Below are 68620 nucleotides of genomic sequence, written 5' to 3' on the forward strand. Positions count from 1 at the left end.
TTTACTACCTGAAGGAAAGTGTATTTCTCCAAATATCGAGCCGTTGCTTTAAGATTAAAGCGTTGGAGGAAAGTCACTCGAGGCGAAAAGATCTCAAACCTCAAAAAGCCATCTGGGATGTAAACCGTCAAACCGTAGCAGGTGTGTTGTTTCGATTTTCACTGGATGCTTTCACAGTATCCCCCACCACCACCACCACCACAACACAACACACAAACAAATCCAATAACGCAGGGTTCAACTGAGTGTTAATTTCATAAAGTGGGTAAATTTATGGACCCCATGAAGCCTGTGGCCTCTGGACGCCCGAGCACCAAGGATTCACTGTAATGCTATCACAGCCATCTCAAAGGCATCTGAATGGCCGCAGAGGAGGTAGAGGAGGCCAGCGCTGAGGCCATGAAGAGGCTGAACTTATCGGGTTTACGTATCGCTAATTACAGGACCGGGGAGACAGACTGACTGTCAGAAGGGATGGTAATATCATTAATGTCGAGGAAAGGGAAGGAATGAGATGCGTGGGGTGAAGTGTGTGGCTGCGAGGGAGAAATTATGGCTGGATTGTATAAATGCCAGAAGGTAATGAAAAATGCAAGCGGGCGGCAGGAGATACGGTCCTTCTCAGGTGTCTGTGCTTCTCACTGGATCAGAATAGCCTAATTAGGATAAATTATTAATCAGGATTGGTTTTCTTCTCAGCAGTTTTACTGAGATGATGTTCTGTGTGAACAAACTGTTTTCCTGCTGCAGGGTCAGCAGCTCAAAGACTTTCATGAGCTGTTCAACCAAAACGTATTATTTTAGCTGTAAAACCAGCAGAACTCTGGAAACAGACCAACGTCTGGACTGAGATCATCAGAAAAAATGAATCTCTGGGACTGGGCTAAAACTCAAAATCTTTAGTTAGCAATAAATTCTGGAGATACAGAGAACTTATTAGATGAGAGTTTTTCTGAGCTTGTCACGAGACACAAATACGAAATAATGACACATGGCTGCAATGAAATTATTCCATATATTTTCTTTAATACAGCTGATATTTTGATGATTGGTTTTTCTTTTTGAAAACACCTTTTAATAATTTTTTTGTATTTAAGTTATACATATGTTAAGTATATTTATGTGACAGGATGCTTTTTTTTTAAATACAGCTTTCTTTTTCTCTGTTAAAAATGTATATTAATCCTAAAAGACTGTAGAAAAAATGCAACATAAACAATGAGAAACGTTGTTGAACGTTGAAATATTTAGTCTAAAACAACAACAAAAAAAACAAACAAACAATGGAATAAGGGCGGCACAGTGGTGCAGTGATTAGCACCGTCGCCTCATAGCAAAAGGGTGCCGGGTTCGAATCCCTTCTGTGTGGAGTTTGCATGTTCTCCCTGTGCCTGCGTGGGTTTTCTCCGGGTTCCTCCCACAATACCAAAAACATGCACATTAGCTTAATTGGCTACTCTACATTGCCCCAAGGTGAGAGTGGTTGTCTATGTTTGTGTGTCAACCCTGCGATTGACTGACTCTCACCCGTAGTCAGCTGGGATAGGCTCCAACCCCCCCACGACCCTGACGGATAAGCGGTATAGAAAATGAATGGATGGAATAAGGCTGCAACCACCCGAGTGGTCATGATTTCCCAGGGTGATGTCCTCATATTAATCGTTTTGTCAGACCAAAACACAAATACTACCAAGAAATGTTGATCAGAATAGCTGTAGATTAACTGATTCATGTATCAGTTGCAGTGTACCTTCATTAAAGGCAGCAGAGAAAGAGACGGGACCCGATGTTTAAGAAAAATGCTTTTATTTTTTTATTTTTTACACCTCCAAAAAGCACATTTTTAAAGCACAAAGATTTACTCTGTATATAAACACGTCTCTTCCTTTGACTAAAAAAATGGTAGCATTTGCACATTGTGCTTTGATTGTGAAGTCTGTACAACCGCTCTGGGTCTCCTGTGGTGTCACAACCCCAGTAAACATTTTATTGCATAAATCACATTTGACCTCAGGGGTCATATGTTGAAGTCTTTAATGGACAGTAAAAAAAGCAAAAAAACAAAACATACCAGTAAAATGAAAAGAAGTTATAACTGTTGCACAGTGAACAATAATAGCAGCTTCCCTCATGAAGACGTTGCACATTGTCCTGAAAAGAAAAACAAAGCCAAAGAAATACAACCAACCAAAAATGTGACATTGTGCTTTTATCTATCTAGCAAATCACCTCTGCAAATTATTAATGATACAAACACACCCTCAAAAAGAAAGGAAAAAAAAGGAAAGAGAAATGTTTGCACCTATTGGCCCATTTGCCTGTGAAACAGTAGCTGACTAAATGCTAATCTCTAGTTGCACACATCCCCTTAATGATAAGCAAAATTTACACACCTTATTTTTGCTATTATTATTAATTCACCCTACATTTGACAAAGTAGTGTTTATGGAAAGGCAGTGTCTCTCTGTGATGTCTCCACGGAGACTTTAAGTCATTAAATGCTGAATGGAAAATCGCTTCACACAAAAATATACAAAATTCTAATACACTTGAATCAATGACTTTGGTATAAAGAAAAAGGACATTTAGTCACACACAAAACTTTCATTCCTGTGTGTTCTCCTTAAACTACATACTTATCCTGTCGAAATGGCAAAGAGAAATTATGCAAGTAATGCGAAAGAAATGCGAACAGGAAATTAAACTAAGGATCAGCAAAGAATCCCAAAAACTGGGACTACTGGAAAGTAAAAGTGCACTCATACCTCTCCTCTGGGACAACATTTAACTTTTATCTAAAAAAACCCAAAACATCCACAGTATAAACTCAAAGGAGGCGAAGGCTCAACCGTAAAGAAAAAGTTGTTGTATTTTTTTTAAAAGTTATCATATATTATATGAGAAAAAGGTCAAAAAGGTTGCTTTGAGAACAAACTGCAGTATATTGTGATTAAACTGGGTACACTGGATTACATATGTTTCAGCTGTTCCTGTAACTGTACAATACAGTATATGAGCATTATATATATGCACTGTATTGTACAGTTAATACGTTCCCTGGCCAAAGGTTTCCTGTTCCTCATGATATCACGACTTTGTTCTTAAAGTATTCCAACCTTTTTTACCTCTCAGCCTCAGATTGTTTTCTGAACAGTGGCCCCAATGATCCAAACTGCTAAATTCTCACTCAGTTGTTGTTGTTTCAGATGAAGCTGTAAGGTCAGCAAGATGCACCCGCAGGACCTTTTCCTGTCACACTGAACTGAATCGCATGCCTCTATTGATTTCACTTTCAAAGCTCACAGGTTTGAAAGCAGACCATCTGACAGAATGTTTTCATCTCTTTCTCTCTTGTTTGTTTTTTGTGTTTGAAAACGACCAAATTAACCATCAACAGATTCAGTAGAACAAACCAGCTTGATTCTCCCAGCATCGCATTAAAGATCTTTAAAGCAGATCGATGAAAGGCTCATTAATGCTGAGGGCTCCACTTTGTTTTCTTTGTGAGTGCGATGCCGCTGATTGCTGACTCATCCCCGACTGTAGCGTGCGCAGGCTCTCCAGCCTATTAGCTGGGTGAATTGTTAGTGTCTTGGCGAGCTGGTGTCTCCTCGTACAGCGGTCAACGGGGCAGCGCGGAGATTAAAAACGCTGAATTCATGCACCCACAGCAGCTGAGAGGAGCAATGGGAGGCTGCTGGGAATGACAGCCTCTTTATGCTCGTCATGAATGCATCTCGACCTTCAGCGCTCCTGGCATTGTCTGTTTAAACGTTATAAATTGACATGTTAGTGAGACGCAGCTGTGCCTCTGCTGCCCACACGTCTATCTACCTGAATACACAGCACATACATCTACACCACCTACGCTTGCATCCTGCCATTATCATGTGGAAGTCTGAGTTACAGGGGAAGAGTTTTCAGAGGAGATTCCCATGGAAACGACATGTAAATAAAAGGAAGGTAGAAACAAGGGAATGAAAATGAATGGACATAAAGCTACAAATAATGGTTCTGACGTTCAAACTGAGGGACATTAAAGGGATTAAAAGATATTAATGGTTAACAATGACAAGTTGAGTGATTTCTCTGAGATTTAGTCTAAAATCGCTGCCACTGGAAATTTCTTATGGTATGACGGGAGATTAAAAAGACACAGCTGGGACAAACTGGACTGAACTCTTCTTTTTATACCTGTCTGTCTATCCATCTTTCTATCTGTATGAGACAGTGTGCCATAATCAACATTAAACCAAATTTAAATGTTTCAGAGTTAGCCACATAAGAAAAATTTACATGTGTGGTGTTTACATGTAGTAATCTGTAGTCCCTAGTCAGAACATATTCAGATCTGAAGAAGTTATTGATCTTTGTCAACACTGAATCTTACTCATGTCCACTCTGAGATAATAGACCACGATGACGTTTTACATATCGATTTTTAAGCTCTACCCAAACTGTGCAAATGAGGAGAAAAACACAGCGACAGCGACTCTTGATCAGTGAAATTAGTGACTCATTTCACAGCTGCCAGATCACAATCCAGGATCTCTCATGTGGGGAAACCTGCACTGTACGAGCTGAGCAGCACACACTTCCTCATCCTGAAACATTACATAAAGGTTACGAGCATTACAGACGCTTTAGCACCGATGGCTAATAAGACGAATTATTAATTAGGACTGACTGGTGCCAGCCTGGTGGTTTTATCTCAGGTGGCAAGTGGCTGCATGCTACCTGCAAGAGCTGAACACAGTGGAATTATGGGTAGGAAGCAATGAGACCCTCTGGTAGTGGAGCTGGTTGAACCATCTCAATTCAAATACTCATTTGAGGCGTTTATCCTCAGAGCTAATTTTAAAGCAGCTAATCCATGGAAAAAAATATTTAAAGGAGCTAAGCTCACTAAAGACATAACATAATCCCACTCCAAAACATATTTGTGACTATCTGACTGTGTTTTCAGGGGCTTCGGAAAAGAACTGGAAGTTTCTGGTTTGGAAGCATTAAACATCTGACTCTTCAGCATTTCTGTAAAGGGATGACAGACAAACAAATTCATCTCAGCAAACAGCTCAAACTTGGTGTACTTAAAAAAACAAAAAACATGTTGACTTAAAAGTTAAAAGCTGTGAGGGTTACAGAAATGTGCTATGAAGGAATACTGCTCTGCAGAAAAAAAAAATCCAGAATTTTTATATGATATTTTATATTATTTTTTGTGGAAACATTGTCCTCAAAATAATTTATTCAAAATAATATATTCTGGCCTTTTTTTTTTAAACAGCTTATTCGTTTCAATAAACTCTGCAAATCTGAATAAAGTGGTAAAAAAATACAACTGGAGAATTGTGGTGGATGCATGAAAGAATGTCAGAGATGTGATTCAGTTTATACAATCCAGTTCTCTAACGTCATACGGTATATTGTTACTTAACAATAACACACACACACACTCTTCCTGAACACAAACACACTCTGAAACTAGGTCTGTGCATAATTACAAACACTAGCTTAAGGAAAAAAACCCAAAAACCCAAAAAAAACCCAAAAAAACAGGAGGAGAGCTACAGTCAGCGTTGCAGGAAATATAAAACCTGCAGCAGAGCACATGAGAAACGGTAAGTGTTGAGAGCTGCAGCTGAATAAACTCATCCTTAAGATTATGAATCTCAACCAACATTCAAACGCACACGGATACACACACACAGTGTGAACATCTGCCTCACATTCAATCAACCATGCTCACGCAGAGTGTGTTCAACCTTTCAGTCGTCATCTCAGCTGTATACTATGCGTGGGCTGCTGTTTTTCTAGTTGTGCTTGGCACGAATCCCTTTCAAGTAGTTTTTCCAGCGCTTGACCACATCCTTGAAGATGGGAGAGTTGTCCATGGATGCCACCAGCTGTAGCTGGTTAATGTGCGTGGTGTGATAGTCCCAGCGGGCCAGGTTGGGCGCAGTGCCCAACATGAAGTGACGCAGGTCATAGATGCTCCCGGACCCTGTGTCAAAGAGCGGCAGCATGGCCTTCAGCGACTCCATGCCACGGTTGAACAGCTGCCCAGCCTCCCTGCCAAGCTTCTCTCCGGCTGTCTCAGCTAAGTCAAAGAGTCCCAGCAGGGAGTAGATGAAGCCGTTGAGGACAAAGGAGCTGGGCGTGGTGGGGTATTCTTCATACCAGTCGTACTTGTTCATGAACACAGCTTTGACCCCGTGCTGCGCTGAAGGCACCTTGTAGGGTCCAACTGCCTTGAGGGCAGCGTTGAGGTAAGCCTGGTCCTTGGTGAGGAGGTAGGCTCTCACCAGGGTGGACATGGCCTGGCCCTGGGCCATGGCTGAGTACCAGCCGGGCTCCAGAGGCCGAAAGCCTTCACCCAGTTTACGGGTGACCATGATGGGCCAGCCACCTCGCTCATCCTGGTTACGAAGCAGCCAGTCGCTGGCAGCAAAGAAGGCGGCCATGTGGGCAGTGGTGGAGATTGTGACGTTGTCGACAAAGCCTCGGCCATGGAGGAGTAGTCGCACCACCCGTCTGGGCATGATCTGAGAAGGACAACAGACACAAAGGCAGACAAAAGAATTAATGAACGAAATTGGGATTTGGCATTCATTCAGTAATGCTATTTATCATCTCTACGTGTAGTAAGTAAGTTCTCATGGTCAAATATATATACAAAACAATCAATAATACAAATCGACTTTTAATCTACACTTTACAAGAATATGTTAAAATAATGCCACAACAGTCATCCTGTTACTAGTTTTTTCATACCATGCAGCTTTAAAAAGGGGAAAATCAGTTATCATTAATTACGGATGTCCTTGAATCCTTGAATGTTCTAGTTTAGAAGGGCTGCAAATAGCTTTTCTCATTATTGATTCATCTGCTGATTACTTTCTTAATTAAGCGATGAACGGTATTGAAAAATGAATGGTACTGAAAATAAAATATTCCGTTTATTGTAGTATAAGATCAAGACAAGCAGCAAATCCTCACATTTCAGAAGCTGAAACAGGAAAATGTTGCAGAATAATTTTCAACTGATTGATTAATCATCAAATCGTTTCCGCTCCGGTTCGGTTACGTGGTTCAGAACACAGGTGTTGTATCAAAATAAACCAACCTTTGTTGCCTTCACAGCCTTTGTGTTTGACAGTCCGACACCCTTCCTGAGGTCGGTGAGCAGGTCTCGGGTCAGAGTGCTCCACGCAGTTCGTGGACCGATACCGTAGGTGATTTCTCGGTCTTTGAAGGCGATGAGCTGTGTGCTGGTCACGTAGTGGATGGTGAAAGGCGGGCCCTTCTCCGTGGTTTCCAGGATCACAGACAAACTGCCGTTGGAGGTGAATTTGACGTCCAAGCTGAGGATGAAGTCTTTGGAGTTACCCAGCTGGAGGGACACGCCTTCTGAGGACTCTGTGGTGGTTTGGAGGACGGGGTTAGGAAAGCGGGTGAAGCAGACAAATGAAGGAAGTGTTAAAAGTGTGTACAATGAACCAAAATTGCAGGAGAAAAGTATTTTTTTAAGTGCACTGGGTCATAAAAAAATGACTAACCTCATTTCACTGACTTTAAAAAACGTTTGATGATCACCAAATGACAGGAAACTATTTTTAGCAGACTGACTGGAAGCCTTTTCTAGACTGTCTGTCTCCTTTAATACACCCTCCTTTGATGGTGTGTTTCTATAATAGCTCATCTTTTCTCCTCTTGTTCCCAAGATTCACTTGATACTCACGTTTCCAAACAATCAATGACAGTCAGGTGACTTTAGAAAAACTCCACATTCCACATGGTGCTCTTTATTACCACGAAGAGCTGTGTTATCATGATTACTGGTGTGAAGTGCCTGGCTCTGTGCTTGTGTGTATGAGAAAGTCTCAAACACACACACACACACACACACACACACACACACACAGGGACGAGCCCCTCATGGGATGTACAGTGCAGATGTGTCACTGCACACTGAGCTTAATTAGGAGGAGGACAGAAGGGAGGAAACAGTGGAAGGAAAGCAGAAGTAGAAGTAGGAGGATGGAAGCAGAGAGTGAGAGAAGTTGATGCAGTGCGGCCACTTTTCCATTTCCATCTGCACATCTCTTCCAGATAAAGCTCACCAAAGATATAAAGGTGGATCATATGCAGTTTCCACTCCCCTTGCATTATATGAGCTCTCTGCCAGGCACTTCGGCTGCTGTTCTGAATTCATTTAAACCCTCTAAAGCACTAACAGCTACTGGAATGATCTCTCCTTTGGCCTTGTTACTCTGCACAGCAATACACCAACAACAACACCACCACCAACAAAAAAACAACCCACAAAACCCTTTTCTTATCAAGGAGGGTAAAGGATAAAGAGAGGAAAGAGTGTAGGAGTTGAGGAAAAAGGAGCATAATGGAACGATGGTCCTTGCAGCCTGAGAGAGCGAAAACGAGCCAATAGTGAGAAGACAATTGAGAATCAGGGAGGGAGACATCTTGACACAAGCAGAGAAATCAGAGGCGGATGAGGCCGTCTGAGACACAAAAGCAGTCGATCAGGAGGAGAATGAAGGAGAGAGCCAGTCTGGCAGGGGCCTCTGGATGGCTACGGCTCTTTAATGCACTCATAAATCCATTACTTAAGGCAATGCAGAGAGTAAGTGGATTTGTACTCTGGCCCCGTGATTACTCTGGCATCAATAAAGGATGGGCAGGGAATATAGACGAGATTCTACCTCCTCTGCCCTGCTTTGCTCTCTGGCTGTTTAGCAATAAAGCGGGAGACTGAGTTGACATGCAGCAGGAAATATGTCAGCGTAAAACCCTGCTTGTATACATGAGTGGGCATGTTAAATGGGCACTTGAAACCATGCATACGTGGATACAGAAAATCCAAGTGACAAGATGACAGCCAATGCATGTGTGATTATTCATCCTCAGCCTCCAGTGACTACAACAGTGTGGTGACACAGGACACACAGCGTCTATAAATAGTATCAGTCCTCTTGGGCAGTTTTCATGTTTTTAGGGGAGCAAATAATTATTTTCAACATTCATTAATATTTTCTTGATGAACCATTTTTTTCTGTGAAATGTTGGAAAACTGTGAAAAATGCAAATTCTAATTTCCCAGAGTTCAAGGTGAGGAATTAAAACAGTTTTACTGATGATTCAATTTACTGTTCTACGTGAAAAGAAATATGGTTTACCAAACTCCCACATCTGACAAGCAGAAATCACCAAATCATTGGCATTTCTGCTTGAAAAATAACTGACACAATTTAACTGTTATCAAATTAGTTGCTGATCGGTTTTCTCTTGTTTCAACCCTTCATGTTCTGTCATCTCAAAATACTTAGAGTAGGTTTAATGTTGCTTTTTGACTCAACTGAACATGAAAAGACAATTTAAAAGATCTAAATTTGTAACAAACATAAAATACAAAATGCATGCATGCATAAGTATCCACTTTCTCCCACGATTTATCTCCTTTGGGATCTGTGTGGATGTCTCTCCATCAGCTTTACACATATGGGTCATTTTTTTTCTTACTCATCCATATTGCAAAGCTGCTGGAGCTCTGAGACTGTGAGTCAAGTCCAGTCACAAACTCCCAATTGAGATCTGGACTCTGACTTGACCACCAGAAATCTGTTCTCACTTTGACATCAGGGTTATGATTTCAGGAAATCAAACCCCATTATTGACACCATTCACGGTCAGAATTTTCCTCCAATAGCCATTCAATGTTTCACCTTCAGTAAAATTCCCTCTACATGGTAGTTTAGTTGTGGATCCTGCCATTCGCACACTGGATTCAGATTGTCTACCCAAACATATCAGCCTCACTCTTTACGGTCAAACAGCACACTTCCTACTACCGCTTCACATTAAAACCATTAAACTGGTGAAATTAAGGGTTGCTTTTATTGTGAAGCTACCACGGGAGGTGCAGTGCATTCCATACCTCTCTTATCTATGCAGCGTGACTTTCCTACTCCCAACCTTCTGTCCTATCGTACCAGCAACGAAAGCATGAGATCTACAAATCAGATTCTTTTAAATGTCCCCAGGGTGCACTCCGAAATTGCTAAAACTGCTGTCCCCTTTGATGCACCCTGGGCATGGAATGAGCTGCAAAATACTATTTCCTTAGAAGCACTTCCTTTGAGAATACCTTCAAAGGTCTTTAACAAACTGCCCTAAAGGGAACTTGTTGCTGTTTAACAAAATCCTTGACTCGAGGTGAAATGGTTGTGGCTGACATGGCCTGAGATCATCAATGGGAGATTCCTAACCTAATAAAGAATAAATAAATAAAAAATGTTCACCACGGTGAGCAACGTCCACGGCACTGCAAAACGATCCAAAGGTCAATTTTGTCATTTTTAATGAAGAAAAAAAACATTTTTACTTTTTTCAAGCGAGAGAAATCTACAGTTAGGCTGCAAACCTCCATCTCCGCAACAAGGTAACTAATTTAATGTGTGCTGCTGTTGTGAGGATAACTACTCACACAGGCGCAGCATGAAATCAGATCATGGTTGCAATTATTATTGACTGACATCTTTACTAAAACAACATGAGTGTGTTTGGATGTGCGGTAAGCAGCGAGAGTGTTGCAGTATTAAACAGTTGCTGTTACCATCAGTGTCGAAATCAAATCAATCACCGACAGACTGAGATCTTCAGGATTACTGCTTATCAGTTTCAAAAACTGAAAAAATTTGATGAAAACATGAAAACTTTCAGAGTATCTGGTAGCAGGTGTTGCTCCACAGTATCTGCGCACACAGATCACCTTGCTAATTCTCGCAGGGTTTAGTTTGTGCAAACTGCATTTCTCAACCATCAACCGACCATAAGGGGATTCAGAAAATAAAAGTGCTCACTGGCTGACAGGGCGCTCACAGAAATGTGCAGATGGTAGATGATAGGTTTTCATCAGGGGACAGACCATTGATCCACTTGTCAGATCATTTGAGAGGCTGTTCAACACCGGTGCCCTAGATACAGTAAGGAGGAAAAATGACCCAAAGAGACAGGATGGAGCAGGAGGAGGAAGTGGAGGGAGGGAGAGACAGAAAGACACAGTGACAGCAGAGGAACAAAACAAGAAAAGTTAGGACCTGAGAGCAGAACAAAGTGTTGAAATGGAGAGGGGTAATCCGAGTACAATTTTTAGGATGTACAAGAAGGCTGTGGAGTGATCAGCGGGTGGGAATGAGTCAATAAAGGTGGGAAACTGACTGAAATCTGGGGATAGTTGAGGGAGAATAACGGAGAACGAAGACTGCTGAGGGAGGGCTGAGGTGTGATGATGAAAACATGTCAAGGAAGGAGAAAGCTATGATGGCAAGCTGAAGCCATAAGGCAAGGTGAGCGAGGAGCAGTGAGAGAGAAAGTGTGGAGCAGCGAAATGAAAAGAATCTGTTGATGATGAGAGGTTGAAGATGGAGGAATTAGGAGGAGGTGAAAATTACAGTCCTCAATGGAGGGCAAAGAGAGAGAGAAGGATAGAGTCCTGGAAATATCAGCAAGAGATCAAAGGAGAATAAAAGACAGCTTACAGTCAGCACTGGGTAAAAGATTTCTGACTTCTCCCAATTCCGAAAATAACCCTGCCAGCTATCTCACGGCCTTGGACATCCTGCCGCTGTAAAGCTGGGCCAGATTTCCACTGTATTATAATAAACAATCCAATTTTATTTATAGTTTAATTATTCAGATCACTCAGAGCTACATTTCTTGTATCCCACAACCTATTTTTACATCTACAGAATCATAAAATATCGCTTTCCATTAAAAAAAAAAAAACCTGACCAATTTAACATAAAATCTGTTACACTCAGATTTCCTTTCTCTTGTTCTGCCAACTAACAGAATTAAAACTAACTGACAACAGTTGAGTAAATTTTGCTAGTGATTGATCAACATTTGCTGAAAACTTTAACTGGCTCTTGTGACATATAAATTGCACTGTTTCGAATCATATCCGAATCAGACTCTCATTCCCACCGCACACTGCAGCCCTGAATACACTTCTGTTTGTGGCATAATGAAAAGGATGACAGAAGTCAAGAGGGAACCTTTTAAGTTTTCCCTCTTTAAAGATCAATTTCTAGATGCAGAAGAGAAAAGGCTGCACACAGACGACTATATAGTCCGAGGGAGGCTGAAGCACAGTTTCCTCATACAAAGTGAACTGAATAAATTAGATTCCTTGGAGTTGAAACAGTACAAAAAGGCACCAAGGACAGAGCCACCCTTCAGTCATTTTTATTATATGGGGAAAGATTTCCCATTTTCTGAAGTGCAATAAACTATGCACCATTAAATAGATAATATGGTGTCAATTCATCAGTTTGTAAGGTTTATCTGTAAAGTTCATATCTCACCAAATCCCTCTAAAACAACGTCAACAAAAACTTCAGTGATGTTTCTGTTAGGCCAACTCAACACCCAACTTATCAAGCTGGATGCTTTATTCAATAACAAACTTCTTGTAATTCAGACTTATTGTAGTAATTCTCAGCTGCGACAGAATGAGCTAACAGAATCAGCTTCGCAGGCTCATAGGATGAGCTGCCTCACATCTCTGAGCTCTGAGAACTCGGTGCAGAGCCAACAGGATGCCACAGCTTAAAAAAAACAAAGAAAAAAATATTATTAATACACTTAAAAGGAGCAACACGGTGCTATTCTACATACTGTTTGCCAAGAATTATCATGAAAATACCAAAACAATCATGAATTTAGTTTAAGTAGCCAACCTAATATATTTTATTCCTCTGTAGAATTGACCATTGTCGTCCACAAACAAAAACCCCTCAACCAGACTATTTCACTGAAGAGACTCACCAGTCTGTCGGTCTTTCTGCAACTACCCTTCACCAAAGCCCATTTGAGCTACAATGAATTACAAAGAGAAATCTAACCAAACAACAGCCTTGAGCTCCCTTAAGTCCTGTGGCCAACAAAGAAAATTAACTACAGCTGATAAAATACGTAACATTTCAAACACTTACATTCATGCTCTGGACACAAAGAGGAAGACTACTGTGAAAATGATGTCGACTACAAGTATTTCTGTGTGCAGAAATTTTCACAAAAATGTAATAAATGCGATAAAGTCTGGCAAAGTGAACAAAACAGGATGATTTGCATGATGTTGTGTCTGCTGGTTCTTAAATCATCATAATTCCTAGGAATCTGTCATCATGTGGTGGGTCCACTGTCAACCAACACAGTCTGCCAGTCTCCTCGTGCTGTGGCTGTGACTCACTGCAGACTAACATCCTGTCCTGAGGGTGCAGTTGCATATCGAGCCTGCTACAGCCGCAGTTAACAGGAGATAAGCTCCTTGCCCTGAGGCCATCTGGCCTCATGGAGGGCTTACATACCTGGAGCGCTGAACTGACGCACAGAGGTAGATCGGGACTTGTCGTGGACACGGCTGAGGCTGCAACCTTTTGGCACACTCCAGGGCGCTGTGCCGGCCCGGCTGTCTCTCTCCTCTGCGGTATCGTAGACCTCCACATGGGGAGGACGCTCGGTCAAGTTTTTGCTGTAATGGCTCAAGCCGTACTGAGCAATCTGGATGGCATAGAAGTAGCCCTGAGGGCCCCACTGAGTGGACAGAGGCACGCCTGTGTGGAAAAGAAGGAGGCAGAGGAGAAAGATTAGGCCAATGATGTTGAATACAGATTACAGACATTGCAGTATTGTGCTGCTATAGTTGGTTGTCTTTTTCGGTTTGTTAATTTTATAGTGTAATGAAATGCTTATAAATCTCCTGCTTACATGATCATCTTGTTTATCTCAAGGTTTTTCTTTTAAGCTCTCTGCTGCCTATTTTAAGCAAATGTTCTTTTTAGATGGCAGTTTTCTTAACAGCTTCTCTTTTTGGCTTGGGGATGGACTGAATCTGTTAAGTGCAGAGTGATAACCACAGTCATATTGATAAAACCGGTCCAAATTTACATTTCCGATACCAAACTTTCCAGTGACTGGATGAGACTGACTGTGGCAATAACAAAGGTTCAGATATGGGCCTATTGTGTAAACACAGACACAGAAGACAGCAGAAGACAAAAGGAGCACAGAAGAGGAGTTAGAAGAAAAGCACAACCAGCTATGGTAAATGATTGAACAGTGTGGTGAAATTTAAGCTAAGCTACCGCATTTCACTGCAGGCACAGTTGCCTGCTATCGCAGCTAAAAATAGCTCAGGCAGGAGAATCACTCTGATTAACAGATAGTTCACTTAAAGACCTTGTGACAGAGAGAGCTCATATGCAAACCAAACCCCATCCTTCTCAGAAGAGCATATTGTACTGTGATTTGGGCTGGGTGATAATGCGCCTCCTCCTTTCAAACTAATCACCACTGCATACACAGATGATCATGATGCTCTATTTCCTTACTGCCGTTTGCGCCGTTTCCCCTGATGGGGGTAACGTTGCACAAAAGAATCCATTTTACTGTCTGATGATATACAGGTCTGATTGTTTGACCCCAACTCAGACAGTGAATGACATAACACAAAAACAAAGCTTTTTCTTTTCTTTTAATGACAGAAAAGATGGTGTAAACAGGTTAATTTTCGCTCTCGGGTGTCTAAGTGAAAATGAGGGCAAAGATTAACCTGATGGAGGTGACGATTAAGTTGTTGTTGTATTGGAAAATTTCCTCTGGGCTCTCGTTTAGAGACAACACAGCTCGTGATTGCGTGTCTAATGTTGATAATAACAATTAACTTTATTTATACAACCCCTTTCATACATGGAATGGAGCTCAGAGGTCTTTACAAAACAAAAAGGAGACAATTAGAACAGCAGTGAAAATGACAATCATTGACAATTAACCACAACAAACACTTATTAACTTTTGCCCACACACACACACACACATACACACGGGTCATAAAAGAACAAGCAGGGAAAAGTAACTTGCAAATGATGCCATCAGTGCTTACCAGCAACATATCTATTAATTATGCAGTAATAGTTAAACAACAATATTCTTAAGACTGAACAAATTATCGCCCATGTTTTCTACCAATGTGGAAGCTACCTTGAGTCTTCTTATGGTGAAACCATAAAGTCACATTTCACATGTCGGCGAGGGGCTTAATCAATGCACCCTGTGCACTGGACTCCCAAACAGCCACCATCAGTGGAGCAATCTGTGCAGCGACGGGGACATGATCCCTTATTGTGGTCTCATTCCCAAACACTCGACATTCGAATGCAACATTGGGCGCAACCACGGCTAAAAGCTCCATGAGGACTGAATCCAGCATCCCAATCCAGCAAGTAGTGGATGGATGAAGTCTTTACTTCTGCACCATATGGACAACCTTTTTACAGTTGGTTGTATAGCAAAGTGTTTGAAACAGGTGATCCAGTATTTTTTTGGGGTTTTGTGGAATGCATGTAAATTACAGTGAAAACCCATTTTAGACAGACCAAACTCATAACACAAAAACGATTACAGCTTTAATTAAGATTTTTCACCGTGTTCATGTGTTTTAAACAATGTACGCTCAAATAAATGTTAGTTATTACATCCTACTTTGTCCTTGTTTGTCTGTCAGAGAAAATGAATTAAAATAATTATGCATCACAGAAAGTACAAGTCAAGAGCACAATATGAATGACTGAAGTCCCATTAATGGTTAGCAACAATCAAACCTGCTTCATGGCCAACATTCCCAAGTAATGCATCTAAGACATACATTTTCATCAGTTCGTTCACCATTAATGATGAAGGGGATGAATTATTGCTCCTTTATTTTTAACAGGGACATAGTACATCACATGGACTGAAACCATAAAACACAGTAAAGTGGCCATAAACAACTGCTGACTTGAGAGCTGATACATTTGATTAATGTGTTCATAAAAGAGCACAAAAAACACACACACACTTTCCAATCCCTTGCCAGGGTTCTCTTCATGCCTGTCTTCTTGCTGATGTCTCCCTTGACAACTTAAGGCAAATGACTGTCAAAATCCTAACGCTGTAACACTGTGCTACTCACTGAATAACACTAAGTAATCCATGTGGAACTGACTGTTAAGCCTCCACATGTTTTCATGACTCCAGAGAGTGGACTTTCTAGAAATCCGAAAAAACGTAAGTCTTCTGCCAATTACAGTGGGCTCTAAGCCTGTTGAAGTGAATATAGCATCAAAAGTGCTGCACCATCTTAACTGTGGTTCGCTGTTTTCCTCCTCCTTTCTTAAAATCACTGGCTTAATTTTTTTCTTTACCTCTAACAAAAACTGACAAAAACTCCCCAAACTGGCAGTATCTTCTCCCCCCGATGCAATTCATAACTCTGACTCTTTGAAACTAAACTAAACTATCTACATTCTTGTCCATTACAGAAAACCAGCTAGTCAGGGAGTGACGTAAGAGAGGCCTTATGAAAGTATCATCTTATACAGTATCATGGTCATTCTTAACAAAGCTATCGGCACGACGGGATGAGCGCTGGCTGAAGAATCAAGCTTGTATTTCTAGTTGGGATTTGTTAATCTGAGATAACATATGAGGTCTAAGATAGGACAGGACAGAGCCATAGGTTTAGGAAGTGCCTCTGTAACAGGAAGATCGCATTTTTCTCCATCTCTGAAACTTAGGACAAGCAGTTAGGAAACCTTACTGTAATGTGAGCCCTGGATTCTATTCAGAGACTATTCATCCACCTCTGTCTTCACTGGAAAGTGCTGTATCCATCTTGGTTAGCAGGTTGAGTGGGCACAGGTGGCGAGGCTAAGAGATATCATGTAAGTGTTTGCATCGACTGTGTAAGTGAGAGAATGTGTGCTTTATCAAGCACTTAACGGGTTATTAGGCGGTTTTAGGACCGTATGCGTATGTGTTTGTACAAATGTTTAAGCGATGGTGGTCTATAACAGAAGATAGAAGAAAAAGGAAGAAAAAAGAAAACATGCACACACATACACAAATAAATAAATAAATGAAACTGGGCAGATTTAAGATTTAAGAGGGTGTTGTTTGAGAGGATTAACTGCTTCTACAGATGATAGCGCCCTGGCTGCCGGAGCTTCATTATTCCCAACTTTTGTTGTGTGTCTCACGGAGGCTCTGGTACGACAAGGAAAAGTAAGACCACAGTTTAAAGAAGCGAGTGAGATATCATTATAATCTAGATGCAAATCAAATTCTAGATGAATGCTCGACTGCTAGACCAACAGAATAAGGAAGAAGCTGTAGTGATGTAAAAGGGTCATTATCACATTTAATGAATATTGCTGAGGGTCCTGTTAAATAACTCTTCAGTGGGTAGCAGTTTGCCTTGGGAGAGAAAAGCCCCTGCGACCTTGTTTGAGCCCTGCGGTACCTTGGACTGTGACAAGCTAATTAATGAACTGCTATTTTCACCCATAAAAAATATGCTAAGTTGAACAGAGGTGTGTATGCTTGCGCTTGTGGAGTGCTAAATAGTGAGGAGCTTTGGATTTAATTAATGGATGTGGGTAAATTGTGTGTGTGTGAACGTATGTGGATATGAAGTATAAACGCGCTTCCTATATTCTGTACTAAAAGAAACTGTGAGCAGGAAACAGAAGAATGAGATGAACTTGGCTTCCTGCAGCTCAGCCCAGAGGTACTAACAGATTTGGCTCAATTTCTGTCTGACCCATTTTCCACTACACAGAGCATGTTCCCCTCCATACATGTGTCGTAGTGGGGTACAGCATCAGTAAAGGAGGCATAATTTGTCACCCAAAAAGGTCTCTACATGGGACCGCAGTTAAAATATATAATGAGAAGTACACCATAAAACAATTAAATCTATCGAAAAATCAACCAAACTAACTGGAACTAACATCAACATCTGTGCACAAAAGAGTGGCTGTGCCACACATGCTTCTTGCAAATTTTACTAAAAAGAAAACAACTGTGTGTTGTTCTGTTTGCGTGATGAACAGAAAAGCAGATTTGTGTGGTGTCATCACATAGAAGAAGAAATACCAATGTAGGAAACTGCACTATCCATCTCAGCAAAAAATACCTATTTACGGTTAGCAAATTGCTCTTACAGATCCAGGCTATCATTTTTCATCAAGTGAACTTGACTCTGCAACTGACACTTTGCCAGTGAGTATATCATCTTTTATTGCATCTTCCCACCAAAACTAAGGATTACTTCTTGAGTGGAAAAGGACTCGAAGCACTTCTACTCTACTGACACTAATCTTAACTTTTTGGAGGACTTAAAAAAAACATTATATTTAGGGCTCATGGTGTGATAACGTTCCTTTTCTTTCAAGTGGTAGCTTGAGCTGTTTGACATGGAAAGCAGAATAATGAATATCTATTTTATAATTTCAGGCTGGTATACAAGGCCCCTTCTTCAAGTGACTGGGGCACAGAGCAATATTGATGACAATGTGGTTTAAACTAATAGCGTTTTTAAATGAGCTATTGATCCTTCCTGGTAATTATTTTAAAAGGAACCTTGGAAAGAAAACAACTTTCACCATGGGCTCAAAGTGTGAAGGAACAGGGAGGAATACACTCACATAACATTCATCCAGCACGTTAACTATTCAAAGAAATGCTGACGGACGATGTCTGAGTGAAGATAACTTTTTAATTGACTCGACACAAATTATGTTTGGCAGTGTCAGTGTTCAAGAAAGGCTAACAGTGTCCGGGAATGGCTGGCAGAGAGTGACTAGATGCTTTTGAAGTCTGATCTGCCCTGTTAATCAAATGTAGATGTGCTTTCTCGCTGATCAAATAGAGAATTTACAATGCTTCACTCATCTGACATAAATCACACATTTCTCAGTGACGTGGGGTTTATTAAACACCTAAAAACAAATCAAAGTCATTATCAAATACACTGTACATTGCAATAATTTAAATATTTTAGTTATTTTTTTTATTTATATAGCAAATATTTTATGCTCTTGTATCTTATATTATTTGTTGAGGCTCTTCAGAGAAAAGTGACACAAGTGACAAAAAAGTCACACAACAAAGATTTAGCAAAAAAGCGAAAATGAAGTTATTCCCGACTGAAATGTTTTTTTTTTGGCATGTTTTTCCACTAGTCGTCATCTTTTGCAAGCCCAATAAATTCATTCTCTGTGTGTGCAAAGAGCTTCTAGTTTTTTCCCTGATTAGAGACTGCTGATCTGAACACACCTGACAACTTCTAGAAAAACACTGACTCAAAAGCACAAAGCCTTTCACGTTTCTCTAGTATCTAAACAGACAGTAGTTAGTTCAAAGGTTCTTAAAAATACTGATGAATACTGATTCGGGTACACGGTGACTGGATTTTGGCAGAGATTTTAAATATAGTATCATCAAACATCCCCTGATGAACATAAGTAAATAAGTCTTACCTTCCACTCCACTTATACACTTGACACGGTCGCGGACCTCCACATTGTATCCCTCAAATGACATGAAAACTCCATCGGGGTGGTAGGGCTCACGCTGAGTGTAAACCTTTGAATAGCTGTGCTGGAATTCAAATCGATCGTAGCCGTCGTACTGCACTACTTTGCCGTACACCTCAAAGTATTTTTCCATCCAGCTGAAGGGCAGGTAAATCTCTCCGCCCTCTCTCCGGCCTTTGATAGTAGATTCATCGTTGATCAGGCAGTCAATTTCTTCATACTTGATCCCGCCGACGGCCCCAACAACAGGCGGGGGCTCTGGAGGTTGTGGAGGATGCTGTTGGCTGCTGATGCTAGCATCCCCCACCTTGGGACTTGGAGCCACCAGAGCAGAACGGGGCAGGAAGCGTAGGGAGGTGTCAGTGGAGCAGCGGTTCCATAGCAACACAGTGATGAGTGTGAAGAGGGCGCAGATAACAATGAGGGTCTTGTAGTTTACCCGGGCAGCCAGGCAGCGCATGGTCACAACTTGCCTGCACAACACAAACACCAGGGATATATCAGAAGCATATATGACTGATAATTTGTTTGTTGAGAAACAAGTCATCTGGCACACCCTACGACTCCCAGCACTGTAAGGCAGACTGGCAGCCTGCTGTGAAATACTACTGAATCACTGTAATTAGAGAGCAAAGCACAATGTGAAAAACTTTTATAATCTGAATACAGTGAGTCAGTCCATAACTTCTGGTGCAACTTTTATAACAATACTGAGTACATTTGCGTGTATACAAGAGACCAGACTAGTAGGACAAATCAGGTTACTGCCAGGTTAAACCTTATTACTGTAGGAGCTGCCTTTGTGTGCAGCAGGTCAGTAACAAGATTTCTCTGCTCCCCTGACATGGAGCCATGGCTGTAAAAAAATACCTTTGTTGTCTAAGCATTTGGACCAACAATGCAGTGTGGGTCCCACTGTGTGGGCACAGTTTGTCACAAAATCAAATGTCTGGCAGTGGACTAACTTAAAGGGCCAGTCAGTTTCAGTTTTAGTTAGACTTTGAATAAAATTATTCTGAAAACAAGGATCCAGTGCTACGTGTAACAGCACTTCTGGTCCGATTACTCCTGTCTGAAATCTCTGTCATGCACATGTGTACATTTAAAAGTTTAATTTTACAGATCTATGAAATTGTTGTTGATTTATATGAACAGTAGCTACTGGTGTATCAAATACATCAATCCAATTAGGTATGTAGAAATCAAAAAATGATAAGAATTAAAACTAAAGGAAGCTAGTAAAACATCCCATGTAAATTAGCTAAATGGTAACACTGTTACCCGGGAGAACGTCGCCTGGAACAACTTTCCCTAAATAGCTGACAAGTTGTAATCTGTGTCAAACACACATTTCTGCTCACTTTTGTTTGCTGTGAAGGCTGGGTAGCTGTGGATTAGTCAGAAGCACATGCAGACAGAGGCAATCAAGACTGTAGACTCCAAACAAAATCAAACTGTGACCAATAAGAAGCTCTGGATTGTGCTGTGCATGTGTGGCTAATTTCAATACCCAAACAATTGTTTTTTCCCCAAGTCTTTTGGTTCAATTGCCTATCATGTTCCCTTCTTGTTTTGGGTACTTTTGAAGTCACTTGTGCTCCTTATTTCAATCCACAAACTCCTCAAGATGGGACATATGCACTTAAAGGATCAGTTCAACATTTTGCATTTTATTATTAGATTTTTTTTTTTTTTTTGGTCAAAACAAGATGGGAAGATTGCTACCATTGTCATGGTATGCCATCTACATGGTAAAAATATAGCTGGAGATAGTAGTTGGTTTGATTCACTTCACATGACAACTGGAAACGGAGTAACAGTGAATGCCAATTTTCATTCTAACATCTAGTTTTCTGAAGGAATTAAACAAACAAGATATAATGTGTCAATTACTGAGGTTTAGTCAGATAGGCTGGTTGTCAGATTTGGACAGAGCCATGCTCACTGTTTCCTGTTTACGGTGTGAATGCTAAAATGCCAAATGAGAGACACGAGAGAAGTGTCGTCCGTCATCTAACTCAGTCATAGTCCTCAAGTACAGGAAAACCTGTTTCCTTACTGTGCATATCACTATAAAGGCTTTTAATCGTTGAATCTGATGCAGTGGGAAGACAAACCATATGTACCTGATGCAGGGCTCCCATTAGTGGCTACCAGACAAGATTGATTCAGATTTTGACTTTAAAGCATTGCTTACAACTATATGTATCTCTGACCTGTTCAGCTCATAATGCATCTTTAGGTCTCTAGGATCCTCTACCCAATCCATCCATTCTCATTGTAATTTTCAGAATGTATTTCAAATTTCTCCATACAGCATTTTGGTCAAAATTTGTTACAAAAGTGACCTGTCTTTCTCACATCAATGTGTTCAATAGAAGTTCAGCAACATCTGAGATTGCACAAACTCGCCTTTTATTTTGGAGTTTGCTGATGGCCTCATTCTACATGAATGGAGACCACAAACAATACACTGAGCAAATCAGGCATTTTCACCAAGCCAGCGAGAAATCAATGCACATACTTGAGGCCTCCTCCTCCTCCTCCTCACTAATTACAGTTCATAGAATTTACTATTACAGTGAAAACAGAGTTAGGTCCTCTGATGACAGAGGGTGGACTGGAGGAAAATCATTACTCCTCCAGTTCCTTTCAATGTCTCATCTCAAATTAGACACTACTAAAGGTCAGTTCAATTAATATGCAGTAATTGGACAATAAGAACGTGCTGCAGCAGTGCAGTCAAATTATAGTGTGAGCAGCTTCTTGAACAACGTTCATTAAATGACTCTTAATTAATAGGAAAGTGGACTTCCAAATGTTGACGGAGCGCAAACTCCCTATAATTTAAGACTGAGGACTAAAACTGTAAAAAGGCAAACACTGAATTTAGGCTCTTCTTGTGTTAATAAATGACTAATGAAACGAGATGTGCCCACTGAGGTAAGCAAAACTTCTTCTTCTTCTACAGAACAGAACAGAAGCATTTTTGCTCCACAAGAAAAGTTCTGGTTTAAAACTTCTTTTTTGCAGTTGTCTTCCATTCAGAGCTGAAAAATGCTTTGGTGGATCTGGCCCTTGATAAATTATTGCCACACATAAAAACTATCATCGATATTTACAGAAATGTCAACCTGGCACAGTGATGAAAGATTGGGCCGACGGGAACTCTGACAATGCTAAAAATGTGAGGCAGAAGGCCTGGGGATTGCGCCCTGAAAGATAAGGAGGACCAGCCCTGTCAGGGAACTGACTATAAATAATTGGCTCTTTTTACAGTGATTCGTCGCTAGTGTTGAGCTCAGGCTAGAGGTGGATAGACATGAGCTGATGCACTGCAGCATGGAGAGCATCCTAATGCCTCTCGCTGACTGTGAGACGATTTGTCCAAAGCCATGTCTCATTTCATAGGCATAATTTAAACCCTGATGCAGCAACAGGAGGGATACTTGAAGATGAGTTAATGTCACAGCGAAGCAAATTATAAGATGCAGTTTGTTCAGAAACCATAAATGTTATGATTTGGGTCATACTTTTAACATAACATTGATGACGTTATGACATTGTTTGAGCAAAGCTAAACTAACCAGAAACTGAAACTCTATTTGTTCTATATTTCATCAAAATAAATTTAAAACTGTAGCCGATAAAACTCCGATCACTCAGGCCCGCATGTGAGGTGGTTTCAGCTGCAGATGACCACTTTCATTCAGTGTGTGTACATGAATGTGAAGGACCGCCTACTCAATTGACGTCCTCCGTAAAATAATGCTTAATGTGTAATGTGCATAATGGTTCACTGTCTGACTTACATTGGGTTCAATGTAATACAAATTATGTTTCTGGGCTCTCGTACTATTTGTTTCAATTGATTTCACCACTGAATTAATGACTGCAATTTCCCCAGACTCCCTTTAAAAAATAAATAAATAAATAAATAAAATATCACATTATTCTGAGAGTTGTTGAGTCAAGAGAAACTTAGTAAACTTTATGAAACTGCTACAGTAAATTCTAAATCATTAGTGCCTTCTGGTAAATTCAGAACTAAATACAAGATATTAAGTAGTTTATTTCCTTGTAAAAAGTGTCAGGTTGTCAAGGCTGCTCTGGCTTGTCTGCTGCTCCGTGTCTGAAGTGCCTCTTACCTGTCAACACTGAGCAGCTGTTTGCACACACCGGTTCATTGTGCTATTCATGCTAAATTTATAAAAGAGGAGAACATTTTATAAACATAAGGTCTAATCTTTTGCTAACCTTTAATAGCAATAAATCAACCTTCAGTCATTTTAGTTACATATACAGTATAATTTCAGACACTGGCCAGAGAACTGGAGGATCAGAAAAAGCTTCAATGAGTCATGTTTGGAACAGTCACATGCATCCTTTTCTTATATTGCCGTTTAGGCATATGAAGTTGTTTATGAGATACAGACAGACCTCTGTGTAATCCAGTGGTTATCAGCTCAACTCATGAAGTGTTGCATGGATATAATCAGAAGGCTAAGTGCATTATTTCAAGTAAACATTATCAGTAGAAAATGGCCCAACTAAGCTCCACACTGAAGGTGTTTGAAAACATATTACATACACTATATGAACAAAAGTACTGGGACATACCTTTTATTATCAAGTGCAGATGTGCTATGGGGTTGATTTTACTTCCAGTGAAGGGATATCATAATGATTCAGTATACCAAGACATTTTTGGACAATGCTATGCTTCCAATTTTGTGGCAACAGTTTGGGGAAGACCCTTTTCCATCATTCCATCCAACACCTTTGGCATGAACTCGAACAGAGATTGTGAGCCAAGCCTTTTCATTCAACACCAGTGCCTGACCTCACAAATGCTCTACTGCATGAAAGGGCAAAAATTTCCCACAGAAACACCCCAAACTTTCGTGGTAAGCCTTCCCAGAAGAGTGGAAGCTGTTACAGCTGCAAAGCCGTCTGTGTATTTAGAATGAGATGTCATTAAAGTTCCTGCTGGTATATTGGTCAAGTGTCCCAGTACTTCTGTCCATATAGTGTGAGGGATCTAGCCCAAATAGATGTTTTATCATATGCAGAAAGTGATCCCCTTGCTTAAAACTATGGGTATTAATTCTAGCTAACTTTTATTTTTAAACATATGCAAATATTTGGATGCATTTATCTCCAAAATCCCCAGTAACAAAACTGGGAAAATTCCAACAGGTGCTTAATACTACAATTGTTTGTTAATGAAGAAAAAAAGGTGAAGGTGTTTTCATGAAATGAAATTTCTAAACTAAACAAAGCAGGAAAACACTGTGACCTTGTTAATTGCACTACATGTCAAACTAGCTGCTAATCTTTCCTCAGTGCAGACGTTTACAACATGTCTAAAGTGCTGCAGCAGCGAGTGCAGGGATGACTGAATGGAGTTGTTTTTCTTCTTCTGCTGTCCTGTGGTTCAAAAATCACATCACAGCAATAAAAGCTGAGTGCTCATGAGCCACCCTCGGGGAGCTACTGAAGCAGACGCCCTGTGTACATGTGAGGTTCAGGTGTTGTATCCCTAACTAAACTTCTGACATTTTCACTGCCTCCACGGGGGAAGTAAGGTAGGGCTTTGAGACTGCCTGTAAATTATCAGCTTATGTTGAAGCTCTGAGGCATGTTAGTTCCTGTGGAGCTGGCGTGTGTGTGTGTGTGTGTGTGTGTGTGTGTGTGTGTGTGTGTCTCTGTGTGTGCATATGTATTGTGGGTGTCTGTTGTGGTTCAGAGCCTGATTATGATACCGTGTAGGCATCAGGGGGAATTCAAGGCAACAAATGACAGGAAAAAAAGAACTTGTATCTTTATCCAACTACCATTTAATATGTGGGTAGAGTTACTATAAGTCTCTTTTCTGACTGGTTGCAATGCTCAGATTTTAGTACATTAATACATTATGTTCTCATCAGATATCAGTGAACAACATAAACTGCCTTGTCTGTCATCAGAATATATAAAACACTCCCTTGCATGATTTATTACATTTCTACATGTTGGATCCAAAAAGAGAAAAGATCAGCACTCATCAAAGCTGCTAAATTAAATTATAAGATTGAGTCAAATATATCATCATATTGTCATATTGACACTGATCTAAAGTTACCATTGAACCTTTATAAGAGTACCACTTTAAGTCTTGAGACTGAAATATCGCAACAAGACAAGGTTGTAAGAAAAAATGAGGCAACATTAAATGAGCCTTCCTGGCAACAAAAAAACACTCAAAAACCATAACAATTAACCATTGTAATTTTATGCAAGTACAAAATCTGCGGTTACCCGTTTCAGCTCAGCCACCATGCCTTCCTCTCTCTCTCTCTCACGGACTACAGCTGAAACTACAGAGCTGCAGCCACAGCGAGCACAGAGCTCTACATATTCATGAAGCAGCACTGGGGGAGTCGCTTCAAGGAAAACTGCTAGTCATAACGTCGCTAATGTCGGCCTGACAGCAATGGTAGTTCTCAGAATAAAGTTAAAAGTCACAAAATCTAGTGACGTCAAGTCTGTGACAAACAATCATTTTCAGAATAAATTAACGTTCAGAATAGCTTCTCCATTAGTGGATTAATCATTCATAGAATGCCAGAAAATAAAGAAAAATCATAATGTCCTGAGAATACCTGCTTGAAAAATAACAGAAAATTATTAATCAGTGATGAAAATAAATTCAAATTAATCTTCTGTCAGTTCCCTAACTGACTATTTGTTGCAGCTCTGAGTGACACAGTTGCAGATTAGCAAACAGTGTGGTGGTTTACATTGTGATTCATCCGGTCACGATGAAGCTATAAAGCATGCACTTAGGACCAAAAACTACAATTAAGTTATAGCCACTGCACAGACAAACCTACAGCAACACAACAGACCAAGGTAATGAAACAGCTTTGTTTAATCACTAAGAAGTGATTAAACTGCTTTGAAGTTCATGCGCCTGTGTGTTTTATCTCGAGTAGGAGGATTAAACAGGTCATTACAAAAAAAAGCTTATAACTCAGCCCTACTGAGGGATTAAGCAAACTCCTAATGTAATGCAGGGAAGACAAGAGAAAAAAACATATCAACTGGACCTTTACACATCACTTTAGAGCCAGGTGCTGCAGTGATGCTTGTCCTACAACATCACAGAAACAATCGTGGATCTCAGAAACGTGTGGCAACAGATGCTAAGATGCTAAAACCTAAGGAAAGCAGAAATGATTTAAAAGCTTAGAAAGAAATCAGGCTGTGGCAGGATTTAGTGCACATGGTCTACAAGAAGAGTCTGGGCCACGTCAGCTTTAACATTTAGGCTGACAGTTACATCAGTGGTGGATTTGGGGTTTAATGGTCCCGTTTTTGGCTCAAATTAAAAAAATAAACAATATCCCAGTTACTTTGGAAAACTGTATTTTAGCAGAGTACACAACAATTTGAGAGCTGAAATGTAGTCAACGAGCTTGGCTAAAAAAGACTAATTTTGAGTGTAATGTTGGTATCATTATATTTCAAAGACAAATTTGTCAGTTTATTGTTTGGGCAATGTGATCTCGTGATCAACTTTTTCTCTTCTTCACAGGAACAGTAAAAATAAAGATGAATGCTTATCTTGAAACTTTTTTGAAATCCACAGTCTCCATCTCATGTTTGTGTTTATTTGTGCCTGCTTTTGTACATATTGAGCAGGGCATTTTGTATTTCTTATTTTATTTTCTTTCAAACAGTTCCCTTATTTTGAGCTAAATATTTAAAAACAGCTACCAAAGCAGCCATCAGTTTTGGTAAATATATGTGAAGACACCATAAGAATAGCAATAGAATTGCCTTTGATAAATTATTATGAAATAAACTGTAAATAAACTAAAAATAGAGGCTGAGGCTTTCTTTACACTGAATGACCACATAATGTTTCAGAATACACAATTGATTCTATCACATTTCCCATGTGGCATAACTGCCTCAAATATCAGCCATGGTATTATAATTGTGCTGCATGGGGGTGTGTCAGTGCCTAAAGTACAGCAGTTTCTCTTCATGCAAATGCACAATTATCTATGTTATACAATCTAACGAACCCACAGTTAGTTCACAAAGCTCCATCTCTCCTTATGCTATCAAAGATGGCTCAGTGATGACATGAGTCATTTCATCATACAAGCAATAAAGAGCCATATCTTCACAGTACATATAAGGGCATACAGAAAAGTAAGATTTAATTTGTGTATATATAATGAAGTCTGGCACAAATTGAAAGGCAGAAGAGGTTGTACTGTATATACAATATGTTATTTAATTCCACGTAGGCGTATTTCATAAAACAAAAACATCCAATGTTTCAGCTCGCTTGTAATTCTATGTAAGCAAATTGGGACTCGAGGAGCTTTAGTACAAACAGATGTCGTCCTGAATCGACGACTGTAATATTTATACTGACCTCTAATCCATTCACAGAGAAACGGCAAAGTGGCTGGACATGCTGTTGACATTCACGAGGGCCTTTCCACAGCAGGTTCTTTAGGTTCTTGCTGCTTGTAGTTTCCACGGCACCTATAGAAGAAAGAAGAGAAAGTGAAATTCTATTATTGTTGCTTAAATTCATCTATAAAAACGGTCCACAAATGTGCATGCAGTGCATCAGTCATTTTGTACGCCTGACATGCAAGAGCTTATTTGCATATCTGTCTCAATATGGACATTATGCAGACCTGCACATATGTATGATGTTCTCTGTTCTCTGATGTTCTCTCAATGTGTGCACTATACTTTTAACTTTGATTTAAACTGATGAGATTATGCAACTGCCGTCAGTTGTCATTAACGAAAACTAAAAGTCTAAATGACCAGCAAGCAGTCCCTGGAGCAGTTCTTCCTTTGTTTGTTCACGATCCTTACCCTCTTGTGCCTTCTTGTCACAAAATGCATGTACACTACCTGTAAGTTAATGAATTCAAGAGTCATGTTCACTTCCAAGACTGTTTCATCTGAATCACATCAGAGTGGCAAGTTTGGATCATAGTCGCTGATTGGTTACTAATCATACAGAAGAATAAATTCCTCAGTATTCTGTACCTTGGTCTTAACAAGCTCCACTTTCCTCAGATGAACTCTTTTAAAAGGCTTAACGTTTCCGGGGGTAAATTATGACTGATTGTTCCTGCACGCTAAGCAGCTTTTCAATATAATTTTTGTCTGGGGGAAACAAAATTATTAACAGTTGTAATTCTTTTTCACTGGAGCTAATTATAACCTTAAATCAATACCCCAGAAGACTTTGACACTGATGCTCTATAAATTAAGATGAGGAAACAAACACATATCTGTAATTGCAGCTATGATGAATTTATAGGCTTTCCGACAGCAGGGTCATTAATGTACAACCAATCCATCAGCGCAAATAGGCAGAGTGACATGGATACTTTATTCTGCAATTAATCTCACCAATGTATTTCTAGCCCCTGCTGAAACAGGCCATTAAACTAAAAAAGGCACTAAATCGCCACATCAAGGGGAACATATTGATCTTTTTATGAAACGTGTTTATTGACAAAGCACTCAGATTAGATATTTTAGAAATAGAACCAGCTGGGCACCTTCTGTCATTGCATGGCTCACTGCAGTGTTACAATGCATGAAGAGAAAATAGATGGAATAGACAAGGTGAAATGGACAACAACACACGCATAACAACATAATGCAATCCAATCAGGAACAAATTAAAGGAGTCAGCATCATTCACTGCCACTGCGATACATTCCTAATAAATATCTGAAACTTTGTTCAGACTCTCAGGTTGAAAACTGAAGTGTAAGAGATTACAGAGCACTGATGTCCAGTTGAACCAATACTCCATGCATGATTACCACACTAAATCTTGTCTGCTACAAATAAGTAACAACAGCTATTATTACTACAGCCCAACCCAGGCTAAAGTGCCAAATTTCAAAAACTTTCTGACAATAATTTATGTTCAAAAACCCATATCCTGCATGGACAATCTATACTGTATAAAGTCTGACAAACATCACAGTTCAACTTTTGTTTAAGTATTTCTGGCATAATTATGCTCAGATGACACCAGGAGGATGTGTGTGTGTGTGTGAGTGTGTTACCTGCCTTCATCTGGAAGACAGCACATGTTGTACCCAGCCAGCGTGAAAAGAAGGTAGAAATGTCAACAGTCTTAATCAATATTCCCTGGCTACTGTATGGGCATGCTGATGCTTTTTGAGGCAGGTGTGCTGCAGGCAGATGGTGAGAGGTAGAAAATGAGAGTGTGCATCAGCCTAGAGCAGCTCATTCTTCCTGGAGCTTATCATGCACCACTCCTGCCGCTGGGGCTTTTTCCAGGCAGAATTTCTTCCAGGTTACCTTCTCTCTGAGCATCTGGATATAATGTTGTCTTGCTTAAAGGAGCATTTCAGCTGAGCCACTGTTTTGTGTAGCCGTACGTGATAACAAGCATCTGAGCACGACAGGAATGCATGAATTATGAAATTCGAAAAATACGAACGCTCATATTTAAAATAACAACAATTTGTTGTTATTTATTCCCGCTTTGTGACAGAAATCTTCATTATGGGGAAAAAAATAACTGAACTGGTTTTTACACCTGAAATCCACCCCTTCGTTACACTGTCTTTCAAGGAACACAAATTAGATCATATGGGCTTATGAAACAACCTTTAAAATAACATTAATTCACATGAAAAAGATTTTTTAAGGAACTGCTCCAAAAGCCTTTTCAGCCTGCTATACTAAATGTGAAGAGTTTGTTATTATGTGCATACCCTTACAATTTGATGGCACAGAAGTCACAAGCCACTACCTCATGAATGTGACAGCCAAAAACCAATACGATCCAACAGATAAATATCAGCCATTGCTATCAGGGAATGTTATTTGTTCAGCGAGGCAAATATATATGAAGATAATAGTTTTCATTATAGTTTTCACTTTTTTGTTGAAAATGATGAAACCCGATTCAGTTTAATGGCTTTTCTGAAGGCTGATGTTTGTGGTGCTGCTGAACTGTGTTAAAATAGTATTACTATTTTATTACTATTACATAGTAGTATTTTGTCCAGTCCATTTATATCAGGAAATCACAAGAACACCTCTCCATAAATTTGAATCAACACCTTTCTAACATAGTTTGAATCTGAACATTATGACCATTATCAAAGTAGGATTTACTGCAGAACTTTATTATTAGACTGCATCAGGTTTTAGCTAAGTGTACTGGCAACTGGCAAGTGCAATATTAAGTTTTGGGCAAAACAAGCAGTGGTGCCTCATCCCACAGCAAAGGCCACATATTTTAATGAGGTGATTGTTCATCATCTGGTAACTACATTGGCAGTGCGGTGCAATGCATCAGGATCAGTCTGATTTAGCTCAGCAGGTAATTGATTAGCAGTTCTGCTAAGCAACGTCCTGGAGGAAACCCTACATGTAGATAAATCTTTTAAATGGCTGAATTTAAAGATGCAATTATTTTTTGTGTCAGTTTTGTCAAACAGGATTTTTGCTTGATTTTGACAATATGTTCTGGTCTTGTTTTATTCAAAACTTTCCATATGTTTAAAAAGTGTTTTGTCCAAAAACATGTGTGCTTATTTTCATATCAGTGAAATTTCAGTCCTTTTTCAAGAGCTTTTTTAGACTGGAATTTAAAGAAGTTAAATTCCCAAAGTTAAAGCTGAACCAGGGAAAGTGTGAGATATAAATATAATCTCTTAAGGATGTGTAATCAAGGGCAGCAACAGGCAAGGAGAACCTCCAGCTCCTCTTCAAGGTGGCTTAACATGTGGCACGCAAAGCTTAGCAGTGCGCTGACACCGTTTTCATAGCCTTTACATATTGTCCCATTTAATCGACCTTTCTTAAGCAAGGGGGTGACACATTGCATATGAATCACGAACATCAACTTTATGGCTCTCTCCTGTGAATACATTTGGAACATTAGGCTGAGGATATTTCTTTTATGGCGGCTTGACTGAGAATGATATTAGGTCATTAATTATTTTAGTCGCTCCTCATTTGCTGCCATCCTGACACAAGCAGCCATCTATCAGGACTTGTAGTCGTGGTGAAAAAAGAGACGAAGACCCATCTGTTGGGCATTCATAATGCATCCATTTTCTCTGGGGAGTCAATGACTGGCCAAACATTGAATGATCGCACCACTAATGCCATGGTGCCAGCCATCATTGACCATCTGATACCCAGAGCAATATCCAAGAATTCTGAGTCTGCAAAGTGAAGAGCTTGTTTAATTGAGATTTCTGCTTGCAGAGAGAACTGATTAAATGTGATTACTTCTTATTAGAAATGACATCAACTCAGCCTGTGCTTGTTGACATACACACAGGCAAACTAGAGGCATTGTGATACACATTTTCAGACTCAATACAACTGTCGGTTAGAGGGTCATTTCCATTAAGCTTAGGGCTGCGACTAATTATTATTTTTATTATCATTTAATCTTCAAGTTTTTTTTTTTCAGCTCATCAATTACTAAAACTGTGAAAAATATATGCAATTTCTCTGTGCCCGGGAGGATACATTCACAGTGCTTGTCTTACCCAATCAACAGTTTAAATCCAAATAAACTATCAACTAAACTATCTATCAGCTCACTGACTGATTGCTGCTGTTCAGTTACCTTTCAAGACCAAGGTAGCTGCTAGATAAAAACTGCCTGCTCTTTTTCCAGGTGTTGTCTTCCTACATACAGTAAAGAAAAAGAAGTGTTTGAAAAACAAAAGCAATATGCAGTGATAACTGTGTGCACTTTGTTGGGTGTACATAAAAAATGGATGAGACACAAAATAGAAAGTATCTATTTATGGTTATTTACATTATGCATGTTTTTAGATCAAAAGGTTCTAAAAAAAACATGCACTACTGAAAATGTAATTTAAACTCTGGCCCATTTAGGTATTCATAATAACCTGTCAAAAGCAACAAACATGAGGTAATCTGGGGGTGCATCTTATGGACTGCAGTTAGAGAAAACAATGCTTCATTAACAACGGAAAAAAAACCATATCGAGATATGGTCAAAATAAAGGTCTTAACTCCACCCCCCCCCAAAATACAAGCCCCAATTGCAGCAAATGTGATTCTTTTACCAGAGTTCAATCAGTGAGCCACAAAACTGGGGGCCCAAGCTAGGCACCACTGCTAGGCATATTCTCTTAAAGCAAGGGCCCCACGCCAACCTTTCCCAACTCTCAAAACATTAGGGTAATTTTCACACCGGATTAAGCGAACAAAGAGGGTTTCAGTGGGCCTGCATCACATGCTGAGAGATGCGTTGTGGCTGTCACAAGTGTTCAGGAATACAGACAGTAAATTCTGCAGTTATTTAGAGGTACTTTGCATACATTCAGGGGTTCTGCTGTTCCATTTTGTGCCTGTGAAAAAATGTGGGTTTGATGCAGTGAGTTACACCCAGACTGCTAGCAGCTGTTCACCCACTGTTTCCCATGCAGAAACTGTTTTCCATTTGTGAATGCCCTTAAAATAACTATAACACTTCACCTGTAGCATCATGAGAGGTCTTGACTTTAAATTAAAATACAATCTACGCTACTTTTTGTATTCAGTCATTAGATCACAGTGATATCAGAATTAGAGTGACACAGTTGGTTGAGGCAACAAGCACTAACAGGCTCTGGGGAGGCAGGTGGAGTCAGTACGCAAACACTGTTCAAAACATGGGAACTTGAAAACTGAAGTGCCTCTGAGAGCCACTCCTGTTTTGCACTCCAACTCTAAACTGAAGAAACAGGATGAGAGGATAAGACTTGGAGTGGGAGGCAGCAAAGGCAAGCTTGCAAGAGGAAGCCAAGATGAAAGTAAATAAGAGTTTGGAAGTTTTTGGAAGCTGAGTAAATACCCTTGGTGCCTGTCAAGACGCGGTGGTGCTCTCTGCAGAGAACTCTGCTTTCATGCGTATAGGCAAAGCTGGAAAGAATATACTGTCATACTCCAGCGACGAGTCACAGAAACCGCCGAGAAACATAAACCCACAACAATCTTTAGCAACAGCAACAAAGCAGTTAAAGCATAGGAATTATTCATTAAGGCTGAAATTGTAAACTTACAACAACCAAAGTAGTATCCTCATGAGATTTCATTTAGCACAGATATTTAATTTTGCTGCTAGCCGAGAGCTGAAGCTCATCATGATGTGTTTGGTTTTTAAACAGATGAGGGCAGCAACTAACATTTATTTTCATTACAGATTGAGCAGCAGATTGATTGATTGAAGGATTAACTCTTTAATCTTTAAAATCTCAAGAATTTAATTCAGTTTAGTGACAAAACAGAAAAATTCCTCCAGAAAAGTCCTCAAATCTGAAACCAATGTATACGAGATATATGACCGAAACATTTAATCAAATATCAAAACAGCTTCCAATCAGTTTTCTGCTGATCATTAAATTGATCAATCAACTAAATATTTCAGCTCTGAAATGGAGCACATGTAGCATGTTTAAACCAAACGTAACATTTCGGAACAAATCAAAAACACAAACCATTGTTTCCTGGCTCCCTATATAAAGACACAAAACAAAAATAAAAAGCCACACCTAGAATGCAGGAAAACATATTTTGTCTTTGCAAGGATGGAGGGTGGGAACTCTTGCAGACAAAGTACAAAAAGACAACAGACACAAGAACATGTCCTACTGGCCTATGCGTATCTGATGAACAGCTTTGAACTTTTTTGGTAGAAGAGACACCTCGTGCGAGCTCTGTAAAAGCAGAGGGCTGTGCACCAGCTGCCTTTCACATGGAGACAAGACTTGCATCTTCAGAACCTTGTTAGTTCTCTGAAAAGGCCACCGACTAGTTTGGAATATTAAGCAGCTCATGCTGTCGGAAATCAAAAGGATTTTGGTAGGGAGTGGGAAGCTTCAAAAAGGCTTTGATGGTATATCGCTCAATCTCCAGCAGATATGACGGAATGAAGAAATAAAGACATGGGAACAAAGGGCTTCTGAGAGAGGAGGGTGGTTATTCTTCTCCTCTCTGAATTCTGCATATATCATTATTCCTCAATCAGAGTCTTGCTCTTAAAATGTCAAAGACTTCTGACTGAATAGAAAGATAGTACAAGAGGGACAAAAACAGAAAAAAGGAGGAAAGTGGGACACTAAAATGTCTCAGGTCATTTATCACAACAGGCACACTCAAGTAAGGCAAACTCGGATTTCTCACATCCAGTAATGTTCAAATGCAGACCACATTCACAGCATTAATGAGTACACCTCCACGCTGCTGCTTCTTTTCTCTAACCTTTTAAAAACAAATTTGTTTTTTGTCGTTTTGGAGGGAGGGGGGCTAGCAAAACTAGGTCTTATGGCATGTCTTTGTTAAAATTATTCATTCAACTGGATTGTAACCATGCACTGCATTCTGCAGCCAACTCTTCCATCACATGTACAGGTCATTTGCCAGCATCCCAATAAGTGGGAATTCAGGAAAATGGCAACAATCTGCATGCACAGTCCATCTTCCCTTCACATGCGCAGCCCACAATTAGTGCCAACACACCAGCCAAAGCACTACATGCTTTCAGGTACGTTTTGGTTTTATTACTGGAGTAAATATATTTAATTTTTTTTTTCCAAATGATAGTTCAGTTAACCAGCAGATCGTAGACTAAGCACAGTACACAGTGTTTGACTTGTTATCTTGTGCTAGTTTTTGCTAGCTTATTAACGTGTGTGATGCAGCTTCATTGAGCATGCTAATTGAAAACTTCTAATGAGCTTATTTGCATTCATTAGTAACTGTAAAACAAATTGTTTTGCAGATTTGTTGTTCACTTTAAACGCTAAGTTTACACACAGTCCACATACTGTGATCTCCAAGTTTCAAAATACATTTCATGCAGGCTGGGGAGGAAAAGCTTTATGGAGAGCATGAGGGGGGGGGGGGGGTCAGTTTCTGTGTTAGTTCAATTAAAACTCTGCACAATCCTACAGGTCCCTTGAGTAGGATTCAGTGGCTGCAACCGGCAAGCACTTGCCTCAGAGTTTTCCATAAGGACCAGCTGTTAGCCGGAGAGCTACTACAGCTACAGCCAGACTACCTTCTAACTATTTCAAGTCGCGTCACCGTCACTTTTTAGATCACTTTAACCAAGCTGCATGTTTGCACTGGACGAATTTGTCTCAACACCAAGTGTTAAACAGCACTGATGAGAAAAATCAGACATACTGGGGGAGTTGGGGGTCAATGCAGTCATATACTGCACGATGTGTGAAGTTTCTACATGCGACAGCCTCACTTGCTTTTTCCCACAGGCTAACTATCAGCCATTCAACAAGGGCTGCAGTGCATTCATATCCCTTTACAATCCAGCTGAAAACAGTTACAGTTGTAAACACTCATCATTGTTGTTAGCATGGTTGTTAGCTGTTCGCTGGCAATCCCATGACACCCCCTACTTCTTGTAGAAAGGTTTACAAAAAGTCTGCTTATAATAACCCATATATTTTCATTTCATTTCATTCCATTTTATTCCCATTATTTCCAGTTAACTCCTATGGAAAGTGGAATTTTACAATCCAAATAAGCTTTCAGTTTCCAGCCTGTCCCTCTGCTAGGAGGGATGTAGTCGTGACAAAATACTCTTTCCTTATGAGGAAAAAGAGGGGAAGGAGGCAGGAAGTGGAAGAGAAATCCTTGTGATAATTTCTGTGTAGGAGAGGAAGCGTTTCATTCAATTCTCTCAAAAGAAAGCTAAGGTCATGTTCCTAATGAGATGTTTAAATCACCAGCGATCATTGCTGGAATAATTACAGAAACCACATGTTTCTGCTGAAGGACTTAAAGACACAAAGCCACACTCACTTCTGTTTTCTGTAGGTGTGACTATTGGAAAATTTGATTTAATAATGGCACTCTTGTTGCAGCGAGAAAAAAAACAATGACTCGGCAAAGAGATTAGATTAAGCCTGATAACGATTTGATTGCTACAAGTCCTTCCTTAAGTCACAGGGAAACAAAAACCTTGACATTGAGGGATGCTTTTTGAAAAATCATATCAGATGTTCATGTTCAACAGACATACAATTCAAAAAGACTCGCAGCAAAGCACATAAAGAGTCTGCTGTGAAATATAATATGTAAAACACCCTGGTTCACTAATCTAACAAATTTACAAGAAGTAGTCTGTCTGTCTGTAGTCTGAAGAGTCTGTAGGCCATTCAGGAACAAGGTTGAACATATCTGGTAATGGAAAAGTACATGCCTTGAGGTGATGTAAAAACAGCTCTTTCCACCAGACTCTCTTTGCAATATTATGCAGGGTTACCTATAAGTGGCCTTACCAAGCAAATTATTAGTCCGGTCAGGGCGGCAGTGTCCTGTCAATCTCCTGTTTTCTCTCTTCCCTGTAATTGCTCTTGGATAAATCCCTTCAACCTCTCTCTGCAGCTCTTAGGCCATTTCCTTCCGTCTCATTCTATACTTTCATCATATCATGGCTACACAGAAATATGTTGAGGATTATAAATCTATTTATACTACTGTTTGCTTGTAATTTTGGTGATTCAGGAATGTAATCTAATAGTTTTACAGATTGTACAATTAAGTCAAGCCAGTTCTTTGACACTGTTCACAAGCTTGTAACTCAGTTCCTAACCAAGAATGTCAATGTGGCCTGACTGTAACACTTCAGCTGTGGTCCAAATGTCCACTGGAAGCATTACAGAATCATCTGAAGAAGTCTCTTTCGCTCCATATATGTTAACAGTATTATTAGTTAATTGTGAAACGTAAGTCAAACCGGTAGCCAAATGCATACAACACGACTAGAACTGCATATGCACAAAAGGACAGAAATAAGCATATGAATTCCTTATGGTCACGTTTGCAAAGAGGTGAATACGCTTGTTCTGTTTTACCAACATCTGTAATAACTGTGGTACTGGTCCCCTGTGTGGGAGCCAGATTTCCTCTCCCACGATGCAAACATGACCTTCATCACATGTCTGCATGTCAATATGTCTGCCTGCTCCATTAATCTTTCAATAAATGACAAAACAAAATAAGCAGTGGAATATCATCACATTCATTCCCTAATAATGCCAGAGCATTACCTATGAAAGTATGTTGTTGCACTGTACCATCATCAAGTTACCACGTGTACCCTCAAACCATTATGCAAAATGATATCTCAAACATAAATGTTAACTGAAGATCGAGTTTACAAAATGCTTCATGTTTAAGGTAAAAAATAAAGGATTTTTTACCATTTGATCATTTCACCTCTTGAAACCATGTGAACAAACTATCTGAAGTATGTGTGAGATACACACATTCCTTTACCAACTCTTGTGTTGGAAATAGGTTTGCATGTTTTTTGGGCACACGCTTGTTTAAACGTCAGGTCCAAAGTGTGTGACACTCAAGGCTCAGCTGCAGCTATTTTCTCTTCACTCACGGCTTGTGGGCATTGACACATGGGATGGAATGGTTTACAACTTCGTTTCAGGTTGGACCCTTAAGCGCTAGCCAAAGAAAAGCCGCGTTTTTCATTGTGGTATATTTTGAATATAAAGAGAAAGTGTTGAAAAAGTAAAGTAAAAATTACAGGCGGTGTCAACAATCACTTCCAATTAACTACATGCTCATCCTGTACAGCCTATTGCAATTTCATAGATAATCACAAAGTGTACTTTTATGATGCATAATTTTTGTATTTGCTGACATTATCACAGAGGTGTTACTTTACTTATGAACAATTCCTCACAATGGAACAAAAACATTGCCATCTAGATACAAAATTCATAATCATGCAACACCTGTCAGCGCTCAAAATGTTAATTTACTGCTTGCTCTAAACTACTGAATGTATACCATATACAGAGTAGCTAGAGACCTACAGAGTTATGCTGCATGCCTTTCTTTACTGCAGGTGAAAATGTTAATGACCTCATTCCCTATCTGAAGCCAGAAACCTGCCTCTGCAGTGGGTAATGATGTTAAACCAAGAAATGAGCCCAAAAATCTATTCAAGTAAATTCAAAACAACAAAATGCCGCTTGAAATTTACTAACTGACAACTGTGCTCAATTACTTTTTTTATTTATACATAACTACACATCGACAACAACTCATAAAAATATACAGCGTCACTTCATTATATCATCCCACACAAACAAGGCTCTCTCCTAGGTTGTACATTTTAAGTCCCTTTCACATTAGATGGATGAAGCTGGTTGGAGACATGACATTGAGACAGCCATGGTCCATCAAATTCGTCATTACTAACACGACTGTCAGAGCTGAGCTGAATGGCTAATGTGCTGCTCAGGCATGGGTATGAGTATACAGTACAGTGTGGAGAAGAAGAGGGGAGACATGCCCGTACTTTGATGGTACAGCAAAGCCTATTTATTCAGCTGCACTTCTTCATATGTCAAGCTCTACAAAGACAGTAAATTCACTCTCTTTTCTGCAGTCAGCATTCCCAGGGCTTATATGTAGATTTGAGCAGTATTAATAACAAGAAGGCATATGTTAGAAAAAGAAAAGGAAAAAACAGGAATCATTAAACTTGTGCAAAAAAAAGAAATCATGAACAGCTCATATAGGCTCCTTGCTTAATGCTCAAATTAAATAATACAAGCGATTACAGTGTAATTAAAGCAAACAGAGGCAAGAAAGATAGATAGATAGATAGATAGATAGATAGATAGATATTTTTCATCCCCAAGGGAAATTCATGCATGCAATAAATACTAATAGAAGCACAGTAAACAAATATTAAAAGTAAAAAGTCTGGTATAAAAGCAGAACGTATAATAATTTGTCATCTGACAAATTAAATATTATATGTCATCTGAAAGAAATTTTAAAGGGAGAGTATTTCTACATTTGAAAAACATTACAGGTGAGTGCATTTTGAGTTTATGATTTTGAAAAAACATGAAACTGAAGGAAACCAACTTCAGAATTCGAGAATAACTTACTTTAGATAAATCAAAAGAGGATTTCTACAATCAGTCATGAAAATTCTGATTTAAACCCTTAGTTCATCTCTTTTGAACCAAGTTTCTTTTGTGCTTGCCTGAACGACTGAAGCCTGCTCAAATCTTAGAGAACAAAGGTACTTTTACATCTCAACTCTCACCCAGACTTGATCTCCATAGCCAGCACTGATTTCCAGCATTCACCTCGGACTCCGCTGAGACTTGCAAGATGAGTAACACTTTAATAACTCACTGAATGTTTGATTCTTGTGAGGGGAATCTGCAGACAATCTAGAGTTTGCAGCTCACCTAACCTGCTTTTTTCTAGGGCTGTGGGAGGAAAAGGGCGCACCCAGAGGAGACCCACTAACGGAGAGAACAAGTAAACTCCACACAGAAAGGCCAGCAGATTATAGCTAGCTTGCTTGCTGTGCGGCAACAGTGCTAACCACCGAGCTATTGTGCTGCCCTGTCATGTTGTAAATGGCATTGTAATTTTGTGGAAATGTTTGAACAAAGTTGTCTGAATTTGACCAGCTAGCTCATTTGACCTAAATCCTCTGGCTTGCCAGTGTGAGGAAAAGCTCATCATTATAGGGGCTGCTGAAATTACAGAAAATGTCCTGCCCATTTGTGGGTGGGAAACGGGCAATGGAAAATAAATTAACTATAGTACAATAAACTCTAGACATTTTACAGACATTTTACAGACAGCAGGCAATGTCAAAAACTGATAGCTAGTGAATTCAAACAAAAAACAGTTAACACATAAGATTAAAAAAAACCCACAATGATTAATTAATTTAACCAGTGCTGAAAAGGATCTCAAATACTTACAGTGTGGGCTACGCTTTGGGCAAACAGTGACTCAGGCAGTGATTTTAACTCAGCATCATAATTAACCAGACATGATGCACATACTGTAGTTAGAGGCCACAAAGCTTTTCTGTTTCTCTTGTACAATCATCTTCATACGAATGTTGCCTTCCAAAAGACATTTGGATCACAGTGCTAGTGCCTGGTCCTTATAGCAGCTCAACAACAATTAATATCATCTCAAAATGAGCATTAATTATTTAAAAAAGCTGCTTCAGTTTCAGTGTCCTGGTATTGTTTAGGCTGACCAGTCCAGGTGGTGTAACTTTAGTCATGGCTCTGTTACATTTACTTGTTCCAGTAAGCTACATGAAATGGAGTGGCTGAAAGATAGCTAGCTTTACTCTAAATCAACTAACAAATGAGGGCCTTTCTTATCCCGAGCAGATTACCTCAAGGACTCTACTCAGTGTCCAGGCATGAGGCCACAAGAAGAGAGCCATGAAGAAAAGGCTGATGGAGTGGGCATACTGGCTGCGCCGAAACACTGCTGGGACTTGCTTCTTGTTTAATATGTCCAGCCAATCCAATAAAGACTTAACAGGTCTCTGGGGTCAAGGTTGAGCCTCCTACCTTAAAAGTAGGAAAACTTCATTTGCAAGCCTAATCAAGTGTGAATGTCACAGAGGCACAGCAAAGGAGGGTCGTGGAAGGCTAATTTTGTTCAAGGGAGATGACAGAGCTTCCCAGTTTTGCAATATCGGAGGGTGTTGAGTTGTAAGGATGGCTATTAAAACAATTAACTAAGACATCCATTATCCACATTGGGTTGTAAGAGTGGATGGCTCCTGTGAGACTGATGAAAAATGGCAGTCCAGAGACACTTCACTACACAAGTTTCACGCACTGAACCCTTCAAACTGGATGAAAATGAACTCCTTTATAAACCGAATATCATTTTCAGGCTTAAATTATTCTTCGGGCTAACTACTTTCCTGCTTTGAGAAAGAATAAGATAAATAAATTAAAAAAATATCACAGTACATGTGCATACATTTTTAAGGTCCTGCATGAAAGCATGACTGTGATCACCCTCAACTGAGCTGTTCTGACATTGCAGCCAACTGCAAGAGTGCAGTAATTTTATAGCTCCTACATAATGCAAAAGTCACAGTCGTTTGGAGACTTTTCCTATTTTCATCACCATATTCATACAGAAACAGTGATGCAAATGGGTCAGTTCAAGTCAGCTGACACCAAAGAGTACTCTGCACTATTATTTCTGAAAGTAAAAAGTGGCCGTAACCTTTTCAATGTAAACTTCAATGAATTTTATATGGGCAGTTTAATTTTGTCTCGTTTTGGCATAAAAAGGAATATTCCAGTATTTTAAACTTGGGTCGTATATCTTAAGAATGAAGCTGCCAGTCCATTTTCTTTTTATTCCTTTTTTCGTTTCTTTTTTTTTGGTTTTTGCTGGGGTCCATGTTTCCCCAATTCTTTTCCGGCAGTGCAAAGTTATCCTGACCCACAATGGTTGCAATTCTGAGAATAAGACCCAGGTAGGAACATGCAGGAATTATACTTTCAATGCATAATGAATACAAAGCAGCAGAAAAAAGCAAGTAAATACACACAGTCCACAGGCACAAACAGCAACAAACAAGGAGAGGATGGACAAACACACTGTGTAGCCGGTGTCAAGTTTTTCTTCTTAACCTCAATTCCACTACAAACAATTGTCTGAACAAGTGAATGACACAGAAAGTCTGTAGTAAGTCAAAAATGAAGTGAAAAGCCTTCAGCCTGTCAGCATAACACAAGGGGCATTATTAACTTTGCTTGCACAGAAAACACACTGAGAGACAACACAGTGGCATTTCTATTCACTGCCATTGAACAGACAGTCAGACTGCCTCAAGAGACAAATGTGGGAAAGAAGAACAACACAACATTATTGGTGTGCGAGTGGTTAACCCATGTATTTGAAGAGGCAGGGCAGCGGGGTTCTTGTGTCTGGGTCCTAACACTGTGACAGAACGGACAGAAGGCAAAGGCTCAAGCACTCCACACATGATCATGAGCCAGCCAACCAGAGTATCTCACTCCCTGTAGAGTGCTACAATTCCTTGGAAATCCTGTTTGGACCCACCAGCTCTTAATTCTGGCTACATACACAACACCAAATCAGTGTCAGACACATTCTTCTGAAAGACGTGTTCACTGAAAGCCAAGAAGTATGGTGAATAATGAGACAAGAGCAAACGCCTGTATCTGCTGTCTGAGTGCCTGAGGGCAACTGGGGCCACTTTCTTTTGTTATGCAGGGTGGTTGGTATTGAGCACAGAAGAGGGGGGATAGAGGAAGGTGCCTGGGGTGGGGTTATGGCTCCAAAGCATGCAGACATAAGCTGTCTGCGTGTTGCCTTTGAAGCAGGCTATGGTTGGCTGTACTGCGAGGGTCAAAGGGCAAGGGTTTACAACAGCAGTGTCCCACAGAGAGCCTGGACTCATCCAGCCAGCCTCAACCTACTGCCAAATATTAACAAAGAACCTAGGCTAAGACAAAAAACGTGTACACTAAATGTTAACAAAAGATGCCATTATGAAGTGCTTAATGTGCTGTGAGTCTATAATTTATAATTTATAATGGCATTAAAATACCAACCAACAACAAAAGGCAGGCCTAAATCTACCTCAAAGTGCCAAATTCCATGCCTGTAAAGGCAGAGCAACTGCATCAAAAACGGACATTGTGGGAGGGTGTTGGTGATGTCCACAAAGCATCATTAAACACTTACTTGCTCAAGAAGAAGAAGAAGAAGAAGAAGAAGAAAAAGAAAAAAGCTAAAAGATCATCAAATCCTGTAACACACCCGCAATCTAATACCAAGACCAGACTACATGACATGATTCAGATATGAGCCTGATTTGACAGCTATGAGGAGTCAGAAACAAAAAAGGCCACTGGATGCCCTTTTTTTATTTGCTCATTTTATCACATCAAATGTGTCACAGTGAAAGACAAATGGAGCAGCATCTGGATGCCTCATGATGTCCTGACAAAAAGACTAATGTCCAGTTTTTTTCTTTCCTTGTCAGGTTGGACTAATTCCACAACACACATTTCCATGACACTGACAAAGCTACGATAGGCTGGGGTCCCTTGTGCAGTCTGTAATGTCTGTAAACGCAGAATTTACGACTCTGATCACCTTAGCTGACAGTAATCATTCAATAGTTGATTATCAAATGTGCTGTTACAACTCCAGTGCCTGGGATTTTGTCCTTCAGGAAGAGCCATGCATGCAGCCAAAGCAGAGCAGCCCTTTGTCCATCAGCCTATGATTAAGCATGTGAGGGAAAAAATGGCTTCTAGCTGCATTAGAGACAAAAATCTCAGCATGACAAAACTCAAACAGCTACAGCAGTGAGGCAGACACAAAGTGACTACGGGCATCCAGCAGTAGAGACATCAGTGACATTTAAGCAAGCTGAGGGAAGATGGTATAACAGCTTGAGGTCAGCAACTTAGGTCCACAATAGCTCTTAAATATTCTGTTATTCTGATGGAACTTCACCAACAAAAACTGAATTCTTCTTTTCCTTTTCTCTTTAGTTGCTTTTGTGCTCTTAAAATTTGTTCCATATCACATTTAAAGATTTGCTTTGCAGGACTGCCGAGGCTTTATATGGTGAATTACTTTTAATATGGTCATTTTTCAGCAGAAACACCAATATCAAGACAAAGGGGACGCTGACACCCAGCAGGTCAAAGTCAGGAACGATGTAATGCCAAGCAAGTGAGAAACCATCAGGCACTTATTAGAGGGTTTGGGTAGTGCAGGCAGGGGACTCGAAAAGTGAGTGATAATTTCACAAATATTTGAGCACTTTAAATTTCTCTGGTATAAAATTATCTCTTGCAGCACTTGAACTGATCTTGCTGCTAGAAAAAAAAATTGTGATGACAAGTTCTATCAATCTGATTTACTACTTAGAAACTCCCTTCCCAGGTCATCAGGAGGACTTAAGAGTACCAGATGGGTGGACCTTGCTGGTGGGCAGTGGTGGTGGGCATCTAAATACATCCTTTTTATATAGTGGATCTAAAACTAGTCTGTTTTATTAATATCCAGCATTCATTCAGCAGGCTTTTCAAGTTAATCATAGTAATTAATGGTATCAAAGGACCAATATACACAAGAAAGAATTTTTGAGGATGGTGGGATGCGAGGAGCAAGAGAAATGGCAAACCTAAAGAGGATTTTCTGGTTGATTTCGGCAAGAAAAGGAACAACAACAGTAGAACTACCATCTGCCGGCTTAGTCACAAACAACCCACATCTGATGCACTCTTACCCGCCTGTAGGTGTGGGCAGTATGGATCAAGTCTTACTTATTAATAATAATAAGAAGAATCACTTTATTGGCAGTATATATATTTTTACAAACACACACTGAATTTGTCTTCTGCATTTAACCCATCCTTAGTTGAACACACATGCAACACCCAGCAAATTACATGCAGTGAAACACACACAAGAGCAGTGGACAGCATCAAGCGCCCGGGGAGCAAATTGGGGGTTAACTGCCTTGCTCAAGGGCACATCAGCCAGCTAATTGGGGGGGCATTTTTTGCATTAACCACTCTACCACACCCAAATTTTTCCTGACCATCCGGTGGTGGAATCGAACCAGCAACCCTCTGATCACCGCTTCTCCAACCTCTAGGCCACGACTGCCCCCATTGGATGGATGTAATTTACTGTACATCACAATAGTAATCAGGATAAAAAGTCTATAGGGCACATTCTGAAAATTCGTGAATGTGTTTTTGGTTGATCCTATGAATGAATTAGATGACAAAATCAAGGTGCTTCGTCACACTGATGCAAAGAATCCCGACATTCAATACAGTCCACAATGGCAGAGTAAAGAGATCTTAAAGGTATAACTACTTTGGTTGAAATGTTGTAGTAAAATATGTACTATTCAAAAAAATCCCTGTTGTCTCTAGGTATGGTCTTGTTGCACGAACTTTTGCACTGCATTAACCTTTCAGTAAACCTCTACCAGCACATCATTATATAACTGGAAAAAAAGAAGCAAGTAAGTCTTGGTTGTGATTATTTCGTCAGTATGATGCAGCATACAGATTTCAAAAACCTGTAAATGTACCACACAAAGGACAGTTGCTTTTCAGTCAACTTAAAATAACAAAAACGATAATGCGAGATATTTAAATATCTTCTGCTAATAATTAGTCAGCATTATCCGGTTTTGGGCTGCTAGTAGAAAACAGATGGGAAAGCCTCAAGAATGTGAGAAAAGGCTCAGCCTCACGAAGACCTTTCCTTTAAAGCTTAATTAAACACACTCCAAAAAGAGGTCTAGTAAACATAGATGAGCACAAATGTTACATTTGCTTTCTATTTTAAGATAAGAAAAAAAAATAGAATTAGTTGATAATAATGGAGAGAAAATAACATTTTTCTAAGGCTTGCTATACAGTTTGAAACACCCAAGGAGGAAGAAAGTACCAATATGAGCTGGCGCCTTATCGCACATCACTCCCAGCTGCTGAAGCCAGAATACCTACACTGATATGATCAGCTGGCTGAAGCAGGGGAGGACACCGTGAAATCATTTGTGGCCTAGAAGATTTAACCCAAGTGCCACACGGAGATGCAACTACACGAATTCGAATGTCATGCACACACCGGGAGTGAGATATTTCTGCATTGATTCTAGTCGAGACAGACAAGTTTCAGACTTGGCAAAAACGTGGCAAAAAGAAGTACAATAATAGGGCGTAATTTGGCACAGCTGGAAGATCAAAAAGAAACAGCAATGGTTTCAAGTTTAAGGCTGATAATAACTACAGTGTGCAGCAAAGAACTGGACATGCTACAAAGTGCATATCTGGTTTCTTAATTGCTACAACTTTGTAGTTTAAGCGACACAGAAAAAAGCCCAAAAAAAATGAGTAGAGTTCTATAAATTACGCTGTTAAAGTACCGCCCCAAATACAATTTAAAATGTAAAAATAAAAATAATGTATGATGAACATATTGTTTATCATGACTTTTCCATATTAAAGTTTTTAAAAACTCAGATGAGGAGAATGTTGTACAGTAAAATGTTGGGCTAGCAGGTGTATTAGAATGGTACGTGTAGTTTGCACCTTTGGTTTTGTTATTTATCAGCTTTGTAGTTTGTAACTGGTAGTGGCTGACGGACTGTTAGTGGTTGTGAATCATCCAATAATATCTGCTACAAATCGAGTCAACCAAGTTTGCCCGGAAACTGGCCCACTGACAGTAGTTATGTACAAATCAGACAACAATTGGAGTTGAATTTGTGATATGCCAAATTTAGCTTGCCAGGTGTCTGTTTCTATCTCAGAAGTGCACATTTCCTCTTTTAGGAGAGGAATGTGAAAATACTTCCATCCAAATTCTGGACGGATGCAATTCAGTATTGTCCAGGTCAGGCATTTTAGGGGACATAAACACAACATTTTAGAGTGGAGGGGATCTTTAACCACTCGACAGATTTTTGTCCTGGGCTCCTGAACTTTTAGCAGACCATGCATTTGAAAAAAAGAGAGAACTTCAATGACAAGGACACTTGATCATTTCATGCAATGTAGTGAAATGTGCTGATTAAGGGCACTCATCAGAGAAGCGACTGAAATGGCTTTGGAAGGACATACATCAACAATAAATCAAAGAACACTGACATAAAACTGCACTCTGCAAAATTCAGCAGGTATCACTAGACAGGGTACTATGATCAATATTATACAATATATAATAAATACAGCCAACTGAATTGTGAGAATTTGTTTACAAGTCAACTCTGACACTGAAAGACTAAGCTGCATCTACAGGGTGATGTGACTACGCCTATGTCCACAAGTGTATGCACAAGTGAGGATATTTATGTAAAACAAATTTCATATAAAGGCATTATGGAATGCTCAGTCAAACTGTCATAGGGTGTCTTAATATGCAAACATAAAACCACAACAGGCAGTGAAGTCATAATATAAAAAGGTATATGGAACAGAACTGCAGTGTGAAAGTGAATAAAAACACCATCTTGTTGGTGTTTTCTGCTGGGGTGGAGAAACTCTCTAAAAGGTACATTTTGCACCACAGCAGGAAATGGCCCTAATATATCTAAAAGGAGATGTTAATCAATACCAGCGACTAAAACATTACTTTTCCAAGATTTACGGATTTTAAAAGTGTTTGTTTGGGTGCAAATTGGTTTCCAAATAAAGTATTATCTATTTTACAGTGTTTTCACAGTACTTCACAGAGTGGTATCCTGTATTCTGTCTTCTCGAGGCATTTCTATCAACTCTCTTCTGATTAGCTGACTGACTAATTAGCAAGCTGCCAACTTCTGCCATTGTTGCTGCAATCTGCCAGCACTCCAGAATAGTACAAATACACACTCCATGGAACAAGGTTTGTTAGCACACTTCTGGATGTTCTCACTGCTTGTGATACCATCTGTAAAAAGATCAACCACATACAAATTATATATACATACATATATATATATATATACATATATATAAATATATATATATACACATTTATTTATTTTTACCTTTTTCTCATCGGCCAACTGGCACACAACTGCGCACCAATGAGTCTTAAGCAGCTTTAGTCAGTAATTGGTTTAAAACAGTAATTCTTCAAAACCAGACTTTTAAAAGATGCAAACCGGGAGACAAGCAATAAATGGTTTACAAAACTTACTTGGACACATTTACTGCTTAAATCTTTTTTCTGTTTATTACCACATAGAATATACACACAAAAATATTATTGTAAGTATTTGACATAAATGAGTGAGTGATTAATTTAAGAGTGTGTGTATTTGCAAAATGTGTTTGCAGTTGTGCATTTTGTATGTGCAGCTCCAAATATGCGGGTGAAACAATTGTGACGATTCTGCGTGTGTGTGTGTGTGTGTGTCGGAGACAAAGGGAACATAAGAGAGAGAGAATGTTTTTGAATAAATACCATGAAATTGATCAAGGTAAAGGCATTTATTCACAAATACTAAATTACTACATACACACACTGTACCACGTAAAATATGGATAAAATAAAATTAATCCCAAAAGAAACTCATTTATACTGTTGACACCATTCACAGTGACATCAATGACCTGATCTTTATGTCTAGATGGATGTGTGGCAGCTAGCAGAAAACAGAGTAATAAAATACCAAATAAGAGTAATAAAATACCATGAAAACTACTGCTCTTCACTTGTGTCTCTTAAATCTAAGCGCCTTCCTCCTTGATTCCCACTAGAGGAAGAACGACTTTGCATCTGCTTCAGTCCACTGCCTTTCTGGTTCACATGGAAAGTCAGAGCACCAAATGAAAACAGACAATGCCTAACAGCAAGTTTTAGAAATGGTAGCCAGACTGGCTGTCGGGGATCAATGCTGGTTGCCAAAGTTGACAGAATGGCCGCCATAATGTCACAGATTAGAACTGGAGCAATAATGGCTCTGGATAATTAAACCCCATTTTTCAGTTTAACTTTTAAATAAAGTTTACTAAAACTCACATGGACAGGACAGGAATGGTCTTTTTCACTCAAATGAACCTTTAAGGGGAAATTTCAGTATACAGGGCCATTTCTGATGCATTGTTCTGAAGGTGTGGTTTATTTCCTTTGCTTTATTCCTTATAATGTGGTGGAGCTGCCTCAGCGTTGATACTACTCTGATTACCGCTGATCCCATTGAATCAGTTCAACAAAGATACTGTCATTTGTCTAGATAGGAGCTTCCACTCCCACACTGGAGGCTTTATTTTTAAATAAATTTACAAATAGCGTTAGATTAAGGGAAAAGGTTGATGTGGTCAGAACTTGGCATGTTAGTCTTGACCCCCGTCAGTACATTTACATACTTAAATAAACTCATTGTCAACGCAAAAACCCAGGTGGGTTACTTAGAATGTGTTTACACAGTTCAGATTACATATACACACATACTGAGGCATCACTACACTACAGTAAAAGCAGGCATGTGATTAGTGAAATGGAAGTTAAGAAACAAACGTGTTTCAGCTGGCTCTTCAGCAAAATGTGAAGCATTTCAGGTATTTAGTAGACAGCCACTGTAACAAAACATTACTTGCTATTGCCTGTTGTGTTATTTGGCATATGAAATCCAAATCATACCAGTGTGCAGAAAGACCAAATGTACAACTTCCATCAATATGAAAGTAGAGCTCACTAAAATCAGCCATAAAAAGTGAAGCTGTTGGATCACCGCTTTTATGCAACTGGCTATTTGGTCTGTAGTGGATGCACAATGAGCCAAGGACAAACTTTCGCACCGCCTCCTGCGAGGACTTCACAGATTCAGACATCATACATTTACCAATGTCAAGACCCACAGACACACACAAGCGTAAGTGCAAGTGTACTGGAAAAATGAAAATACTGTCACACAACTGTCCTGTCATATACTATGATTATTTCTCCCAAGTGCTTTCAGCAACATAGTCTTTATAAGAAAAAAAGCTTTTACTGGAAGAAACATGACATGTGCAAAGTGTGTTATGTGGCCTGTGTAAACTGCAGCACAGGAATGCCAAAATACATTTGGGCTAATTTCAGTGACAAGTAGAGTTTTTTTCAAAAATAAAACATCCTACTCAGTTCATCTTGATCCCCTTAAAAGAACATCCATCCATTTTCTATACCCATTTTATCCACACAGGATATTAAAAGAACATAGCCTACTAATTAGCTGAATTGTTTTATGTTAGAAAAATTAACTGACGATCAATTCATTGTTATCAACCTCTTTAAATTTCAAATTTATGGTATCAATACAAGATATCACATATAAAATGCAATATTGGTCAGATTTTAAATAAGACCTCCTCTAGCCATCTAGAAAATGTTAAGTCATAGCAAATGTTCAAATAATTTCCTCTGTTCAAAAGTATAACAACATGTAGATTTTGTGAAACAGCTAAGCAAAACTGTTCAGTATCCAGTTGCGGCTTTTCCTCACACCTGACAGCCAAGCCAACGCACAGCACTGAACACCACAAGAGATCCTTCATCCCACTGGGCTTTAGTATGTACAACACCTCACTCACTGCACGGACACCAACATTGGACGCTGACATGAAATTATTATCATATATCTCAAACTCAGTTCACCGTTCCCATTAAAGATATATTCAACTCCAATCTCTGCTTTCAGTTATTTATTTTTTTCCACTTTCAATTAATGCCATCTACCATACACCTCTCTGCACAGTTTAATTGCCTCCAATTTCACACATTGTAACCAAAATCTCGCACTTTAATTACTGCATCGCCCCTTCATTTATTGCTTCATTTTTCAAAACATTTAACCGTGTCTCTCAAGCATCATAGACCCCCCCCCAAAAAAAAAAAAAATTCTAGAAACATCTATACAGTTCGGTCTGGTCTTCTTTGATGGACATTCAGGAGAATGAGGACATAGAGATAACTGTCAATATCCTGACAACAGCCTAATGACAACCACAGCAGATCTTTAATAACGCACATTGTTAACAGCTGTGTCACCACCAAAGCATAAAGGTCAAGATGTGCGTTTAATCTTAGTGTTGACCACAAATAGTGTCATCTCCAACTGTTGTACGGCAAGAGGCACTATTGCACCAAAGTGGTATTTCCCCTTCAGTCTTTAATAACAGGACAGCTGCAGAAATGTGTGGCCCGTGTGAAAATAAAAACTCTTAGACGATGGAGAAGTTAGTGCCCGTCAGAAAGAGACACTATCCGTCAGGTACCGATGAGTCGCAGAGTAAACTAGCAATAAAAAGTAGCTATTTTGTTGCAACGGCTTGCAGGTAAAAACATACGCTCGAAACGTGCAGAAGAGCTCGAAACCGACAGCAAAAATGTTAAAAAAAAAAAAAAGATGTTAGCTAAAAGGTGGCACAAGTTAAGTTTGTCAGTTTCTGGTTCATTCACGAAACAGCTGCCGTCATGGGTTCCTCGCGCAGCCACCTCATCACAACCTCCCCAACAGGACAATAATGTAAAAGGTTATATTTTGTGTGTTGAGTTGGCAAGCGACCTAGCCAGTTAGCTAGTGAGTCAGCCAACAGCTACTTTATACTAAGCAGATGTATCGTTAGCATACAAGCTAACGGGGATATACATTCCAGAGACAGTCTTTGAAGTTCCTACAATCCCCCTCTGGTTCTGTTGACAAATATCGATAAGCTTAAGGTTCGATTAAAAAATTAGCGGCAATGTGTTTCACGTGAGTAAAATGTGGGCGAAGAGGACAGAAAGATTGGTGGGCTTTAAATGTTGTTTTGCTTGATTTGAAACTGTGAAAATATCAGCTAGCACCGCATATGAGTGTCTGGACAGAGGCAGCCAACAAGACGTACCGTTAGCAAGCTTACCTGCAGGACTAAAGCTGTCGTGCAGAGCCGGAGTTTGTTCAGGGACGCCGGTAGGAGGTGTTTTCGATTGGTCGCTAAGTTAAAAGAGTCCTGTTTTCCGTCAGAGTGAATTACCGTTCAACCAAAGAGACTGTCTGACTGTGCTGCCACCCAGCCACAACAGCAACTGAATGCACTTTAGGATCTGCTTCTGACTGGGAAGGATTTTCCGTATCGCGAGATGGGACGAGAGCTCAGAGATATCTAGGAACCAATCAAATTAGCCGACTGGAGCCTAGCATTTGTGATCTCTGCGTGCCTTGTGGAAAAGGCTGAGGAGAGTCAATGTGCATTATACAAAAACAAAAAAAAGTCACACAATCACACTGTGTGAAATCTGGTTTACAAAATAAAATGAAAAGTAAAAAACATACTGTATCCTTTGTGTAAAATCATACTAACCTGGCAAGGCATTTTCAGACAAACAATAAGTAGAGGAAAAGATACCATATCAATTCAAATAATTTCATCCTGGAATAATGTAATAAAAACAAAACAGCATACAAAATAGAGCATGTGATTAGGAACATAATTGCAGTAAGAAATTAATTAAAAGCATATATGCATTGCAAGATGGTTGAGTTTCAGGGTATGTTGCACCTTATTCCATTATGATGGAGCAGCATATCTGAAATCAGACTTATTTCATGTACTAAAAATTCCTTTAATCTCATAGAAAAGTATTAAAGGATGTTTCCAAAACGAAAATGACAAATCTACCGTTGGTAATAAATCAGCGTTGTTCCTGACATCATGCTGCATAACTTTAAATCCTGCAGTGGGAAGAGATACTGTATACTGATACTGATACTTTCTTCTTTTGAAAATAAACATTGCCACTAAAGTAGTGGCAGCATTCGGTAGACTGATCAAGGCTTCTTCCTGTAACCCTCATAATGATGATTCTTGTATTGCAACATACAGTATTTCATCACAGTCCCTCCTATTCATCCCTTTTATTTATTATCCTTCATTTGGTGACAAGTTTCTGTGTGAAGTTTCTATTCATCCCTTTTATTTATTATCCTTCATTTGGTGACAAGTTTCTGTGTGAAGTTTCTATGTTTTCCGTGTGTTTGTTCGGATTTTCTGACTGTTTTGTTTTCTCCTTTCACAGACTGCAGCTTGCTTGGCTTTTGTTTATATTTGTTGTCCTTGTGCCAACTGTGTCTCTATGTATATTTTCCCGTACATTTGCTCATGCATTGTGTGTATGAACTCTAAGACCCAATGGAAACTGATAATTTGTTGTAAATGTGGAGTGAGTCCTATGGCAGACTGGTGACCAGGACAGAATCACCTTTGCTTTCTTTTCAGTGTTTTTCACCCCTTCATGCAACCCTGAAAAAGAATAGCTGAAATAAATGTATCTGTCCCACATTATTGAGAAAGATCAAGGATGACTGTGCTGAAGTATTTTTGAAGGGAATGAGGAACCACTGTTGAAACGTGTTACATAAAGTGCAATTTTAGGCTTTTCTTTGAGCTCAAATGTATTTTGCATGAGGCTGCATGAGGATATTTTAGCAAAGACTTAAATAAATGGGACATTCCCCCTTCTTCAGTACACATGCTAATGCCAAATCTTATGAAATACACCATGAGAAAGAATAAAGGAAGATGATATCATCACAGGCAAAAAGACCTCGGGGTATAGCACATGCATGATGCAAGACAGTAACATCTTTCCTTTGAAAAAACAAAAAAACTGTGCTCTCACGCTTACACTGTGAGTTTACTGCCAGTAATGCTGTCATGGAAGCTATATACATCCTACTCAAGGATGCTCATTAAAACCAGTAAGTATAGATTCACCACAGCCCACTGGTGTTCTTATGGGAATAGTTTACCGTGAAAGTTGCAAACTTTTCTTTTATTTGTGTTCTGCATAAACTGGAATATAAATAACCGATACCAGTCAAACTATAACAAAGTTATCAGGACCTAATGTCACATTAACATGTCATTAGGTGTTAGTGCAATCATATTTTGTGCAGACATGCATGATTCCACAGGACGAATGACTGTTGTGATTCCCCAACCTTTCCTCTAGTGCTACCAGAAGGTCAAAGTTTTGACCTACTCAGTGAAATATCTATTTCCCTGCAATGCTTAGGTTGTTGGTGTGTGTCAAAGAGCATCCACATGATTGCCAGAATCCAAGGTTTCGCTGCAGCACATTGCAAAGTAAACACATGATTAATTGTATTCCCTTCACCTGTCAGTGGTTTAATGTTGTGGCTGATCGGTGTATGTCAAAAAAGGAGAAGCAAATTATCACATTCTGTTTTATTTATATTTTACACAGCCTCTCAACCTTTCTGCACTTCTGGACACTTTCAGCTGTAGCTGAAAGTGTCCAAGTTAACAGAGAAGCTCGCACTGGTGTAGACTTTTTATTTTGGGCTTTAAAGTCAGATCCCAAAAAATTATCAGGAAGATTGGAATAATATTATGCTCACTGAGATGCTTGGGTATTTCCACTAGCAGAAATGTTCAGAGAGCTGGATTTCCAGTATTTTCTGCACTTGTATAGTCTTACAATATTGCTGTATTAGAAAAACACAGAAGCCCTGGTGATGTTTTTTTTTTTTTTTTTTTCTTAAAGTATTATGTTATTTGGAGCTTTTCAGCTTTTCAGTGTGAAGTATTGTACTCTGATTATGTGCAGCTGGCCAAGGAACTTTATATTAGTTGTGAGATCGTTTTTCTGTTTTTACAGTATACTGGAATTACCTCACAGGGGCAACAAAGCAAAGCCACTCGACTATCATTACTATATTATATTTCTGAATCAATAAAGGACGAATTCACAGGATATTTGATTGTGACAGGATAGATTTCATGAGCCACAGTAGATGCTTTTATACTGTGCATTTACAGGAGAAATGTCCAAAATGAGACAAATCCAAAGAGAAACATAGCGTGATTGATTGTTACAAAATCTATAAAATAATTTCAACTGTTAACAGGTGTGAAGGTAATCGGACTGAAGACAAACTGAAACACTGAAACATAAAGAATATGTAGCTTCATACCTAATTTCTCAAACCCACACACCTGCAGCATGCAAATCCAGTCATTTCCTTTGTGCAGAGTAATATTCTACACTGTCACCGTTGAATATGTACGGCTAGCAAAAGCACAGACTCAAGAATTCAAATTTGGGATTGAATAGAGGCAATTCAGGGCAGATAATTTTCCCTTTTCATTTCCGCTACTGTAGAATACACAAGGAGGAATGAAATGTGATTCTCTGTTGGTGAAGACTCTACGAGGGTTCTTCAATCAACAGAGAATATTTCAGAACTTAATCACATTTGTGGTTGACAAGCAGTGGCAGTTGTCCCCGTCAAACCCCACTCGCTGAGCAACTGAGGAATTTTATGGAAATTAACAGGCTGTTTTTTTTTTTTAATTTCCATTCAAAGGCTGATTACACACATCACCACTGAAAAGATTTCCGAATGTTTCATGACTCGTAAGTCTATCTCACCAGCAGGTTCAAAATGTGGACTCACTGAAACTATTCAGACAGAACTTCAAACACTGGTCCTACTTTTAATACCTGTCAGAAATCATTTCAGAGTGACATAACAGGGATGAGCAGGCTTATTGCTCTGTCTTAAAAATCAAATTCTCTGCTTAAAAATGTGGCACAAACTGTCAAATGAAGTTTTCTCAAAAGCGTCCAACAGCAGAGGATTGGCAAAAGGAAACATGAGTAGAAAATAGAAAAATCATTTAAAACAAGCTACCAGATATAGTAAAATGTTAAATGTAATATGTGAGTGCGGATGTACATGTTTCCCCTGCAGCCAGAGGGATAGCTGGGAGGATCTCCAAGGCCATAGCCCTCTCTCTGGGTCTCTGTAGTAAGAGCCAACTCCAAACTGACTGACTAACTGACTGAGATAAGGCGCTTAAAATCCCTACCGTTCATTTTATCTACGGCTATTGGTATTCTAAGTCTGTTTCTCATTTCAACTTTTGGAAAAGGAGAGCAGGTGCACCACTTTAATGTGCTGCTAGCATTATCTGATATAAACCTCAGGCAAAAGAAAGAGAGATGAACTGACTGGCAGGTCTATGTGGACAGAGATAGAGAGACAGGGGGAAAGGGTTGGAGGTCTCGTTGTAGATGGAGACGTTCAAAATAAAATCCCGTCTCTTATATCAACGCGACGACAGCGCAGTGATCTGTGTGCTTAATATTGAGGATGCGTATGCAACATAATATTTTGCACCACTCCGAGCTTTGCTGAGTGTAACATAATGAAGAACACTAATGAAGAGTGGTTTCACTGTCTCATAAAATACACAACAACCCACAGAGGCCATTCAGATTCATAATATTTTGTTAGTGAGATTGCTAATTTGCATTCTTAGTCCTTGAGAACGATAAAGTTGTGTTGCTAATGGAAGAAGGAGAGCATGGGGAAATAATCAAATGCTAATTTTTACACAAGGCAGGCTGGGACATAACTGATACAGGCCTGGATGTAGTTGGCTAAATTTTTTTCGTCCCCACCAAGCTGTCCTGTTCTACAGTATCTCTCAGTGATGCAATGAAACATATTTACCGTAGTTACTGTTGGAAAAGTGAGTCTGTCTAACTATATTTTCTATGCTAAATGTAATTAAAGTTGTCATTATGCCAGCGAACAAGGACGGTTTTGCAGGTAAGGAAACTGACAGTATTAACATGTCATCGTTGCCTCTCAAACAAAAACGTTATGTAAAGTAAGCACAGTAGACTTGATGCTTTCATCAAAAGTATCAACTCAGTCATATGTGATTAAAATTTCACACAGAGATGAGTCCGTCTCGCCGACATTTGATTGATCTGAGCGTTCAGAGGGCACTATCAGCAGAGCTTCTTTTGTCTTTCACTTTATCGGCTCTCTCAAGGTCATAAAAGATTCATGTGCTATGGCTTCCAGTGTTTTTTTTTAATTTACTCTAAGTAGAGCATTGCAGAGAGACACCAAGAGACAACAGTGATTTTATAAATATTTTGTGAGCCCTCATCCTTCCCCGAAGAAAGTTCTGTTTAACCAGTGAGCAAAGTGAAACAAAGATGGCTGATGAGTGAGAAAACAAGCTCTTTGAACCAAAGCATCCAAGACGCCCTCTCAGTTTTTTTTTTAGCGATGAATACCAGTCTACTCCCACACCTTGTGCTCTTACTTTAAATCAATGCAAACAAGACTGAAAAATAAAGTTTAAAAAAGTCAATGCAAACAAACTCACTAGTTGTGAAATTGACTCATTGTAGCATGCAGATAACCCTTCTACAAATTCAGAGATTAGAGATTTAATCACACAATTAAATGTAGTGATTACATAATTTACAAAAAAAATTATACTTTGATCTGAACCTATGTTGGACAGCAGGGAACTTGTCAGAAGTAGTGACCTACCGGGTGATCAGTGTCAAGGGAATCTTCCTGATGATATGCAACACCAGGTCCACTGCATGCGTCAACCTCCAACTTGAATGGTACCACAAAGTCTGGAGCCAACAGCACTGGGGAAATACAGAGAAAGGCTTTTACAGACTGAGAAGCCTGCTCACTCTTTTGTGTTTCCAAACCAGACTCTTTGAAGACGACTGTCAAAAGAGGACATAATGGCAGCTAAGGCAAGAAAATGATGCACCTGTTTAGGAAAGGGAACAGTGAACTCTTTGATGGTAGCTACTTTAGCAGCTACTGGCCACACTTGACCCTCACCAACCTGCTTGCCTAGTTTGGTGATGGTAGCCTTAGAAAACTCAAGTTATAAAAGTTCAAGGTGACAGAAGCCTCATGTGAGCACTGAAACAAAATAGACAGGGTTTCCACATGAGACTGCCAATCAGGAAGAGTAGAACATCACATCATCAAGATATGCTTCACAGTTTGCCACTCCACAAACCTGGAATCTCTATGAGGTGTTAAAAAGTGCCTGGGAAAATGCACATAGCAAATACTCTGATGTGTACTGCAGGAAACTGTCTGGGGTAAGAAACACAGAGATCTCAGAAACATGGGCTGTCAAGGGCACCTGAGACAATCATTTTTGAGAAAGTCTTACTCAGAGACATAGTGAGCAGCTCCAGTCCTGCAGTCTTCAACACACGGAAGAGGAAACAAATTTGGCTTGGAAGCACTATTAACTTTCTAAAATCACATCGGCACTAGCAAGCAGGGAAAGCTCCAGGGGTTGGAGCTATAGGAGCAACACAACCTTTCTTTGTGCATTTGAGCTCTGTTTCTGCTTAACAAGAAGACAATCACCAATATCACTGTCAGACAGTCAGACAAATTACTCTCCAAACCACTTAAGGCAGCACTACAGTTACAGGCAGGAGCTCAGCTGAAGGGGATGTTTGCAAATGACTTAATCTGTTTAACTCATTTTTTTTGTCAACCAGGTAAAGGCCTCCAAACTCAGCTTGCAGTGTTGAACCACAGAAAGAAAAGCCAGCAAAGAAATAAACAAAATGTTCTATGTTTTTGCATTTAATAGTAGATGAGCCCTGATTATAATATACTCAACATGAAGAGGTTCATGACACAGCATCAGATGCAAAAGAAAACAACATTTATTTAAACAAAGAAGAAACCAAGGTTAAACAAGAGCTGGTTCTTCTGTAGGCATCTGAGAGGAGTGTGGGAGGAGTCTTTTATAGACTGAGCCACACCTTCACACAGGTGTCCTCATGCGGTCACCTCTGAGCTGCGCCTAGAACAGAAAGACATAGAACAGACACACACAAGCAAAAACTAAAAGGAGACAGTTCACAAAGCTCACTTTATCATAATCACAGCTCAAGGCAAAACTCAATGCTAATATGAAAAAGCTGTCAACCTAAATAACATGAATGTATTTTTGTGTATATTAAAACACATGAACACCCCCTCTCCCCAAAAAAGAATACTATTATTTATAACTTAATACTTCTGCAGCAATTACCATAAAGCTGCTCATTTTTAAAGAGGTTATAGAACTGCTGAAGCAGGCAGCTCATCCTGACAGCCGAATGAAAGCTCAGCTATTTCAAGTTGCAATCCATCACTGAGCTAAAGCGTGCTTTGACAAATCTGAGTCTGAGCACTTCTCAGTGGATGCATGTGTTGAATCATCCTCGGTTTTGCTGAAAGGAAAACAGATAGCTAATAGAGTCAACTTGCTTCTCGAGTCACCTGTTATGTGTGGACCAACGTGCTCACCATGTGTCAATTTACTTCCGCATCAAATTTAATTATATACTAAAGCTGACAAACAGAGGAGTGAGTGGGGGTTATGCAGCTACAGTTCTGCTGATAATTTCTCTATTACTTGGAGTTGGTGCAGCTGGTGGTTAGAGGGATAACTACAGCCCATGGCTCATTGTCACCTACTGCTGAACACACACGCACACGCACACACAGTCATGCTTCCGTCACTTTTGGGGACATTACATAGACGTATGTTCATTTCCTGGAGGCGTAACCACTACCTATCCATAATAATGAACGTTACTGTCCTATTCCTAATGCTTACCTTAATCTAACCTCAAAGCAAGTCTTTTTTCCCCTAAGTAACGTGAGTCCCCATGTGTAACTGAGTAAACACACACAAACACGCCCACTTGAATCAGTCCTGGACATGCACATACATTTTATATGTATGTGTTACTTTGCTACCAAACGTTGAATACTCTGTGAATGAGTTTTGCTTCACTCTCATTGTATAACAGCCTTAAGTGATGCTGCCTTTAGGCCGCACTTCATCACTGCTTAAGGTTTGTGGCTCAAGGCGACATTAGCTGCTACTAATCAGTTTGGAAGCCTGATTTTTGAAAGGTGCTCTACAAGTAAAGTTATTATTATTGTTACTACCATAACCCACCTGAAGCTGAGATGGAACTGCCTGCAGTCGTGATGCATGGTGGGTGTTTTAGACAAGGAAGCAGAAAATGTGGAATAAAAAAGAAAAAATCTGGTTCTGCTGCATCAATTTTGATAATTTTTTCTTTATACTGTGCGGTTGAGACTTTAAATATTAGTTGATTATATTTTACATTAATTATTTTACATTTTCAGTATTTAATCATTTTAAGGGCTTATTGTAAAGCAATTAGCAGACTCTGATTAAACCTATTAAAACGAATAGGTTGACATTTTAGGAAATTATTATTTGCTTGCTTTTCAAACTAACCTAAATATTACAGACTTATCAACCCAGTTGTCAGCATAAATGTTGGCAGTGTAGCTTTATGCTTCATATGTGGTTGGTTCTTTCTGATAATGGTGTGTTAAGGCTCCAAAAACATGGTCATATCCTGTTTTTGTCACCACAAACATGGCTGATAACTCACCTGAATGTCTTGTTCAAAATATATCCCAAAGGTCACTAAAACGCCGCAGTTGGTTAAAGTGGTCTCAAACAAACTGGTCTCTTGCTGATCTCTTGCTTGGCAGCTGTCTCATCCAGATATCAAAGTATTTACGATTTCAACGTGCTGTTTCAAAGTGTTTTTTATCCATTTGAACGCAGCCAAGATAGTTATTCCCCCCTGCTTCCAGTCTTCATGATGAGACAAATTGGCTATAACATTTTATTTAAGGGACAAATACAAGACTAGTATCGATTTTATCATTTACCAAAGTGTCTGTTCTCTTTAAACAGGTTGACTAAAGGTGTGCTGATTGCTCAAATTTGTTTGGCCAAAGGAAAAAGACTAATTTATAGTTTTTTCTAACAGTTTTTTTCCAGCAGTAAGGAAACTGTCAGTGCTTACATATTTCCTCCTGTTTCTTTATTCCCTATAGGCGAGAAATCAAAAGACAGGTGTAAGAGGTGTGGAGGAGACAAAATGCTCCCCTGGGAGAAATGGAAAGTATAGCTGTGCTGTGTTGGCGGTGGCACTGAGGACAAAATATTCAAGAGTTTCAGCAGAAATGGTTTCAGGACAGAACAAGTTTTTCAGACTGCTGACAGTTAAGTCTGCCGTTTGTATGCTGTGCCCATCATCAGCAGACAGAATACAATCCATTACAGTTGTTTACTGATAAATTCTTGAAACTGGGGTTTTACAAGTGCCACAGAGAATTAACTCGGAGAACAATGAAACGCTTTGTTGAAAACAAAGCAATGCCTGATGAAAGCAGCACATCACATTTTTTGAAATGGCTGTGAAACTGCACAACATCCCAGAACAGGCAACAACTTTGCTCTGTAAAACCTGAGCTCTGACCAATATGGATTTTATCCTTAACTGCATATTTAGTCATCAACCTAAGTTAGACCATTTTCTTCAAGAAGAGACTAAGAACTGATGAGTACAAGAGGAAATTAAAGAGAGCTTTATGAAACTGGTACCACTTCTCATGGGATAATGGAAATTATGCAAATGAGGTCTAGCCTTTAAAGCATTAACATAGGGAGAAGTCATGCTCATTACAAAAGTTCTTGATACCAGATAAATTATAATTGCATTTATCTCCATGACTTCAATATTTTACTGCAGAGTAGTAGTTCAATGGAAACTTACTCCTCCGGAGACTGAGGGCATGAAGCTTCCGTCTGAGTGGAACAAGTGGTTGCCTTCATGAATGTCAATCATGCTACTAAGGCTGCTGCTGTGGCAAGACTATTAAAATAAATCAGAAACATTTCCAGAGAGAAATAAGAGTTAGTAAAAGCCATGACAGTGGAGACTGTGTCTACGACCAAATTTCATGGGAGTACATCCAATAGTTGTTGAGATATTTCAGTCTGGACAAAAGAAGTGGACCAACTGAGCCACTGCTTTTGCCATTCACATACATATATTCATGCTGCTAGAGTATGTAAAAACGTTATAGTAACTACAGAGTCTATATAAACCTTTTACTGGATGAAAATGCGCCTCATCATTTGCCTCATTCCAGCATACTGTACAGATTATCAGATCTGTGTCAAATGCTCCTCCACCTCATAATAAACATGAGGACACTGCTGCAGATTAGCACTCTGCAAATATGTAATTATGCATCATCCACCATGTTGAAATATGATTAGGCACAGGCAGAGATGTTTTGTGTGAATGTGTTTGTGTGTGTGTGAGAGAGAGGTAGACAGACAGGGAAGGAGATAGATGTAGTGACAGAGAGACATTTACGTGGATTCATGGTTAAAGAAGAACAGGAAAGTATATCAGTTGCTGTTTCAGCACCACAGAAAGATTCTTTCCTTTATTAATAGTCCTAACTTTGTCATATGTCTCAGTGCACCAAAGATGAGTAGACCTAAAATCTTCCACTGTTGTGTGAACTAGAGCTCGCATTGATCATTGAAAAGAAATCTCATCCCACGGCAGATGAAACACAGGCGCCATCTCTGAAGATCAAGATCGGTCTGAGCAGGAATTCAGGAAGCCTGAATATTATTTTTCATGTGGTTTGTTTAGAAATGGTTTGTGAAAAAAACTAGCAGGTGACGGTAAAAGAGAGGCTGAAGAGCAGAGAGTCTGCACAGTAACGTCTCACTGCCCTTGCTGAGCAGAATGGAAAGGCCTCATTAAATTTTAATTGTGGCATGATGCTGAGTGCATTGCCATTTACATCAAGATGCATGTGACCTTTTTTCTCATTTCACTTCCACCAAATGCGTGTGGCCATCTCATTTGTCCTTTTGTCAGCTCAGCAGTGTTGTGACTAAATAAAAAGCTGTTGGAAAAAAGACAGAATCAGTTAATTTTATGTTTTAAAAATAATAAACATTTAAAAATGTTAAGTATCCCATAAGAGTAAACTGTATTTCATTTTATTCTGCATTTGTGCACATGGGCATGAGAACGTCTGCTTATAACATCACAGTAAGTTAGTCTGCTTCTCACAAAAGGTTGCATTACTTTGCAACTGCCAAGGGAAAAAGTGTTTCTTTATGCACACAATAAAGACCAGGATGCCCTAACAATATAAATCACACCTCAGCATCAGGAATAAAACCTGAGTCACATGGTTCCTCACAGCTCCAGGTTGATGTGAGAAGGAGTCACATGAGCAGGAGGCAGCTTGTTCAGCCTGTAGGAGATTAGTGTGTGTGTTTATCGTCTTCCTGTCCTGCATCAGTGTTGCATTACAAGGTATTGTCTCCAAACTGCCAGAATCAATTAATATGAATAATGAATGCATACTGGCGCTGCTGGTCGTGAGTGCTCATTCTGTTCCAGCTCCCACTGTTCTCACATGTGCAGAGGGGTTTAATTTTGCAGGAGGTACAAGGAGCTAATTCTTTTATAAACAAAAGTGGGTCCTAAGATATTTTTTATTAGGTTAAAGGCACCACAGATCCTCAACAAGCCTCACGCCACACACTGTGCACCGTAGCTAAACACTGACTTTCCAGGCTCTTAAAAAGGATCTGTTTCACAGGGAAGAGGAGGTGTAAGACAATCTTATCTCATGTATGGAGTGACACCACTGAGAAGAGACAACGCTGGCATTATTCATCCTACTGAGATCACCTCACACTTCAACAACCACAGCTGGAGGGGCTCGCACATATTAGCCAGGTCAGCAGGCACTAACCAGTGGTCACTGAGCATCAGCTCTTTATGGCTCGCTTCAAAATGCTGATTTCCACAGTGAGACCACAAATGTCGAAGGTCCTCATCCAATCCGTGTTTGACAAGGATCCAGCAATTCATCAAAGCAAGTAAATTTAAGTTGCTAAATACTGTGAATGGAAAAATTATTTTAGGTAATGAACTAAATGACAAACTTGATAATAAAAGAAAAGAAACATCAGCTCAAGACTAAGTGAAGAGAGTCTACAGCCATGCTAGTAGCTCTGTGAGGCTAACAGTGCTCCGAGCTAAATGCTAATATCAGCATGCTAACATGCTCACAGTGACTTTACAGCTTAGTATGTTGCTGGCTTTTGCTAATAAGTGCAGCTGAGGCTGATGGGTCTGCCATTCATCTCTGGCATTCACAGTCTGGAAATCACCAAAATGTTGTGCTAATCCATCTACTACATGTTGACACTGCATATTTCACTGGATGAGTCAAAGCTTTGACCTGCAGGTGGCACTAAAGAAGCGATGAAGGGATCACAAAAGTCTGTAGGATTCATCATCTGGGGAACATGAATCTCTCAACAATCTTTGAATCCTAAATCAATAGCTAAAGAGAAAGTGGTGGACTACCCAGCAGATCAACATTGCCACTGCTAAAGCCAAACTGCTCATCTCAGTGTGCTTGCTATCTCAAACATTTAGCAAGATAAATAGTAGTGTAGAATAAGAAACATTTTTCACCTTTCGCTGAAGGAACTGATATGCATTTAGATTGACACTAGCAGCATGTTTAAACACGTGAACCGCGCTGTTACATTTGAATGGATCAGTTGGGACAATTTAAATGCTTTGTTTTCGCAGCTCTACGGGTTATAACTAAATCAATCTTTTTGCATTTCCATTATTGACTTTTATGTCAATGAGCAGTTAACAAGGTGGTGATTAATTGTACTGAACAGCAGGCTAAACCAAGAGCTACAATTAGTATGAGGTGCATTAGGGTGCATAGCAATCTTTTATAATTGAGACGCTCTCTGAATATTTAAGCACGGAAAAGGAGAGATTTCAAGATCAGCCCAAGGCCACATCCAAATCCAGACTGTCATGTTAGTCTGAGGAAAACATCTTACTTAAAGAGTTTATTACTTACCCTGGGAAACTTATTTTGTTTTTCATCTTATAATCTTTCTTCAATTCCTTATTTTTGTAAATTCCTTATAATTCCTTATATTTGTATGTCTTGATGAAAGTCTTTCAAATGATGTCATAACAGTGCAGCTGCTGTTTTGATTTTACACAGTATACACCTGCTTCTATTGTGCATCTGAAATCCTTGTTGATGCACAGGAAAGCTGGCAAATTATTCCAAATTCCAGCAGGGGAAAACCTTTAGCCTAATCAAGTCTGCTCAAGTTTTTTTTTTCTTTCTTTTAATTTTGCAGGCAGCTGCTGGTGGGAGAGGAGTTAATTAGAACCGACAACTAAGTAAAATTATGGGAAAGACTTAATGCAAAATGTGCTGTGCATGAGCGCTTAAATTGCTGGCTTCAACAGACATAAAGTGCTACCATGTGGAGAAAAGTGGAAAAGCTCGATTATGTCTGCAGCAGCCGTTCCTCTCTGTTGTCACTGTGAAAACAACATGCTCGTGTTCAACTTGCTTTCATAAGCTTGGTCTCACAGTTTATTCAAAAAGAAGTGTTGAATTGGTCTTAGCAGAGAAATAAAAACACACCTGAAGATTTGAATTCATTATCTTCACACGCGTGTTTAGTTTCTGCAGTGAGGTCTTTTGTCAGCAGATTCTGTCATGTTTTATGTTGTTCCAAACCACAATGTTAGACAAATTAACAACACAATATTACCCCTCAAAATTATTTCCAAAAACTGCCCAACATGGCCTACTGGTGCTGTCTCTTCTATCTCTTAACAAATATCACCCTCTTGTGGCACACAAACTCTTTCACAAGTGCATTTTCAACAAGTCTTCTGTAGGAGCCAGAAGACTGATTTTCGATTGTTCTTTTCTGAGAGAACCTGATAAAGTGGCTGTGGCCTGGACAAAGAAGGATAAAGGTGGAGGTGCCACCGGGAGGCTGTGGTTGGGGCAGGAAGACTGTCTGTTGATCTCACTTCCTCAGGCGCTGGCAGCCACAGACTGTGTTCCTTTTTAGTTATTGAATCTTTAGTTAATCTTTAGAATCGTAAGTTTTATTCAAGCTTTTGATTATGTTATGTTGTGTTATATGATATATGATTATATAAATAAAATCAGGTAATGATATCAACGTCAGGCTCTCTATTGAGATAGATTTGAGCACAGCAGATAAAAATAAACACACCAGACATTAAACAGAAGCCAAGCTATGACAACATGACAGCACTTGCCCCAACACCAGGAAGCTGAAGCAGCTAAAAGGAACACAGCCATCATTAACGCAGGTACACCTGTGCTTTTACTACCATGACACGTCAAATGTCAAATTACGTCAAATTACGGAAGGTCATCAAACCTAGAATAGACTGAGATGCCTGCTGTGTTGTTTGGGGGTAAAAGACATTAAAAGCAGCTTTGAATCTAAAGTGTGCAACCCTTAAATGACAGCGTTGTAGTTGACGTATAGCAAAAAGGCCTCTGTAGCACCTGACCTGAACACGTAATGAGACATGAGTGTTTTTAGACAACTGAGGCTGATGGGGAAATCATTAGTTTTGCAGGTATTGGATCATAAATCAAATTGCGAGACAAATTGTGATCTTAATGTGGTGCTAGAGGATAATAAAAGTCAGTGAGATTTATGTCTGAAAACCACCAAAAATTTGTGCTAATCAAACTAGTACGTGTTGAGATATTTCACTGGATGAGTGACCCTTCAGTGAAAGGCTCTCCCTGCCACCCTGCCATCTAGTGGCCTGCAGAGGTATTGCTGAATGGTTTGATTAACATATTAATAATGTGCAAGTTATTTTTATATCTAAATGTGGTTAAGAATTCATATAAATAATAAATGTCAAAGAAATGCATAATTTCAAAGAGTACATTTGCACAGCACCGATCCAATAATGACACATCGGGGTCAGCATGCTTTTTCAGTTATGTCTCTACGAATGCAGTGACACAAAATGGGTCCATATGACATTAGTTTGAATTTATGTGGCAGGCAGTGATGCTGAGCTGAAAGCACAGTGTGTTGAATGTGATGAAACCCTGTCACAGCCCAGTTTATTTTTTTCCCTTCTCTGGGAAGGTGGTAGTTTGACATTTTTTAAAAATCAAAAGTAATGGTTAAGTTACAAAAAGTTGAGAATCCCAGAATAAAACATCAAAGCTTGGTAATTCACAAAAAATTCTTAAATAATGTATATTACTCATCTAAATGACGTTTGTCTGTAGTGAGTCGTATTGTTTCACTGAGCAGCATGCATCCACAAATCAGAGGGCTACAGAACAAACAACAGCAGCAGCAGTTTTAAAAACACACAATGTGATAAAGCAGTCGTGCCTCAGTAGAATTTGCTTGAAAGATCCAAGATTGCAAAAAAAAAAAAAGTTGTCTTGCCAGCATTTCCCTGAAAATATAAGTCTCAAGGTTCTGTCTTAAACAAGTTGTTTTGATAGAGGAAGATCTAAGTCCAAGTCCAGCAGCCGAGAATCTTCAACAGAAAACGCCTGCATAGAAAATCAGAAGATTTTCCTCAAACAGAATTATGTAAACATGTCTGCACAAAGAGTGTATGTGCAGGCGTTACTTTTAAAGTCTGTGTTCTGCAGCAGCAGTGACTTGTGAGTCAAATACATTTGGGATTATATGGATTTGGATGAGCCACAAAATTTGCTAAAAGTCGAAATAAGAATTAATCTCTTCTGATAATAAACAGCATCAGGCACATTAAACCGTTTCTAAAATTGTTTCACATATGCAATTTCTGACATGATAAGACCCCAGTGGCAGTGGTGAGGGGGCTGATATTACGGACAAAGCAATCGGATGTCAGTGGATTTCTGCTATGTGTGCAGCAGTAATAAGGTTATAGAAGCATTTCTGGTGTTCCAGCATTCATGATAAGTTACTTAGTTGAAGCCAGACCACTCTAATAAGTTTCCCTGACATGATTCCAGGCACTATGCCTGTTTGTCTTTCTGGCAAGTTAACTAAGATTTATACAAACAATTCTGTGTTTGTCATCCAGGGCAGTGAAGAAACTCCAGCCAAGAAACGCTGCAGCTATCTGCCAAGTGAAGACAAGCGACTGATGTCGAGCGTCATCTTTCAGACAAGTGATTCAAACTATCTCCTCACAAACAGGCAAAGGAAAGACGACCATCACCTCGCACTGTGAGTCTAACAGACAGACATTAAGGAGCAAACCAGCACAACCACTTGCTTGTCAGCATTTATCTATTTTACATGACTACATGGATGTAGACAAAGATTTCTGCGGCTTCCACGATATAAATTTACTCTACAATTCAGTTGTCTGTCTTTGCAGGGTACGCACACCTCATCACCTCAGTGGGCAACGAATTCACACACTGACTTTATTCTTTGTTTGGATCCGCTTTAGCTTCTACAGTGCAGTCCCTGGAATCCCACACACAAACAATTAAAGCAGCAATTTTAAATCACACAGCATCACTCAAACAATAAAATGAAAAAGAAGCCAAATATAAAAATTAGAAAATGAGTGAAATTATATGATCATGGGATCTAGATATGAAACAATAAGCTCCAAAACAGCAGTAACAAAATAACATCAGTGCGAGACTCATTGGTTTTTGAAAGAAAAATAAAGAAAATCTACATTTGATCTGTCTGATGTTGGTGGGGAGCTTGTTGCAGGCTGTAGAGAAGAGTCGTCATCATACGATTTGTTTGTGGCACCGCCAGAGCTCACTTGTCATGTAGTATAACCATGACGAAGACAAGAAAAGTGCAGTATTTTGATCAGAATGACAGTTTGAGACTTTTGCTGAGTGGTGATGGCACTGATTTGTGTGTTTGACCCTAACTGATATAATTGATTGTTATTAATACTATGTTTGCTATGTGTTTGAAACTACGATCCCAGTATGGATTAATTTACAATCCGCACTGAGTTTCACCACGTAAAATACACCATTACAAGTCCTACCATCAGGTAAGACCATAGAAATATAATGTCTTTTGTCAAAAGCAAAAATACTCGGTATTAAAAAAAAAAATCAACCTTTGTATACTCCTGTTCTTCCCTGGAGCAGTAAGATGTAACTAGAAGCAGCGTTTTCCTGTTTGATTGAGGTGGAGTTAATTTTCACTATTTTAGATACTGTTGGACAATTTCATGATACT

General features: G+C 39.5%; 1 protein-coding gene across 2 annotated transcripts; it reads right to left on the bottom strand.

Annotated features, from left to right (window-relative positions):
* Window positions 1–1789: 1789 nt before the first annotated feature.
* On the bottom strand, window positions 1790–51922 carry glceb (glucuronic acid epimerase b). Of its 2 annotated transcripts, none has more exons than XM_046393203.1 (6): window positions 51719–51922; window positions 27874–27986; window positions 19383–19912; window positions 13392–13637; window positions 7127–7419; window positions 1790–6545 (listed from the first exon to the last, which is right to left on the bottom strand). In XM_046393203.1, the coding sequence occupies exons 3-6, from the start codon at window positions 19897–19899 to the stop codon at window positions 5814–5816; spliced, it is 1788 nt and encodes a 595-aa protein (XP_046249159.1). In that variant the 5' UTR covers window positions 19900–19912; window positions 27874–27986; window positions 51719–51922; the 3' UTR covers window positions 1790–5813. The 2 variants fall into 2 exon arrangements, with proteins under 2 accessions (XP_046249159.1, XP_046249167.1); XM_046393211.1 differs by having other exon boundaries at window positions 51704–51922.
* Window positions 51923–68620: the final 16698 nt, after the last annotated feature.

This window comes from Scatophagus argus, chromosome 1, assembly GCF_020382885.2.
Source record: "Scatophagus argus isolate fScaArg1 chromosome 1, fScaArg1.pri, whole genome shotgun sequence".
NCBI classification, from domain to species: Eukaryota; Metazoa; Chordata; class Actinopteri; family Scatophagidae; genus Scatophagus; species Scatophagus argus.

Excerpts from the sequence above, each read along its gene's own strand:
- glceb (XM_046393203.1), bottom strand. The coding sequence starts at position 19,899 with ATGCGCTGCCTGGCTGCCCGGGTAAACTACAAGACCCTCATTGTTATC. Across the intron at positions 13,638-19,382 it reads GTGTATAAGTGGAGTGGAAG|GCGTGCCTCTGTCCACTCAG; the intron begins GTAAGACTTATT and ends TTTTCCACACAG. Across the intron at positions 7,420-13,391 it reads GCGTCAGTTCAGCGCTCCAG|AGTCCTCAGAAGGCGTGTCC; the intron begins GTATGTAAGCCC and ends AAACCACCACAG.